We start from the raw sequence: 72,089 nt of genomic DNA, 5'->3' as shown, positions 1-72,089 counted from the left end.
TCGGGGTGCGAAAGCGAGAGTTTTGTGTGTGAGAGAGAGACGGTAGTCGGGAAGTGGAGTGGAAGCAGGAGTTGTGTGTGTGTCTGTGTGAGAGAGAGGAGACGATAGTCAGGGTTGTCTGATCGGTAAACAAATGAATAATGTCAGTCTGGGATGGAGACAAAAAGGAGACTGCAACAAATGTTGTGTCTACAGGAGAGAGAGAGAGAGAGACGGAGTAATTTTAGTGGTATGAGTCATATGTAGAGACATATAGGGTGTGTGAGAGAATCCCATAGAGAGAAAGACAAAGTGAAAGACGAGTGGAGACTGTGTGTGTGGCAGTGAAAAAGAAAGCTTAGGTACTGAGTGATACCAGAGAACAGTAGAGACGTGAGAGATAATGAAAACCGTGTAATGTATAATGATAGGGAGAGTGTGACACTTCTCAAGGGAGACGTCGAGAGACCATGTTTGTGAGGATAGGAGAAACATGAAGTGAGCGTGCGGGTGAGCTAGAGAAAAGAGAGTGATAGCTACCTGAAGGAGCATGCATGCGAGAGAGATGGGCGTGAAAGGAGTGAACAAAAAAGGGATTCAAATATTTGAATTCGAGATGATGATACATGTAATCCATACTCAAACCAAAATTGATCTATCAAACATGCATACTCATATGAATTCACGCACATCTATGTTCTTTAATATGTAGATATTACTGATCCATACATTTTAGTTGAACATAATTTGGTTAAATTTTTTCGAATTCAACCTTCAGATTTCGAGATCGTTGTATTTGTAAATGATATTATACATATAAAGGAGCAGAATTATTTGTTGTGCTTTTGAAAGTATATATAAAAAATGATGTATATAGAATGTAATTCCAATTGAAAATGGATCCTGCCCGAAAAAAATAGAATACAAACAGGATTCGAATTGAGTTGGCACGGTAAACGTGCACTCTGCAAAAATTTGAACGAAGCGGGGAAAGTCGCAGTAACCGCCCGAAACCAAAATCTGCGAGATGGAAATCACTACTGCCTATCCCTGCCACGCAAAGCCTATCTACTGGATTTCTATAGGTTTCGATAGGGGTAGGTTTGTAATTTCACCCAAACGTGACGTAACCGCCTCTCAACCGGATTCACGGTGGGCGCCAAAACACAGTGTGTCCTCGGCCGAAATCGACTCCCTCCCCGATTCATATTCATACACGGTGGGCGCCAAAAACAAACTCTCGTCGGCAAATATTCGGTGTATGCGAGATTACCGTCCTATCCCCAACCGACTAATGTTGTTGTGAAGTAGTAGAAATTTGACACGGGGGCTAAGTTTGTAAATTTCCTCGCATTTGAGACAAGCGCGCCCTGAATACATGGTTCCCCCCTTCCTCTCTACCTCCCTTTTCCCCATTCGTACTCCGTGGGCGCCAAAACACCCTCTCCACCCCACCCTCCTCCGTCCGCCGCCATCCGCCACCCCATCCACTGTCGTCCTCCTCCACCATGCTGGAGCTGATACCCCGACGCTGCCGTCCATTACAAGAGATCGACCTCTCTCATCCACGGCTTCGGACCGGGATCCTTGCATCCCGTCCTCTTGCTTCATCCCCGCCGTCGTCCACCTTGCCGACGCCGCTCCTACGACCGTCTTGTCCACCGCGCCCTGCCGCCACCGTCTACCCTCCTAGATCTTCTTCCACGCCACCGACAGCCATCGCTACTGCAACACCATCAAATTCTCAGCAGATGCTTACACGACGCCGCGCCAGAGGCGGCACTCTTTCGTATCTGCTCAACTTATTTATCGCAGCAAGAAAATAGATCGCCACTGCTTTACTCTGATTTCTTGTCTTGGTTGCGAAGTTGCCTTTGTCCGGTTTGCACCTTCAGACCCGCCATGGCACGCTCAACACTATACTCCCAATGCTTATGGTTTTCCCCTTTTATATTCCACACTAGTTAAATCACAGTAGACTAAATTTCAAAATTGGGTCAGTCGATTTTTCAGAGCTCGCCGGAGTTCGCCGGTGCGATCGAAGGGGCTCGGGTGGTTGTGGGGCCTAGTCGAATGAAGAAAAGGGGGGGGGGGGGGGGGGGGGGGGGGGGGGGGGGGGGGGGGGGGCGGAGGGACACAGGCGGTGGGGCCCAGTGGTCTGGCCGGCGGCCCGTGCGGTGTTCTGTATGGGAAGAATCAGAGACGAGGAAGAAGAAGGGTTAGGAGACGTAGGATCTTCATCCAACTGCCTGAAATGGTCGAGAGACAGCTGGTCGTTGCATTCTTAATGCGCTCTGGTTCATCATGTGTGGGCACTGCGCAACCAACATTTTATTATCAAAAATATGCTTGCTCTTCTTTACCATGTTCCTCTTCTGTTCTTCTTTAATATGTACTCTCTCCGTTCCTAAATACAAGTCTTTGTATAGATTCCACCATGGACTACATATGGAGCAAAATGAGTGAATCTACACTCTAAAATGTATCTGGATACATCTATATGTGATCCATAGTGGAAATCTCTAAAAAGACTTATATTTCAGAACGGAGGGAGTATGATAGTAGTACAGTATGTTCCTTGTACTGAAGATGAGTAGGGAGATTTGCAGTGTAGAGGTCTATACAGTCGGTTGTGATGGACACTTTGAGCCTCTTTGAATCGTCGGATCTTGTAAACATAGGAATAGGATTTGTAGTGGCCTGCCCACTTGAATCCTATAAGAATAGCAAGGAAATGCGGGGAGTTGTGTCGCCTTTGAGAGTTACACTGATATTAACAGTATCGCACCTTCACTTGAAGAGAGCTGGTATCTAAAGCCTTTCTAGCCGTACCGGCAATACTAGCACATATATTCCAGCAAGTTCCACTTTGCTGATTTTACTCTGATGCTTAAGGTTTTCCCGTTATATCTACCCTATGATCTGTGTAGCTGCTTTGTGTCGCACTAGCAGCAGTCCACTCTTGAAGCTAAACATTGCAATGACTTACAAAATTGGCACCAAGGCATTGAGTGCCATTCTGGATGCAATGAAACTCATATGCTCCCCACCTGTTGATTCTTGTTCAAAATATGATCCTAATGACTATTCTAACCTTGAGGAGTCAAAGGCAGATGGCCTGTCTTGTTCACCCATCAAGGTGCCTGTTCTAATTTGGCAATGTTTTATTGATTGCGGGTATCTTGCATTTGTTGTCTTGCATTTATTCTACTTTGTTGCACGGCCATCTGCTTAGTTTACTCATCATATATGGCGAGATGCCATGCCCATCCATTATCAATACATATTCCATCTGTCATCATACCATGTTTTTCCACTCAAATGTTGTTCTTATGCATCAGACATAAAAAAGGAAGAGTGTGATTGCCGAACCTGAAGGAGCACCAGCAAAGTCCTTGAAAAACGTGGTGGTGTCGGAGAAATCAGACATCACCCCACTTATATTGGCTATACAACCAGTGACACAAAATGTAGGACCGACTCCAGCAGACTGTACCCATACTTCACTGGCCAGACCACTAGCCCCACCACACAGGACCTGCACTCCAGCAAAAGGTATACCGATTTCATTTGCCATAGCACCAGCTGTACCACAGAAAAATCCCACTCCAGCAGAAAGTACAGCAAGTCCACCGCCTGAAGACCTATCCCAACTGCAGAGACGGCCAATTCCTGCAGATTGGAACCCCATTCCGTTTATTCCCAGTTTAAAAGACAATGCTTTCAATGTTGTTAGGGACTACGTGCATATATTCCCATCATGGGAAGATTATTGTGAAGACAAACACCATTTTCACATCTTCCTGTCCAACTTACGTGTAAGTGCTATTATTCATGGTTATTATTTTCCTATTTTCTGCTGATTGAACACATCAATGATTTACATTACATTGTTGTAACTAGGCGAGGGTCAATCTGGATAGTCATGATGAGCAAAGCTTGCTCGTGCTTTTCAAGGAAGCATTGCAGCAGTATCAGTGTTACCTGAGGAAATCACACTTTGATGGCAAGTCTATAAACGAATTTCTGGTGAAGTCTCCTGTGCTAAATTCAGAAGATATTGAATGGAAAAACCTTGTTATGCACTGGTCTCGTTCCCAGGATGAGGTACTGTCTATGAAATCACATGACAATTTGAACTTCTACTTTTCTGCATGTGCCTTATGGATCTCTTTTGCAGGAAATCTACTCGAAGAAGAATTCCGGTTTGACAAGAACGACAGGATATCGCAAATATGCTGCCCGCTGCTTTGCTCTTGTTAGTACATGTTGTCCTGTATCACTGTACTTGCATACATACCTCGTTCATTATGTGACAGCAGTATGCATGATAACTTGCTTATCAATTGTTCGCTCCAAATTATCTGATCTATATGAATGGTTACATTAGTGTAGAATATATCCAATGCCAATGTTTTTTAGCTCTACATTGTTCTTGTAAGTACATGCTGTCCTTTATCAGTGTACTTATAATGACAGGTAGTTGTTCATGTACCATCACTTTGCAGCTTATTTTCCTTTGCCCTCCATTTTCTACGCATCATATCTATATTTACTCTTACCATAAGGTTGGTACTGAAGAAGTTTAGCTGTGCATTGCTCTTGGCTGTACCTTCTGCCTGTATCGCTGCACTTACATTTATAGATACTTGGTTATGTAGCATCACTCTTCATCTTATCTTAAATATTCTCCATTTTTCGTATATTATCACATCTATATTTACTCTTAACAAAATGTAGAATAAAGGCAATGCTTTTGAAGAAGATTCTCTGGTAAACTTCTTGAATTGCCCCCCCCATCGGCTCTTATCTTAAATATTCTCCATTTTTCGTATATTATCACATCTATATTTACTCTTAACAAAATGTAGAATAAAGGCAATGCTTTTGAAGAAGATTCTCTGGTAAACTTCTTGAATTGCCCCCCCATCGGCATGGACAAGGCCTTTATAGAGCCTGTCTTCACCAATAATGTAAGTTTATATATTTGGTTAGGCATGACTGCAATAGCTGTTTATTTTTGGTGTTTGCATCAAATTGCTTGTTTAAAGTTTATTATGTAGTTCATAAACAAAAGTTTGTCCTTTCTCAATTTAAGTTTTCAGTTGTACAACCAAGTTCCTTCTTCATACCATGTAAATTAAACTATACAGAGCAAGTGATCTTCTTTTGCACTGCATGTATGCTTCTGTTCTTCATCCGTAATCCGGTGGTGTGGTGAACCTACACACTACAGCACAATGTCATATTCTGCAAAGTCTTAACTATGAACAACGTCATATCATTCTACTATTATTTAAACCGTCTCTTTATTTGCCAATCTGAAATGGTATAAATTGATAGCACACTAACCATTGGTACTTATGAGTTCTTGATCTGTAATCCAGTGGTGTCGCGAAGCTGCCAACTCCTTCACAATGTCATTTCCTGTCATGTCTTGACCTGAACAATACCATATAGTGTTAACGCAATTTTAAACTGTGTCACTTTATTCGTCAGTAAGAAATGTGATGAATTGTCAGCACTGATACTTTTATGTGCAAAACCTATCATCTGTCTGCTTGTTTATCTTTCAGAGTGAGGAAGATATAAGTGTTGAACAAGCGCGGTCTCATCATCTTGCTCAGCTGCTTGCGCTGCAGCTCTCCAGCATGGCTAACCTTTCTTGAACTCTATTGAAGTGCTGTTGGTTTTGTATATTATTTTGTCGGCATGTTTATTTGCACTGGTGGCGATCTTTGATGCCCAGTGTATGTAATCTGTTGTCTGCTTGTGCTTTATTATCACAGTGGCAAACTTTGATGCCCAGTGGATGTAATATGCCATAATTTCATTATTGTATAGTCTAGGTTTTTTCTTATTCACGATGCTGCAGTTATTTTACTGTATATATATCTTGTCTTCGCAGTAAACCGGCCAAAACATAAAATTACGGTACATAATCGGGCCATCATGCAATCATGATGTAGGTTGGGCCTGAAACGTGCCGAATAGCTTACGGGCCGGCAGCAGCCTGAAATGAACCCCGGCCCATGATTGTGCGAATCAAATCACGGGCTTTTAACAGGCCAAAATTGTCTCGGTCCATGTTTGGCCCAATCAGATTTCGGCTGCGAGTAGGCCGGATGCAAACCGGGCCGTAGTTAGGCCCAACTATATGACGGGCTTTTAACAGGCCGAAATTAATATAGGGCCGAAATGTTAAACGGGCCCTTAACAGGACAAAACTAATATTAGGCCGAATTACTAAGTGGGCCTTTAGCAAGTGGGCCCAAAAGCATAGTGTCTAGTTGACGGGCCGAATCTGATATGGGCCATAATTGAGCCCAAAGCCCCTTAAAGGGCCGGACCTGATCTGGGCCATAATTTGGCCCAGAACGTGGTAGGCTTTTAACGGGACGGATCTCATATGGGCCACTATTAGGCCCGGAGCGTGGCAGGCCATTAATGTACCGGATCAAATATGGGCCAGCATTTGGCCCAAAACATGGCAGCCAGTTAATGGGTCGGCCTACTAGGGTCCTCAAAATCTTGCGGGCCTACAGCTAGGCCAGCCCATTAATGTTGGCGAAATCTCGTGGGCCTTTAGCTAGGCCGACCCATTATGATCCGCAAGAATCTTGTGGGCCTTTACCTGGGCCGGCCCATTGTGGCACACAAAAATCTTGTGGGCCTTTACCTGGGCCAGCCCATTATGGCCCGCAAAATCTTGTGGGCCTTTAGCTGGGCCAGCCCATTATGGTCTGCAAAATCTCGTGGGCCTTTAGCTGGGCTGGCCCATTATGGTCCGCAAAATCTTGTGGGCCTTCAGTTGCGCCGGCCCATTTAAACTTGATGGGCCGTTCCACGTGTCAACATATCATAGGCGCGTCCCGCCCATTGGATGAGTGACACCTGTGCCAACGCGGACCTGACACGTGTCTCCTCCAGCCAATGATGATTTTACATGTGGAAAATCCCCATTGGTCGGGGCTGTTAATGGGTTATCGGATCCAAAACCCGACCCGATAGCTTAACGGCGTTCCGTTACGGTTGATTCCATGTGTCGGTCACCCTTGACGAAAGCACTTCTATGACGCGTGATTTATCATCATGGAAGTGGACACTTCCATGGTGATAATTTTGGTAATGTCATGGAACACTTCTACGACAGCACAAGTATGACTATCTTGATTCTGTCATAAATTTGTCATGGATGTACATGCATGACAAAAAACGCGACCTACTGTGACAAACACGTATCATCACAGAAGTGTATTTTTTTGTAGTGGACGTGACAAGCCTAGTCACACCCGGGCCAAAAACCGCAGACGGAATCCATCGGAGCTACGTCGCAATGTGGCCCAACATAGAGGCGCCGCACACCCTCTTTGCTTCACAGACGAAGTAATGGAGCACAAATTCCCAGAAGGGTTTAAACCCATGAATATCGAATCATATGATGGAACAACTGATCTCGTGGTATGGATTGGGGATTTCCTTCTCCATATCCACATGGACCGCGGAGATAACCTTCATGCCAACAAATACCTCACATTAAAACTCAAAGGTCCAGCTCGGCACTGGTTAAATAGTCTGCCCGAAGACTCTATTGGCAGCTGGGAGGATTTGGAAGATGCCTTCCGCGACAACTTCCAAGGTACATATGTCCGGCCACCAGACGTCGATGACTTAAGCCATATAGTTCAACAGCCCGAAGAGTCAGCCAGGAAGCTCTGGACTAGGTTCTTAGTTAAAAAGAACCAAATCGTCGATTGTACGGACGCGGAAGCCCTAGCAGCCTTCAAACACAGCGACCGGGATGAGTGGCTCGCCCACCACATCGGTCAAGAAAAACGAAAATCCATGTCAGAACTTACCGCTCTGATGACCCTCCTTTTTGTGGGAGAAGACAGCTGGCCCGCTCGTAGAAGCAACAGCGCCAGCGATCCGGTCACTTCCGAAGTACGAGACGGCAATGGCAAACCACGACGGAGCAAACACAAACGCCTCAATGATAATGAGAGAACGCGTGACACAGCGGTCAACGCCGGATTCAGCGGCCCCAAACCTAGTCAACGGAAAAAGGCATTCAAGGCAAACAGAGACAACCCATCCACCTTAGACAAGATATTGGATCGACCCTGCCAGATTCATGGCAATCCCGATAAGCCAGCCAATCACACCAACAGAAGCTGTTGGGTCTTCAAACAGGCCGGCAGGCTCAACACCAAACATAAGGGGAAAAGACCGCCCAGTGACAGCGATGACAGAGAGATTCACCAACCAAATACCGGGGGTCAGAAGCAATTTCCCCCCGAGGTAAAAACGGTGAACATGGTGTAGATGACACATGCCCCTACAGAGGAGCATGAGACATACTCCCTCCGGACTAAGGATCATACTATGTTCCCTCCAGCCGGAGTACAAGTCAGCCTTATTAAACCGCATAACTTGTCGGCTATAGAGCCGCCGGTCCCCATTCTACAGGACCGACAAAATTATGGAGCTGGCCTAGCAGTTCGGCCTCCGCCGTCCACCTCATTCACCTGGGAAATCTATACCGCGCATACATAACTATGTATTTAAAATACCATGGGCATCGGCGGAGGCATAATACGGACGGGCCTACAAGTACTTCTATAGCCCCTTTCTTTTCAATTCTTTTCTGATGACTTTTTCTTTTTTTCATTATCCTTTTATCATAGGTGACTCGTAGGCTGGTCATCGCACCGACTCCATCGGAGTTCCAGTTTGTACATTCATCCAAAAGTTACTCCCTTTAAGGAGCCCCTTCATCAAGGAAAGGCGGCACAGACATGCGACAGGAGGTCCAAAACAACCTTTTTAGACCGTACTCTCTATTTTGCGAGCCTGTAAAGTGCCTTCTACCTCAGCCATCGACCTATGGCATGTCAAATAGTCAGGGTCGTGGCGTTATTATATACAAAACAATGATCGGCATGTCACTCAAGTTCTAGCGAATATAATTTATATCCTGTATTCACTTTTCTCTAAAAAACTGTATTTTGCTCCTTGTGTTATTTCACACACCCCGCCAGGGGCTCGATATGGGAACAAACTAAATTGCCAATAAGTTCGAACAACTTTATAGCATACTTCAGTGTCGCGAGTTTGGCCTTATATGCATCAGATCCGAATCATGTCTTGGGTCAATAGTTGGGTTTCCCGGCTCCTGTGCTTGCTACCTTACGTTCTGCTCTATCAGCTAAGGTAGTAAAGGGAGAACTATTGCGATTGTGCCCTGGTTTATCCAGGCGAGCACCTCAGTAGAGAAAAACCGAAAACTGCCTGTCATGATGCGGCAAGAGCTGGTCAACCACTCGACGACTTATCGGAATCTTTCGCGGTTCCCTCTGTATTACACGAAGGACCTTTCTTTAGGTCATACATATGAATGCACCACATTGGGATAACATCGTACATACCAGGTTTTATATCGTAGACCCACCATAAAACTCCTATGGCTAAGTGAAAGTGTTAACGCCCTATAGTCCGGTTGCCTCGTTCACCACATTGACACCTCCATTCATGGACCAAGACGTTGGGTTAAGAGTAATCATATGCTTTTCCGAACACCCCCGTATTTTCTACGTGGGGGTTGAAGCCGACGACTGGAAAACTTTTAGATTATGCAAACAATGGCCGCACATGAGGAACCAAAAACTTTTAAGAAAAAATCATAATATTATCATCATACTGTATTTTACAAATTCAATACATTTCATTTAAATATCATATATTTCGAGCACTGACCCTCTATCAAGCGGGCACCCTCTAAGACGTCCTCGAAATACTGTTCGGGTGCGTGATGGTCCTTACCCTTGGGGGACTCCTCGCGGCAACATCAGTGGCCTTCATCTTGGCCCAGTATGTTTTGACACGGGCAAAGGCCATCCGTGCACCTTCAATGCATGTTGAACGCTTAACGGCGTCGATACGAGACACCGCATCCACAAGCCTCCACACCAAACCAAAGTAACTATTCGGAATGGGCTCCGTAGGCCACAGCCGGACTATGACGTCCTGCATGGCGGAACCAGATATCCGGTGGAGTTCGGCCCACTGGGCCATATGTTCATTTAGTAACAACTGACGCTTTGGTGCGCCGAACTATGACCAAAAAAGCTTCTCCGTGGCACACCCATCCCGCACTTGGTAAAATTGCGACGCGTCGGAGGAACTCTTCGGTAGGTCTAAAAAGGGGGTCCAGAGAACTCCACATTTGGTTAAGCAGGGAATACTTCGGATCGCCGAACTTCGTCTGCAATAAGAAAGGCTTACCAGCCGCTATCTCCCCAGCTTGCTGGATCTCTTCCCGAGCCGCTCTAGACTCAGAACATGCTTCTTTCGCTTCTTGTAAGGCCTTGTCAAGATCGGCCGTTTTGGCCTTGTTATCCTTCTCAAGGAATTCGCACCGGACGGTGGTCTCCTCCAGCTTGCGCGGCATGGTAGTAATTCTTTCCTCACACTGGCGCCGAATAGCCTGTTCGGTTTTTAACTCTTCAGCCGCCTTATGTGCAGCCAGATTACTCATCCGGGTTTGTTCCTTGGCAAGGACAAGCTCAGCCCGAAGGGCCTCCATCGCAGCAGCACCATGTGTAGTTACGCATGTCTCAGTATACAATTCCAGCTTCATGCTCATGTTATTATGCATAAATATACTGGCTGGCTCAAAAACATACCTTGCGCCTCATCAAGACACTTGTTGATCAACGTGATGTCGTCATCCGCCTCATCAATCTTCCGCTGCAGATCCGCGACCTCCGCGGATCGTGCAGTTGTAGGGGAAGTAATAGCCTGTGTTCCAAGTAGTTATATTATTTCCTGCATAAATATTTTTGATCCTCTGATTGCCTCCCTTGGGGAGCCTATCAGAGTCTCAGGGGCTACTATCTATACATAGGAGTATTTTGTGAATAAAACACAATTGAAAGCATTACAACACAAACCTCGAAACCTCTTAGCAGGCTCATGAAGGCTTCATTCAATCCGCTTTTCACGGACAGAACCTTTTTAACCACCGTATCCATTAAGGTACGATGGTCTTGGGAGACGGACATGTGTCGCAGCATGTTCGTCAATATACCCGGTGTTTCTGGGTCTCCGGAAGCAGCCGTAGTAGCACAACCTCCCTTCAAAGGGATCCGTTTGTTCGCCCCTAGAGTTGTCTCCGGCTGAAAGCCAGATAGTCCGGGGCCTTTATTGTTGGTCCCCAGACCCTGGGCTACCGAAGTGTCATCTTCGGTTCATGTTTTTGTCACCCCTCACACTACTTGCAGATCAGGAGAGACCCTCCGGGACGACACCTCGAGGTCATCCGCCTTATTGGGCGAGGAGACTGGTGGAGGAGTCTTGCTTTCCATCATCTCTGGGAGAAGGTCTCCTGAGGAAGATGATTGTTGAGAAGGATTGTGCGCCGAGCTGCAAAAAAACATACATTTTAGATTTTACCCTGGTCACAGGGAAGGAACGGGGTATGTGTAAAACACCCTTGATTGCTTACAATTTAGGCTTGGCCTCGCTGGAGGACTGCGCAATAATGTCATCCTTCAAACCCGAGCTGCCTGACAGGGGCATCTTGCCTCGCTTGGGAGCCTTTTCTTCCCAATCTTCGGAGACGGCCCTTTCTTACCATAGGGGGAATGAATTTTGGCTTCCCCTTACTTTTGCCTTCGGGCGATGGGATTTTCATCTCCCCGGACACGGCGTCTAAAATATCTTCGGGATGGAGGCCCTCTTTGGTCCTCCCGCTCCCCGTCTTGTCCTCCTTCGCAGACGTCTGGTATGGTGCCGGGGCCAGCATCCTTGTTAATATGGGATCTGCTGAGGCTTCGGGAAGGGGAGCCGAACACCTAATTAGTTCCGCTTTCTTTATCCAGCCCTGAAAGAAGATAGTTTGCTTGGTAACGTATCACGATATACTTAACTATGAAGTGTTCGGAAGACAAGTGCTTACCGGGGTGTCCGGACGGTTGTAGTCAAGGCCGACATCTTCAGAGGTGTCCGGCCAATGTTTTCGTTTCCCAAAAAACATCTTCCATATCCCTTTGTGCGTAGCCCCGAAGAAGTGTTGGAGGGTTCGTGGCCCTTCCGGATTAAACTCCCACATGCGGAGAGGCCTACGTTGGCATGGCAGGATTCGGCGGATCATCATTACTTGAATCACGTTGACAAGATCGATATCCCTCTCGAGGAGGGTTTGGATGCGGCTCTGAAGAGTCCGCACTTCATCAAATGATACCCAGTCTAGCCCCTTATTAACCCATGATGCAAGCTGTAATGGAGGATCGGAACGGAACGCAGGTGTAGCTGCCCACTTGGTGCTACGGGGTTCCGTAACGTAAAACCACTCTCGCTGCCATTGATTGGAAACTTCGGTGAAGGAGCCTTTTGGACAGGGAGTGTTGGTAAGCTGGCTTTCTACAGCACCACCTCACTCCACTTGTTCCCCGTCAACTACCTTTGGCTTCACACCAAAGGTCTTGAGCCATAAGCCGAAGTGTGGGGGGATTCGGAGGAAGGTCTCGCACGTGACAATAAACGTCAAGATGTGAAGGAAAGAATCCGGAGCTAGATCATGAAAATCTAGTCCGTAATAAAACAGTAGCCCCGGACAAAGGGGTGGAGAGCGGACCCTAGCCCTCAGAGGAAGTGAGAGATAAATACAACCCTCTCGCCAGATTTGGGGGTCGGAATAACCTGTCCTTGAGCACGGAGCCTGTGGTGGATCTCCGCGGTCAGGTATCTAGCCTCCCGATGCTTTGCAATATCCTCCTCTATGACGGAGGATGCCACCATCGACCCTGAGGGCTGGATCCGGACATGATGGGGAAGCTTGAGGCAACAAAGTTGAACCTTGGGTGCTCGAAACTCAAGGCTGGGAAGGTTAAGGAGTGGCTTGGCGTAAAAGGACGGCCCATGGTTCCTTTATAAAAGCCGCGGGTACTGAACACCTCCTCCTAAGCCTAAAAGCCCGCCTATTCCCAAGGAATATTTCCAATGGAATGGTTGGGTTACCCACGCTCCTATTAATGAGGATCCCGCAATAAGGGGGACACGATCTTTGCTCCGACAGAACTTGCCAATAAGGGCCACGCCTCGAAACGAGGAACAAGAAACGGTTCAAAATAACAACCGGACAGACATGATACCATCTTGTAAAAAGTTGTCAGCAGATGGGACTCGTGAAATGTTATATTCCCTACAATCGTGTGTATTTATGTTGCAGATCCGGACACCTTTGTTTTATCCAAAGACCATCTTAGAGTATTCGGAAAAGGGAACCCGCCTTGCAATGCCGAAGACAATCTGCGCGCCGGACACATCGTCATTGAAGCCTGGTTCAGGGGATACTGAGGGAGTCCTGGACTAAGGGGTCCTCTGGCGTCTGACCTATTGGATATGGGCCGGACTAATGTGTCGTGAAGATACGAAGACTGAAGACTCTACCCGTGTCCGGATGGGACTCTTCTTGGCGCGGAAGGCAAGCTTGGCGACCAAATATGAATATTCCTTTCTCTGTAACCGACCTTGTGTAACCCTAGATCCCTCCCGTGTCTATATAAACCGGAGTGCTAGGTCCGTAGATAGATCCGAATCCTAATAATCATAGCCAGGCTAGACTTTTAGGGTTTAGCCATTACGATCTCGTGGTAGATCAACTCTTGTAATACTCATATTCATCAAGATCAATCAAGATGGAAGTAGGGTATTACCTCCATAGAGAGGGCCCGAACCTGGGTAAACGTTGTGTCCCTCGTCTCCTGTTAACATTGATCCTAGACGCACAGTTCGGGACCCCCTACCCGAGATCCGCCAGTTTTGACACCGACAAGCACCTCTTCCCATTGCAAGATAAATAGATCAAGTTGGCCAAACAAAACCCAAATATCAGAGAAGAAATACGAGGCTATAAGAGATCATGCATAAAAGAGATCAAAGAAACTCAAATACTTTCATGGATATAAAAAGATAGATCTGATCATAAACTCAAAGTTCATCGATCCCAACAAACACACCGCAAAAAGAGTTACATCATATGGATCTCCAAGAGACCATTGTATTGAGAATCAAGAGAGAGAGGAAGCCATCTAGCTACTAACTACGGACCCGAAGGTCTACAAAGAACTACTCACGCATCATCGGAGAGGCACCAATGGAGGTGGTGAACCCCATCCAAGATGGTGTCTAGATTGGATCTGGTGGTTCTGGACTCTGCGGCAGGTGGATGAATATTTCATCGACTCCCCTAGGGTTTATGGAATATTGGGGTATTTATAGAGCAAAGAGGCGGTCCGGGGGGCACTCGAGGTGGGCATAACCCACCAGGGCACGCCTGGGCCTCCTAGCGCGCCCTGGTGGGTTGTGCTCTCCTAGGAGCACCCCCAGGCACAACCAGGGCCCATTACGTTCCTTCTGGTCTATAAAAAATATCCGTAAAGTTTCGTGGCATTTGGACTCGTTTGATATTGATTTTCTGTGATGTAAAAAACATGGAAAAAAAAGCAAGTGGCACTTGGCACTATGTCAATAGGTTAGTTCCAAAAAATGATATAAAATGACTATGAAATGATTATAAAACATCCAAGATTGATAATATAACAGCATGGAACAATAAAAAAATTTAGATATGTTGGAGGCGTATCAACATCCCCAAGCTTAACTCCTACTCGTCCTCGAGCAGGGAAGTGATGAAAACAAAATTTTTGATGTGGAATGTTGCCTAACATGTCATATATTTTTCTTTTCTTTATAGCATGGACATTTGGAATTTTATATTGTTCAAAGCAATAGTCTAGTTTTGACATGATAATTTAAATACTCAAGCATATCAACAAGCGACCATGTCTTTCAAAATATCAATGCTAAAATAAGTTATCCCTAGCCCATCATGCTCAGTCATTGATCCATTCACGAAACACACTCGCATATTAACTACACCCAGTACTCAAGTATGATCATATTGTCTCCTAGTTAGTGCTTTTATAAGAGAGGACGGACACTCAAATTCAAAAATAAAAATTGCATAAAGTAAAAGAAAGGCCCTTCGCTGAGGGAAGTAGGGATTTGTAGAGGTGCTAGAGCTCAAAGTGGAAAACTTAGAGATAAAAAAAAATTGGGAGGTGTATCCATGCCACCAACGAAAACGACTTAGAGTTCCCAACACTTTCCATGCTAGATATATCATAGGCAGTTCCCAAATAGAAAATAAAGTTTATTCCTTTTTCCACCATACTTTCACATTCCATGGCTAACCGTATCCATGGGTGCCTTCCATACCAACACTTTCCAAGGAGTTTATTATTTGAAGTGAATAAACACTAATCGTGAGAATAACACATCTAGCATGGAAAATATTAGCCACCCCTCACCGCTCCGCGAGCGAAACAAACACACAGAAGAGAATTTTATTTTGAAAATTAGAGATGGCACATGCAAATTTTCTTAGAACGGCAAAAGAATACCGCATATAGGTAGATATAGTGGATCATGTGGCAAAACTAGTTTAAGGGATTTTGGATGCACAAGTAGTGATCATACTTAGTGCAAAATGAAGGCTCGCAAAAGATTGAGAAGCGACCAACCAAGAAACGGATAATCAATAAGCGAGAATTAAGCATGATTAACACCGAATAATGCACCACAAGTAGGATATAATTTCATTGCACAATTATTGACTTTCGTGCTTGCATAGGGAATCACAAACCTTAACACCAATATTCTTACTAAAGCACAATTACTCATCAAGATGACTCACATATCACATCATCATATCTCAAAACTATTACTAAGATTCAAGTTTATTTTGTCCAATGATCTTCATGAAAGTTTTTATTATATCTTTCTTGGTTATCTATCACTTTGGGACTAATTTTCATGTGTAGCTTTTGACAAGCCCAACAAATATAATTGAAGATCATGAGCATAATATTTCTTTATTTCTCTCAAATTAATTTAAGTGAAGCAAGCGATAATTTCTTGAAAATTTTACTAACTCTCAAATAAATCTAAGTGAAGCAAGAGAGCATTTCTTTAAAAATACTAAGCACGCCGTGCTCAAAAAGATATAAGTGAAGCACTAGAGCAAGTCCATTGCTCATAAAAAAATTAAGTGAAGCAAAAGAGCAATTCTAACAAGTCATGACATAATTTTGGCTCTCCCAAATAGGTGTGTCAAGGCAAGGAATCAAGACTTAAAAAGAAAAATAAAACAAGCAAAGACTCATATCATACAAGACGCTCCAAGCAAAACACATAGTATGTGACGAATAAAAATATAACTTCGAGTAAAATACCGATGGTCGTTAGAAGAAAGAGGGGATGCCACTCGGGGGCATCCCCAAGCTTAGTTGGTTGCTCATTTTTGGATAATAGCTTGGGATGCCGGGGCATCCCCCAGCTTAGGCTCTTCTACTCCTTATTCCTTCATCCATCGTAAGATAACTCAAAACCTTAAAACTTCAATCACACAAAACTCAACCAAACCTTCGTGAGATCCATTAGTATAAGAAAGTAAATCACTACTATAAGTGTCGTATCAAACCAATTCATATTTTGTTCTTGCATTATGTCTAATGTATTCCAACTTTTCCATGGAAAAAACTTATCAAATAAAACCATAGAGCCATCAAAATAAGCACACAAAACAAAGAAAACAGAATCTGTCAAAACAGAACAGTCTGTAGCAATCTTCCTATTTCGAATACTTCTGTAACACCAATTTTTTTGAAAAATTAGGAAGACCTGTGCAATTTGTATATTGATCTACTTCAAGTGGAATGGGTATTTTATCGCTCTCTGGTTAAAAATGAAAAATATTTTCGCAAGCGCAAAAGATTCTGCTTTTCAGCAAGATCAAACTACTATCACCCAAGAAAATCCTAAAGGCTTTACTTGGCACAAACACTAATTAAAACATAAAAAACACAATCATAACAGTAGCATAATTGTGTTAATAGTCAAAAACAGGAAGCAAAAAGCAAAAATAAATTTTATTCATTGGGTTGCCTCCCAACAAGCGTTATAGTTTTACGCCCTTATCTAGGCATAAAGCAAGGATCTAAGTTTTGTCATCCTTGGTTCGAGATCCATAAGATGCCCTCATGATTGATTCATATGGTGGCCTAATTCTTGTTCTAGGAAATTGTTCCATACCCTTCCTCAAAGGAAATTAGAACTTAATATTGCCTTCTTTCATATCAATCACGACACCAATAGTGCGTAAAATTGGTCTACCAAGAATAATTGGACAAGACAGATTGGAATCAATATCAAGAACAATAAAATCTATGGGCACATAATTTCTATTTGCAAGAATATGAACATAATTAATTCTCCCCATAGGCTTTTTAATTGTGGAATCCGCCAAGTGCAAATTCAAAGAACATTCTTCAAGATTGGTAAGGCCAAGCACATCACATAAAGATTTCGGAATTGTAGAAACACTAGCACCCAAGTCACACAAAGCAAAGCATTCATAATTTTTAATCTTGACTTTTATAGTAGGTTCCCATTCATCATGTAATTTTCTAGGAATTGAAATTTCTAATTCCAACTTCTCCTCCAAAGCTTTCATCATATCATCAACAATATGCTTACTATAAGCTTTATTTTGTTCATAAGCATGAGTTAAATTTATCATGGATTGCAACAAATAAATACAATCAATCAAAGATAAATTATAATAATTAAAGTTTTGACCTCTTCAAACCCACTTTTATCAATTTTCTCAACAAGATTTTCACCCTCCGAAATATTGGGATGCCTTCTACCTAAAGTTGACTCTTCTCTAGTCCCTTTTTCATCAATATTAACTTTACTAAACAAGGAATCAATAGAAGAAACACCAATCATTTTAAGATCTTCATCACTTTTGCGAAATAAATCACTAGAAAATGCTTTTTCTAAAAATTCTCTTTTAGCTCTAAGCATAGCGATTCTTTTCTTACTTTCATCCATAGAAACATATAGAGCTTTAATTGATTCATCTACTTTAGGCACAAAAATTTTCATCTTGAGATTTTCCACATCATGAGCAATTCTATCAACACTTCTAGACAAATCATCAATCTTACTCAACTTTTCTTCTATGGAAGTGTTGAAAACTGTTTGCGTATTGATAAATTCTCTAATACTGTTCTCAAGATAAGAGGTAATCCTATTATTATAAGATTTATTTCCATAGGAATTACCATAATTATTGGAGGAATTACTAGGAAAAGGCCAAGGATTAAAATTACCTCTATAAGCATTGTTATTGAAATTGTTTCGAGAGATAAAATTCACATCTATGCATCATTATTTTTCTCGATCAAAGTAGACAAAGGCATATCACTAAAATCAAAACGAGCACTTCTAATAGCAACCAAATTCACAAGACCATCAACTTTTTCACTCAAAGAAGAAATTTCTTCAACCGAATTAACTTTTTTACTAGTAGGAGCTCTTTCGGTATGCCATTTTGAATAATTTGCTATAATATTATCAAGCAATTTGGTGGCTTCACCCAAAGTAACTTCCATAAAAGTCCCACTCGCGGCGGAATCTAAAAGATTATGATAAACAAAATAATACCCTGCATAAATTTTTTGTATGATCATCCAAAGATTTAACCCATGAGTTGGGCAATTCCTCAGCATCATTTTCATCCTTTCCCAAGAGAGCGCAACATGCTCATGTTCAAGTTGCTTGAAATTCATGATCTAGGTTCTAAGGGAAATAATTTTTACGGGAGGAAAATACTTAGTGATAAAAGCATCTTTGCACTTATTCCAAGAATCGATACTATTGCAAGGCAAAGAAGAGAACCAAATTTTTGCAGAATCATGCAAAGAAAACGGAAATAATTTCATCTTCACCACATCATTATCCACATATTTTTTATTTTGCATATCGCATAATTCCATGAAGGTATTAGGATGGGACGTGACATCCTCATTAGGAGTACCAGAAAATTGATCTTTCATAACAAGATTCAACAAAGCAGTATTAATATCACAAGACTCCGCACTAGTGGTGGGAGGAGCAATCAGAGTGCCGATAAAATCATTGTTGTTGGTATTTGAGAAATCACATAACTTGGTGTTCTCTTGAGTTATGATGACTACACAACAAGATTGCACTCAAAGACAGATCCGACAAGAAAACGGCGAACGGAAAAAAGGGGCGAATAAAACGGCAAATTTTTATGAAGTGGGGGAGAGGAAAATGAGAGGCAAATGGCAAATAATGTAAATTGCGAGAGATGAGATTTGTGATTAGGAACCTGGTATATGTTGAAGATTCTCCCTGGCAACGACGCCAGAAATTCCTTTTGATGTCGCTTGAAGCTATGTCGGTATTTCCCCAAAGAGGAAGGGATGATGCAGCACAGTGGCAGTAGGTATTTCCCTCATATATGAGACCAAGGTTATCGAACCAGTAGGAGAACCAAGCAACACAACGTAAACAACACCTGCACACAAATAACAAAAACTCGCAACCCTACGTGCAAAAGGGGTTGTCAATCCCTTTCAGGTAACGGCGCCAGAAATTGGCAAACGGATGTGAGAGAGTTGTAAATATTGATAGATCGAACGCCAAATAAAATAAATTGCAGCAAGGTATTTTTGTATTTTTTGTTTAAAATATCTAAAAATAAAAGCAAAAAAAGTAGATCGCAAAGGCAAATATATGAGAAAAAGACCCGGGGCCGTAGGTTTCACTAGTGGCTTCTCTCAAGAAAAATAGCAAACGGTGGGTGAACAAATTACTGTTGGGAAATTGATAGAACTCCAAATACTCATGATGATATCCAGGCAATGATCATTACATAGGCATCACATCCAAGATTAGTAGACCGACTCCTGCCTGCATCTACTACTATTACTCCACACATCGACCACTATCCAGCTTGCATCTAGTGTATTAAGTTCATGGAGAAACGGAGTAATGCAATAAGAACGATGACATGATGTAGAAAAGATCTATCTATGTAGAGATATACCCCATCATTTTATCCTTAGTAGCAACGATAGATACGTGTCGGTTCCCTTTCTGTCACTGGGATCAAGCATCATAAGATCGAACCCACTACGTAGGACCTCTTCCCATTACAAGATAAATAGATCAAGTTGGCCAAACAAAACCCAAATATCAAAGAAGAAATACGAGGCTATAAGAGATCATGCATAAAAGAGATCAAATAAAATCAAATACTTTAATGGATATAAAAAGATAGATCTGATCATAAATTCAAAGTTTATTGATCCCAACAAACACACCGCAAAAAGAGTTACATCATATGGATCTCCAAGAGACCATTGTATTGAGAATCAAGAGAGAGAGAGGAAGCCATCTAGCTACTAACTACGGACCCCAAGGTCTACAAAGAACTACTCACGCATCCTCGAAAAGGCACCAATGGAGGTGTTGAACCCCATCCGAGATGGTGTCTAGATTGGATCTGGTGGTTCTGGATTCTGCGGCGGGTGGATGATTTTTTTTATTGGAGGGTGGATGAATATTTTGTCGACTCCCCTAGGGTTTCTGGAATATTGGGGTATTTATAGAGCAAAGAGGTGGTCCGGGGGGCACCTGAGGTGGGCACAACTCACCAGGGGGCACCTGGGCCTCCTGACGCGCCCTGGTGGGTTGTGCTCTCCTAGGAGCACCCCCAGGAGCAGACATGGCCCTTTACGTTCCTTCTGGTCCTTAAAAAAACTCCATAAATTTTCGTGGCATTTGGACTCCGTTTGATATTGATTTTCTGCGATGTAAAAAACATGGAAAAAATAGCAACTGGCACTTGGCACTATGTCAATAGGTTAGTACCAAAAAATGATATAAAATGACTATAAAATGATTATAAAACATCCAAGATTGATAATATAACATCATGGGACAATAATAAATTATAGATACGTTGGAGACGTATCAACCACCCAGGTATGCCTCTCTTCTCTCTCTCGGGCTATGACTTGGAATGAAGGATTTTTACCCGGCGGTCGATTTGAGTCATTTCTTGCTCTTGTAGCTCCCTAGGACCATTAGTGGCAACAGATGGAGCAGGGTGGCTGAAGATCTAGCATGTGGGAGGAAGTTTCTAGCATGTGCAGAGAAGGTTAGACCCTCTTTCGTTGTTACAAATCATTTATTAGATGTGACTCAGACACTGTCACGGTCCCAACCCATTGATACCACACCTTCAACCAAACGCATCCTAAGACAGCGTCACAGTTTGTACCTAGTATCTAAAATAGTTGCCATCTTATTAGCAGTGCCATTAGAAAATTATTTGGCACCACTTCAGCAGTTTGTCCAGCCAACTTTGGTCCACACATCCGAGCAGCCAAGCAGTAAAATACTAAATCTTTATGGCACGGAGGAACTGGGCATCGGAGCAACTAGGTGCTCCGGAGTCCGGGTCCCTATTTTTTTTCCGCTGCATCAGCTCGCCAATGCAGGGCACCGGTGCGAGATGTAGCAACAATTGTCTTTACACCAGTTTTGTCATACATAGTGGATGACCTTAGTGCTATTAGTTCTATGTTACTAAATTTGTGCATGTACACACCTGTTAGTATCAATTTGCTGTCATCCAAACACTATCGCTATGTTGTTGAAGTTATGTTTACCTTCCTCATAAAATGTTCGATTTGTTATTTATTGTACATGAGTAAGAACTTGTAGCGTTGTTGTAGTTAATTATAGCTTCCGATGTTTCACAATTTGGTTGTTGTCTCCGTCGCAATTAATTCATTTGAACATTGATCTTTTTGAGAAGATATGTCATAATTAACATGTTTCTTCAGTTTTTCAAAATAAGCATTGGTGATTTTCTATGTTGCTATAAACCCATTTCCCCTACAATTGTTACTGATCTAGTTTTAAATATTATAGGATGAAAGGAAGTGTTCTTACTTGGAGTGGGTTGATCAAGAGTGGCCACCGTCTTTGAAGATGTGCCTAGCAAAGCTCTGGAGCATGTATGAGGAAGAGAACAAAGGTAGGCTTAGAGAAAGTGTTTTCAACACTGAAGAATATTTGAAGATGTGGGATAAAAAGAGGAAGGTGGATAATGAGCTCAGATTTTTTTTAAATCAGACTTTGCTAAGATGGTGTTGGCGAAGGAGGAAGCACTTTCCTAGTTGGCCAGTGCAAAACAAGTTCTTACTGAACTGAAAGCAGAGGTGGGTAAGACGAGCCTGGATGATCTCGATTAGGAAAATGAATATATTGTTCTAATATTGTTCTTATGAAGTTGAACTAGCTATATGTTGTAATGTGCTGTTTTCAGGTAGCTATCGTACTGTGATGTTAAAATATATTTATGTGCCTGATATGAAAATGGCAAACAGCTGTTCGATATGAAATGTGAATTTTCGTAATACTGGAATTATTAATTGTAAACTAATAAACCTACTAAATGTGTCATGGAACTTTGCAAACGGTTCTAGTAGTAAAAGCGCTTGTGATGGATAGCCCAATGCCACATAGTTTTCTTCATCAAATCGTGTGTGATCTAGTTGATAAAACAAATGGTTAACCAAGGCAGAGCGTGTGTGATAGTTACACCTATCACACATGAGCCTATAAATAAACCTGTGTGGCATGTACATTTGAACAGAAACATTTTCCCTGGATTGACTATGTGGGATGTACATACGAACGAAAATGTTTTCCCTGGATTTACTGTGTGGGAAGTACATTCGAACGGAAACGTTTTCCCTGGATTGACTGTGTGGGATGTACATACGAACGGAAACGTTTTCCCTGGATTGACTATGTGGTATGTACATAAGAAGGGAAACATATTCCTTGGATTGACTGTGTGTGATATACATACGAACATAACTGTTTTTCTGGGATTCACCATGTGGGATGTACACACGAACGGAAATGATTGGGTTTCGATGCCTCGCCCGATCGCACACGGGCTCATTTTTCCCCAGCCTGTGTCCCAGGAGGGCCTATCCCCGATGGTTTCTGGGTCATGTGGGAAGGACCTCCCTATCGCCCACACTCACTTGGCGACGATTCCAAATGTCGTCGCGGAAAGAGGTTAAAAACCATTTGTATAGCACCGACGCGTACCAGTGCCTTTTTCTGGCGCCGTTGCGGGGGAGCATACCTCTATTCTCTGAGTCACTTGGTATTTATATCTGTTGATCACTATGAAGAATTTGAAAGATGCAAAAACCAAGATTTTTCCCTTTAGTACGAGGGGGGAGGGTAAGGAACTGCCATCTAGCTCTGGACTCGATTCACCTTCTGTTTTGAGTAAGCTTGCGACACCTACACCTGCTATTGATTCCGATATGCCGCATGTTATTGATGATGCTACTTCTTCTATACATGATGCCTATGATGATACCACTGCTTTGTTTGATAATACTGTGCCACTGGGTGAATCTCTTGACGAATAAATTGCTAGAGTTAATGATATTGAGAATGGTGAAGATGATGATATTTCTAAAACTGATGAAATTATTGAAACTAAAAACTTTGAAACATCTAATAAGACTAGCTCTCCTAGATATGAACTTCCTATTATACTGAGGGTTATGTTATGATGGAGAGGTAGCTAGGGACGTTCTTGCTTGTAAGGATAGAGATGATCCTAATAAATTACTATGCAAGTGGAAAGAAAAATCTTTGAATGCTAGAATGCAGTATGATCCTAAGTTTGCTACTTCACATATCTTTGTTACTGATAAGGATTATGAATTCTCTGTCAATCCTGAGTTAATTACTTTGGTTGAATCTGATCCTTTCCATTGTTATGAATCTAAAACTGTTGTGGCACATCTTACTAAATTAAATGATATAGCCACCCTATTTGCTCATGAGGAAAAAAATCACTATTACTATATTCTTAAGTTGTTTGCTTTCTCATTAAAGGGTGATGCTAAGATATGGTTTAATTCTCTTGCTCGTGGTTGTGTGCATAGTCCCCAGGATATGATTTATTACTTCTCTGAAAAATATTTTCCTGCTCATAAGAAACAAGCTGCTTTACAGGAAATATTTAACTTTGTGCAAATTGAAGAAGAGAGTCTCCCACAAGCTTGGGGGAGGCTTCTCCAATTACTTAATGATTTTCCTGATCATCCTCTCAAGAAAAATGAAATACTTTATATCTTTTATATTGGACTAACCGATGCTTATAGGGACCACCTAGATAGTTGTGCTGGTTGTATTTTCAGGGAATGAACTATTGAACAAGCTGAATTGCTATTGAATAATATATTCAGCAATGATAATGATTGGACTCTTCCTGAACTAACTCCTAAGCCAACTCCAAAGAAAAGAGGTATTCTATTTCTCAGTCCTGAAGATATGCGAGGCAAAGAAATGTATGAAAGAAAAAGGTATAAAAGCTGAAGATGTTAAGAATTTACCACCCATTGAAGAAATACATGGTCTTGATTACCCAACACATGTAGTAGAGGTAAATTCTCTCTATAGATTTGATGAAGGTGATATTCCTCATAATAAGTCTGCTAGTCAATGCTTGGATGAGTTTGATAACTTTATTGTTAAACAAGAAAATTTCAATGCGTATGTTAGTAGACAATTGAAACGTAATGCTTGTATGCTTGACTTCTTGGGTGACTATATGTGTAGAACTGTTAATGATCTCAAGATTATTAGTAAACATACTTCCATGGTAAAAACTCAAGTAGAGCAAGTTCTCAAAGCCCAGAATGATTTTCTCAATGAGATGAGTAATAAGAACAATGATCATGTTGTTAGAGTTACGACTAGAGGTGGTAAAATGAATCAGAAACCTTTGTATCTTGAGGGCCATCCTAAGAGAATTGAACAAGATTCTCAGTGATTTAATACTAATGCACGTAGTCCTTCAAAGAGGAAAAAGAAAACTGATAGGACTTTGCATGCTTCTAGTGAACCTGTTATAGACACGCCTAGGAATTCAAATGATATTTCTATTTCTGATGCCGAACACAATCTGCTGATGAGCATGAACCTAGTGATAATATTAATGATGATGTTCATGTTGATGCCCAACCTAGTAATGATAATGATATGGAGATTGAACCTACTGTTGATCTTGATAACCCACAACCCAAGAATAAGCGATATGATAAAAGTGATTTCATTGCTAGGAAACATGGTAAAGAAAGAGAACCATGGGTTCGGAAACCCATGCCCTTTCCTCCTAAACCATCCATGAAAAAGGATGATGAGGAATTTGAGCGCTTTGTTGAAATTCTTAGACCTATCTTTTTGCGTATGTGTTTGGCTGATATTCTGAAAATGTCTCCCTATGCTAAGTATATGAAAGAGATTGTTACAAATAAAAGAAAGATACTGGAAGCTGAAATTTCCACCATGCTTGCTAATTGAACTTTTAAGGGTGGAATACCAAAGAAACTAGGAGATCCATGAATACCAGCTATACCATGCTCCATTAAAAGAAACTATGTTAAAACTGCTTTATGTGATTTGGGAGCCGATGTTAGTGTTATGCCTTTCTCTTTGTATCGTAGACTTTATTTGAATAAGTTGACAACTACTGAAATCTCTTTGCAAATGGTTGATAAATCAACTGCTATACCCATCGGTATTTGTGAGGATGTGCCTGTTGTGGTTGCAAACGTTACTATCTTAATGAACTTTGTTATTATTGATATTCCCGAGGACAATAGTATGTTGATCATCCTTGGTAGACCCTTTTCGAATACTGCAGGGGCTGTTATTGATTGCAACAACGGCAATGTCACTTTTCATGTTAATGGTAATGAGCATACGGTACACTTTCCGAAGAAACAACCTCAAGTGAATAGTATCACTTCTATTGGAAAATTTTCAACAATTACTATTGTAGGTTTTGAATTCCCTCTTCCTACTGTCAAAAATAAATATGATATTCTTATTGTTGCGGACATGCATATCCCCGTTGAGGTAACCTAGTGTTATACGAAGGTTCTCCGATTTCATGTCACTTGAAAGAAGTTTGTTAATAAGACTTGATCAACCTTGTTAATGGATTCCTTTTGATGGGCATGAGATGGATGAATTTAGTAAACAAAACTTTTTGTACCCACTTTTTACTTTCTGTTAATTAGAATAAATAAAGCAAAAATACTATTATTTCTCTATTTTCTGAATTATCCATGCAATAAAAAAATGTCCCGAAAATAAAAGTTCTCCAAATGCCCTGAAAATTTAGTATGATTTTTTCTAGAATATTTAAGAATTTCTGGCACTAAAAACATAGCAGGGGGATGCACCAGTGGGCCACAAGCCCACAGGGTGCGCCCACCCCCTGGGCACGCCTAGGTGGCTTGTGGGTCCCATGTGGATCCCCCTCACTTATTCCAGCACCCATCCACTTCATCTTCCTCCAAAAAATATCCCACCATTGCTCAAACCCATGTTCTAGCTCATCTTGCTGTTATTTTTGATCTCCTAGCTCAAACTCCATTCACAAAACTGTTTTGGGGATTGTTCTTCGGTATGTGACTTCTCCAATGGTCCAATTAGTTTTTGTTCTAGTGCTTTATATATTGCAATTTTTTGCTACTGTGGTGACCTTGTTTTTGAGCTTGCATGTCATATTTATATGGTCCAAAGTAGTTTTGATGCATGATATAACCTCTAGGCACTTGTGGGAGTAGTTGCTATCAATCTTATTGAGTTTTGTTCACTTTTATTTTGAGTCACTAAAAATTTCAGAAAATTTAAGAGAAAAGGATAGAAATGATAAAGAGATGGTTAAGGGGTTCTTCAAGCCGAAAGCCAAATGAGAATGAAAATGAGGAGAGGAGAGGAAGAAGCCCAAGTATAATCTTCCGCATGCGGCAGAGGTTCGGCCATGTGAACAGCCAAGCGATGCATTCTCGAGGGCGACCGGAATTTATGATGATTTCTATTATTTGGCGGAGAATGCAGGCATCATCGACTTCCTCCAAGATAAGTGTGAACAATATCTTTTGCTCACAAAAACTTCCGTGCAGAATTTTCATTTCTATTCTAGGAAGTCACCACCCATAGTAGAATTTTATTTATATGATGAACGTAAGGAGATGACGCTTTATGATTTTTGCGAGGTTTGCAAACTACCTTATGAGGGCAGCGTCATTGAACCACGTCCTAAAGACGTGGAAGACGTTATTGATGAAACTACTGTAGGGGAAGAGAGAGGGGTGTCAGAAGCGAGAGTGGCTAGCTTACATTTTCCTGTTTTATGCTATTATTCATTATTTGTGGGGAGATGTGTGATTGGTCGTGGGGATAATGGAGGCCTTAGTGCCCCTGATCTTGTTATTTTGCGCCATGCTTTATATTCTGATAGAACTTTTAGTTTGGGCACTATTGTTGCTCGTCGGTTAAACACAAACCGCACGAAGGGTCCCATCTTTGGAGGTATCTATGCCTCCCTCCTTGCTAGACGCTTTGAGATACCTATTAGGCATGATGAGGAGGAGGAGATGCTTCTACCCATGATATATTTGAACTATAATAGTATGGTGGCACACGATTTTATTTAGAAGGATAAGGACAAGAGACTCCTCTATAACCTACTCCCTCCATTCCTAAATATTTCTCTTTTTAGAGATTTCAAATGGACTACCACATATATTAGAGTGTAGATTTGCTCATTTTGCTTCGTATATAGTCACTTGTTGAAATCTCTAGAAAGACAAATATTTAGGAACGGATGGAGTAGTATTTACCTAGGATACTTGTGAGACTATTATGTTGCCAACTTCTTCTTTGTTCGATATTTGTTCAGGCAGGTACACTATTATGCCCGAGGACATCTTCAGATTTTGGGGTCATCCACAACCCCCAGTACCTGAGCCAACGCCAGTTCCTGATCTGTATCAGGAGCCCATTTTTCAGTGGAAGCCACAAGAGCTCGCCAACTAGTGAAACCCTCAGAACCCTCCGGAGTATCGAGGAGAGGGTTATTTCGAGCCGTGGCCCTAGACCAACTTATGCCAAAAGCCTAAGCTTGGGGGAGTATGCATCTCTCACCGACATTACATTCATGTTCACACACTCATTCCAGTTGTCTGTGTTCATACTTTTTCATTGTATTATCCATGTTAGTTTATTTTTCTCGCTTTCTTCTTTTGTGTTTGAAAAACTTTGAGAAAATAAAAAAATTAGTTGTCGCTTCTTTTTAGTTTTCTTTTCCCTGTTTATTTAGTAGTAGTATTAAAAGAAAACCCAAAAAGATTTCTCTTTCTTCTTTTGTTTGTTGGGAGCTTTCCCATGTAAATAGTTTTCTCGTTCTTGTTTTGCCTTCTCTAGAAAAACAAAAACTTCAAAAAATATTTTAGTGTGTTTCTTTGAAATTATTTTCTTTTTCTTTGGGTCGAGAGGAGAAGACCACGATGAAAATGTTGAGTGGTTCTCATATGCATTATTGTTGATTTAACAGAGAGCCCATATTACCTTGTCTTCTCCTTTGAATGAATGTTTGCAGATTCGAGCTTAGTCCAATGCATGTGCACTCTTATTATTATCCACACCATTCGGCCATGCGAGTGAAACACAATAATGACGATATATGATGAGATGATTGAGTTGGAGAAAAGATGGTACGAACTCGACCTATTTAGTTTTTGTAAATATGATTAGCTCATCGTTCTTGATTTAGCCCATTATGAATGAGACATGCTTGCAATGACAATTAGAGATTATAGTTATTCATGCCATGCTTAATTAACTAGGAGCTGATAATGATTTACCTTGTGTACCAACATGCTTTTAAAATGGTTGTGATGTAGTATGATAGGATGGTATCCTCCTTTGAATGATTCGAGTGGTTTGACTTGGCACATGTTCACACATGCAGTTGAAACAAAAACAACATAGCCTCCACGATATTTATGTTCATGGTGATTTATATCCTACTCATGCTTGCACTCAATGTTGGTTAATCTCAATGCATGTTTATGACCGTTGTCGTTCTCTAGTTGGTCGCTCCTCAATCTTTTGCTAGCCTTCACTTGTACTAAGCGGGAATACTACTTGTGCATCCACTTCCTTAAACCCAAAATTGTTCCATATGAGTCCACCATACCTATCTATATGCGGTATCTACCTGCCATTCCAAGTAAATTTGCAAGTGCCAAACTCTAAACCTTCAAATAATAATCTGTTTTGTATGCCCGAATCGCTCATGTAGCGACTGGGGGCTGTCAGTATCTTCCATGCTAGGTGGGTTATTCTCACGATGAGTGTTTATTAACTTGTCATTCACGATAAAGTGGATGGTATACGGGATGCCCAGTTCCATGCTCAAATCAAATCAAAATATAATATCAAACAAAACGTCCCCAGGACTGTTGTTGGTATGGACGGTACCCATGGATTCGGATCAGCCGTGGAGTGTGCTTGTTGGTGGAGGGGGAGTAAAAACTTTACCATTCTGTTTGGGAACCGCCTATAATGTATCTAGCATGGAAGATACCGAGATCTCTTGGTTTTTATGTTGACAATGAAAACATATACCACTCACAATTATATTTATCTCTGTTTAAAAGCTCAAGCTCTGGCACCTCTGCAAATCCTTGCTTCCCTTTGTGAAGGTCCTATATATTTACTTTTATTGCTGAGTCATCATCCTCTTATAAGAAGCACCAGTTAGAGAGTGATAACCCACAAGTATATGGGATCATTTGTAGCCTGCTTCGATAAATAAGAGTGTCGACCCAATGAGGAGCTAAAGGCAAAACAAATATTCCCTCAAGTTCTATCGACAACTCTACGCACACTTGACGTGCTTTACATAGAACAAGTATAAAACTATTTTGCAAGAATAAAACTATGAGTACTTTGTGATAATAAAACTATGAATAAATTACAAGGTAATAAAAGTGGATAGGTTTTGTCAACAAGAAATTCATTTGTCCCTAGGTAATCGATAACAAGTGCTGGTAATCATTCTTGTAATTCTACAAGAGGGAGAAGCATGAGCTAACATAGTTTCTCTAATTGGATCATATGCACTTATGATTGGACCCCTAGAAAGCATCCACAACTACTAAAGATCATTAAGGTCATGAAACCCAACCATAGCATTAAGTATCAAGTCCTCTTTACTCCCATACGCCATACCCAACTTACTCGGGTTTAAGATTCTGTCACTCTCGCAACCCACCATAAGCGAACCATGGACATATTGCAACACCCTATAGCGGGGGGCCCTCACATTTGCGCGAGACGGAGGACACCGTAGGATAGCACCATAAATAAAATATACAATCATATCAACCAAGATCATGATTAACCCATAGGACAAAACGGATCTATTCAAACATCATAGGATAGCCAAATATCATTGGGAAATGATATATGGAGTTGAGCACCATGTTTAAGTAGAGATTACGGTGGGGAGAAGGGGTTTTACACCACTGCATAGAGGGGGAGAGAGTTGGTGATAACGGTAGCAAGATTGTTGATGTAGATCGTCGTCACGATCCTAGCCCCGACGGCGTTCTGGCGCCACCGGGAGAGAGGGAAGAGAGCCCCCCTCCTTCTTCTTCTTCTTCCTTGGCCTCCCCCCAGATGGGAGGATAGTTCCCCCTCTGGTCCATGGCCTCCATGGCGGCGAAGGGGCGGGAGCCCCTCCGAGATTCGATATCCCTCTCTGTTCCCTTCTGTTTCGCGTTCCCCGGATCTGGCCGAAAACCGTTTCTTATATTCCTGGAGATCTGTAACTCCGATTGCGCTGAAATTTTAACATGATTTTTTCTGGATATAAGCTTCCTTGCGCCCGAAGTAGAGCCCCAACTGACGTACAAGGCGAGCACAACCCACCACCACGGGCCTGGAGCCTGGGGCGCGCCCTGGTGTCTCTTGGGCACTATGGGCCTCCGTTTGCGTTGATTCCAAGTCCCAAAAATCACATATATTCCAAAATAATTCTCCATAAAATTTTATTGCATTTGGACTTCGTTTGATATGTATTTTCTTCTAAACAAAAAACATGCAACAAACAGGAACTGGCACTGGGCACTGGATCAATAGGTTAGTTCAAATAACTCATATAAAATGTTGCCAAAAGTATGTGAAAGTTGTATAATATTGGCATGAAACAATCAAAAATTATAGATATGACAGAGATGTATCAGAGAGCACCACTGTCATTTGTATGCTTTGCTATTAATTGATATTATGTATGAGTGTGACCGGATCTATTTTGCCATGAATTAAAATGTCTATTCAATCCTTGATCTTTAGGGGTGCTCTGCATTTACGTTTTGCGGTCTCAAAAAGGGCTAGCGAGATACCATTTTGTCATATCATATCATGATCGTTTTGAAAAAGTGTTGTCATCCGAGATTTATTATTATTGCTCGCTAGATGATTATGCTATTGATATGAGTAAATGTGAGACCTATTGTTGTGAATATGGTTAGTTCATAACCTTTGCTGAAAACCTGAATGCTGGATATACATATTTGCAACAACAAGATCAAACAGAGGTTGTAAATTTTTTCTTTGTCACTTTCAGTTCATCAACTGAATTCCTTGAGGACAAGCAATGAGTTAAGCTTGGGGGAGTTGATACGTCTCCATCATATCTACTTTTCTGAACTCTTTTGCCCTTGATTTGGACTCTAACTTGCATGATTTGAATGGAACTAACCCGGACTGACGTTGTTGTCAGTAGAATTGCCTTGGTGTTATTTTTGTGCAGAAATCACTACAAGAAATATGTCAACTTATGACCTTCTGTCAGTGACCCTCGAAGAATTGGTCATAAATTTATGACCATTTTAGACCAATTGGTCAAAAGCTGTTCAGGGGGCTCCAAACCCTAAACCATTGCGACCATTTTGGTCAGAAAGGTCGTAATTTCCTTACACGAAATGGTCACAAAGCAAACAGTGCTAGTCCATTGCCTTATTTCTAGTTGTTAATGACCAATATAGATGGTCATAGCCTTGTAGATTGTGGTGGGTTGTGATGACTAGGCGCCATCTCATCAGTTTTGCCTATGTGTCATGTCCATGTGGCAGTTTTTTCCCTAGGTTGTGAAGCAACCTATATTTCTATCATTCCCAAAATTCCCAAAAAAATCTCATAAATTCTTTGGGGCATATCTTCATCAAATATGTAAAAATCTTTCCTTGCCTAGTTCAAAACTAATTCAACAATATTCATTTTCCTATTCTGTTCACAACAACACTTTATGAAGGAAGTGCTATTTATATATTCTTGATTGCCCTCGGAATTTTTGTGCACTCTTTCCTATCCAAATCATTACCGCATGACAAAATTCAGCTCCATTTGCCTAGCAAATCTTCTTCGGCAAATTTCCAAAGTTTTTGTCCACCTAGAAGCATTGTGAAGGAAGTACCTTTTTTATATCTCTAAATGACATGATATTTATACAGTTCCTTCATATGTCCAAATTATCACCCTCCTCCAAATTTCAGCTCAGTCAAATAATCTATATGAGCCCAGGTTCAATTTATATTTTATGGCCAAATTGGCATGTTGCAAAGCAAGTGTTATATAGACCCCTCCTATTACCCTCAAACTTTTCGGGCACTCTTCCATACCCAAATCATTGCCACATGATAATATTCAGCTCAATTTTCCTAGTAAATATTTCTCGGGAAATTTCCAAAGTTTCTACCTCGACAGAAGCTTTGTGAAGTAAGTACTAGCTAGGATTACCCAAATGATCTGAAAATTGACCAGCGCATGACCATACCTAAGTAACTTACCTACACCAATTTTGAGCTCATTTCATTCATCCAATCTCTCTCACTAGTTTTCCCAAGTTTCTTTCCATAGAAGAGCATTGTGAAGGAAGTACTACTTTGGCATGTCCAAATGGTATCAATTTTCTACAATGCTTTCCTATGCCCAAATAACCATCCTCCACAAAATTTCAGCTCAATCCATTCATTATTTTGAGCCCAGCTTCAACATTCATATTTTTGTCCAGCGTGGTACTTTGCAAAGCAAGTACCACCTAGGATCCTCCTTTTGAGCTAAAAATTTGTGAAGACATTCTCCTTAGTAGATGATCATCCTCAGCCAAAACTCACGCCCATTGGCCATGTGCATTTCCCGTACCGCTAATCAAACACTTGGCTGCTAATTCATGTTTGAGCATCGATCGGTCTTCTCGTGAGAATCTTATGTTGTAATTTTCTTCCTAGCACCAACCTGGGGAGTGCCCAACCCACTAGACATGCCTAAGCCGCCCAGAACACATGGCAACATTACGGTCACGCGGTGACCATGCGACGGGCATGCGAGTTTACGCGCTCTAGAGTTGGGGCCCTCGGCCACCGCCCAAACCTCGACGTATCGCCACCAAACCATGTATTTATGGTTAAATAGGTACTTATGTAACTAGAAATGATTTTTGGAAAAAATAAATAGCAAACTATGAGGCAGCTGCAGTTCAAATTTGACCCGCTTCCACCTGAATCGGCGGAAATTTGTCTTTTTCACGAGAGGTGGATCAAAAATTTTTACACCCAACCATTTTGTCAATTGTGCATTAAATATGGCCTAGTATTTTATAAAAATGATTCGGTCCAATTTTGCAACAATTATTTGGTAGTTCCTTCACAAAAAAACCTCCTTTCGGGCACTCAAAAAATGGAAAATGGTTTTTTCGTCCAACGAAAATGAAAACTTCCTTAGGCAACATTGTTTGCCATTCCAATATGCACCCTTGTGCACAATATGAGATCATTTGAACAAACTATGCCATGAATGTGGCCATAAGATTGATCATTTGGCTTGAAAGCCATTGATCTCCACACATGATAGCTCGTTTCTGAGAACACTTTTTTAAAATAATTGCCGTATTACAAGTTTGTTATTTTTCCTAGGAACTTGGCCACATATGATGACACAATGCGAAGGTTTCCCAATTTTTTGATTTTTATTTTATTTTTTTATGCCCGTTTGAAAATGCGGTCAAAACGGCGGGCTTGACCGTTCCTAGCTAGTGGTTGAATCTTGGAAAACTTTTGGTATTTCTCTGATTAAATAGATACTTATGTACCTAGAAATGATTTTTGTAAAAAATAAATAGCAAACTATGAGGCAGCTGTAGTTCAAATTTGACCCGCTTCCAACTGAATCGGCAGAAATTTGTCTTTTTCACGAGAGGTGGATCAAAACTTTTTACACCCAACCATTTTGTCAATTGTGCATTAAATATGTCCTAGTATTTTAGAAAATTGATTTGGTCCAATTTTGCAACAATTATTTGGTAGTTCCTTCACAAAAAAAACCTCCTTTCGGGCACTCGGAAAATGAAAAATGGCTTTTTCGTCCAAAGAAAATGAAAACTTCCTTAGGCAACATTGTTTGCCATTCCAATATGCACCCTTGTGCACAATTTGAGATCATTTGAACAAACTATGCCATGAATGTGGCCATAAGATTGATCATTTGGCTTGAAAGCCATTGATCTCCACACATGATAGCTCGTTTCTGAGAACACTTTTTTAAAATAATTGCCATATTACAAGTTTGTTATTTTTCCTAGGAACTTGGCCACATATGATGACACAATGCGAAGGTTTCCCAATTTTTTGATTTTTTTTGAATTTTTATGCCCGTTTCAGAATGCGGTCAAAACGGCGGGCTTGACCGTTCCTAGCTAGTGGTTGAATCTTGGAAAACGTTTGGTGTTTCTCTGATTAAATAGATACTTATGTACCTAGAAATGATTTTTGTAAAAAATAAATAGCAAACTATGAGGCAGCTGCAGTTCAAATTTGACCCGCTTCCAACTGAATTGGCGGAAATTTGTCTTTTTCACGAGAGGTGGATCAAAAAATTTTACACCCAACCATTCTGTCAATTGTGCATTAAATATGTCCTAGTATTTTAGAAAATTGATTTGGTCCAATTTTGCAACAATTATTTGGTAGTTCCTTCACAAAAAAACCTCCTTTCGGGCACTCGGAAAATGAAAAATGGTTTTTTCGTCCAAAGAAAATGAAAACTTCCTTAGGCAACATTGTTTGCCATTCCAATATGCACCCTTGTGCACAATATGAGATCATTTGAACAAACTATGCCACGAATGTGGCCATAAGATTGATCATTTGGCTTGAAAGCCTTGAATCTTCATAGATGATAGCTCATTTCTGAGAACACTTTTTTAAAATAATTGCCGTATTACAAGTTTGTTATTTTTCTTGGGAACTTGGCCACATATAATGACACAATGTGAAGGTTTCCCAATTTTTTGATTTTTTTTGAATTTTTTATGCCCGTTTCAAAATGCGGTCAAAACGGCGGGCTTGACCGTTCCTAGCTAGTGATTGAATCTTGGAAAACTTTTGGTGTTTCTCTGATTAAATAGATAATTATGTACCTAGAAATGATTTTTGTAAAAAATAAATAGCAAACTATGAGGCAGCTGCAGTTCAAATTTGACCCGCTTACAGCTGAATCGGCAGAAATTTGTCTTTTTCACGAGAGGTGGATCAAAACTTTTTACACCCAACCATTTTGTCAATTGTATATTAAATATGGACTAGTATTTTAGAAAATTGATGGAGTCCAATTTTGCAACAAATATTTGGTAGGTTCTTTAAAAAAAACCTATTTTTGCCACTTGGAAAATGATAAAAAATAGCTACAAAGATCAGAAATGCATAGAAATTAGTCCTTATCCATGAAATGTGGTCTAACTCTAGTGAAAATTTGTGTGATGCCCTTTTGCAATATATTTTTGATAGCTACTTCACAAAATCAATGAATTTTTAGTACTTGGAAACTACTTAAATCAATGGTTTTTCCAAACCAATCAAAACTCTTCCCACGGATCGATGACATGGCGCCCATCCATCCATCCATCTCTCCATCCCACATCCATCCATCCATCCATCTATCTATAGAAAAAAAAGAAAAAAACTGAAAAGGAGATACCCCACCCGCAGCCCAAACCCTAGCTCTGATCCCCCATCTCCTCGCCGCCGCCGCCCCCTCCCGAACTAGTCCTCCGCCTCATCTCCCTCCTCTCCCCGATCCCATCCCTCCCTCATCTCCCACATCGCTGCCGCCACCGATCCAAACCTCGCCGGCCGGTGGCCTCTCCCTCTCCTCCCACCTTAGGTAGAGCCACCACCCATCCATCTCTCTCTCCTCCCACCTCAGGCAACCCCTCTTTCGCTCGTCTCTCCCTCTCCCATGCACCACTCCTGTCTGCCACAACCACCTACGGATCTCGCTTGATTCCGGCATCCTCCGGCGTCGCCAAGCCTACCCACAGCTTCCTCTCGCTGCACTCCCTCTTCACCACCGCGTCGATTTGCTTTACCCCGCCTCATGTGGTCGCCCGCATCACTTCCTCCCGCTAGGGTTTCGATGGTGGTGTGGACCTCTTCGTTGCGCACAGCTGAGATAAACTTCCTCGGCGGTGGTGGCGGTGCGCGTGAGATCCTCCTACAAGGCCGCCGCCGGATCAGCTCCTCTCCGCCGGTGGATCCTCGCCTCTCTGACATGGCCGCCACCGGACCCCCTCCTCTTCGACAGCAACGCCTCCGGATCCGCTCGTCCTCGACAATGATGGCACCGAGGAGCACCAGGAGCTTCGGATCAGGTAACTTATTATCTCCCTCTCTCCCTCCCGCAGGGCATGGAAGCAGTACCTACTTTGGATCAGGGATTTACATATAACTCTGATGCAGCCGACTTCCATTTTGCGATATAACTAATCATGTTGTTTTCTGTTCTTGTTGTGCAGTGTGCCAAGCTCAGTTTGGTCCTTGCCGATGAGCCTGCTATTCAGTACCTCGGTTTCTTATGTTCAGTGTTTTTTAGCTCTCCCGCTCATGGTGCGTGAATTTTCTTTGCGATTTAAGGACCTCAACTGCCCAAGAAGATCCGCGCTCTCGCGTCCTTCAAGGAATACACCTTTGCTGCATACGGAAGCGATATCGCGGTTTTTAAACAGACCGATCTGGTAAGGGAATTGTTGTGTTTAGGATAGCTGAATTAGTCTTATCAGTCATGTTAGCTATTAGTAGTCAAGGCCTTGCGTGTTGATGATTCATTGCTGTAACAGTTGGGCATTGATCCATTTTGAAAGTAGTCTTAAGTGTTGATTCATTGCTGGAACAGTTGGGCATTATTCCATTTTGAAAGTAGTCTGTCTTAAGTGTTGATTCATTGTTTGGTGCCTACTGAATGAAATTATTATCGGCTACTTATTCCAAACTTCCAGAATTGAGTTCCTGACTAGAAAATACCTTTGTATCAGATGTACTTGTAGATCTCTTGTGAAATCAGATGTTGATTGTGGATTAATAGGTGCACTTGTAATGTTCTGCGATTCTTATCATGCATAATCTCGACATCTGATGCAATCATACTCTGCATCTGTATTGCTGCTGCAGTTATTGTACTTATATTCTGTGTAGATTCCTGAAACATTTTCCTCACAGGGCGCCACCTTCGGAGAGGTGACAGAAATGACTGACATTTTTGAAGGAAGCATCATACGGCTAGTTAGGAGGCTGGATGAATTTCTGAATCAGGTAAACCACCTGTTGGTTCCGGGCACTAGTACTAAAATCACTTGGATAGAGAGTGTCTGTCTTTGATTATCCCATTTGACTTAAAGTGCATGCAAATAAATAAAAACTGCCTTCAATTGATCCATTAGATCAATGTGGATGTGAATACAAGTGTGACATGTCCTTCTAGCAAAATGTCCATAAACTGTCAACATTTACTCTCAACTGTGACATGACTGAATATGATTTACAAGTTGGGCTGTAGCTAGATATGTAAGAAATGTTATCTATTTCTGTTTATCTCCATCTATAGAAGTTGTGATTAGCATCGACTTTCTTCTTTGCCCTTTTCTGCACGCCCAACACTTTACTTTTCTATTACAAGTTCTGTAAATAGTCAAGAAAATAAGCTTGCTTTGTTTTCCTTTGTCGAACCAACTAACTTGATTTGCTTGCCAGCTAAAAGCTGCTGCTGAAGCTGTTGGGGTGGTCAACCTTGAGAGTTTGCCAGCTAAAAGCTGCTGAAGCTTCTTGTTTCCCTTGCATTTGTTAACTTGCACAGGGCATGATTGCTCTATTGTCTATTGTCTAGAAAAACTGATCGCCTACCTGGGTGGCATCTACATCGTGCTTGCCAGATTATTTGTGTGGTCAAATGAAACGGTGAGTGGTATTAAAATGCTCATGTAGACAGTGTTTAAGCATTAGAATGGTGTAGATAGAGTTGCCCGACAACTACAGTGTTTATGATGTTCGAGATCCAGCGTAAATAAGTGTTCATCAGAATCGAATGTGATTATTTTTATTGTTCTGGATCTATGACTTCGGTTGCATATCTTGTCAAACTCTTTTAGAGTTATCTTGATGAGTGTCCACGTCCCAATATTATGACTATCTCTAGTGAGTATAAATATGAATTAATATAGCTGTCAATTTTAAGACAGAGCAAAGTGTCAATGCATTTCACACCTATTGATTCATCAGGCTTGGTCAGTCGGTCTGATCCTGTAGTGTTTAAAACTGATAATTATGATGCATTGGTCCATATGGCCTTGTTTTTTGATGCATATATATATGATGTAGTTGATAGGCCTTGATCTCAACCTCTCAAGTTTATGTTTCCTTGTGTGTAGGTAACTTGTTATTTTTATTGGCAAGCCTGTAATGAATTTATTAGATTTTTGCTCCTATTGCCGTGTACAGTATGTCACAGGCATGCGGAGCCTGTCATTGTTCTTAGTGTGCTGTTGTGATTCTTCAACGGTTTCAATGGTCGTGTACAGGTGTCTTTTGTAGTATAAAAAGGGCCACTATCAGCCGTAGGATTTGGATTCATGCTGTGAAGATCATGAATATATATCTTATTTTGCTGCTCTATGCCTCATTCGTGTATAGATTCCCTAGCAGTATTTTTTTCGTCTGCCACTTGTGACTGCCGGGTTCCTGATGTGCTTCTCATGCCCCGCAGACCATTGACCTGTACGTGGTTTTCGACGTGGCCACTGCCCTACTTCAGGTAAAATTTCACACTTTGATGAGGATTCATGAGCCCTGATTTGGGATAGACTAGTGTAGCATACTGAGTTCAGGAAATCAATTATGCGGCATGGCACCTATTAGGTGATTCGTGAACACACAACCAGGATGATTCCTATCCTACCTATGATGTGCTTATTGCTTCCAAGCTAGTGATGGCGGTCGCAGGTGCAGTACCTGCTGGTTGTTACTATCGCTGGCAGTTAGTGTTCAACATCTATCGCTTTAGCACCAAGCGACTAAACAATGTTTTGGTAAAGCTTTCAGAAATCAGTTTGTAGTGTTGAATTAGTACACATCTTTTACCTTCAATTTGGTAGTATGAAAAACACATTAGTAAATCTGAGTAACTTTGACATATTTTCTCTATTAACTTGCACTGGATTGGTACCCGTGATTGCCTTGTACTTAATTCTGCTAACACTGATCTTGTTACTGTTAATTTGTTATTGCCATGGTGTTTATGCTGTTTAGAATAAGATCCATGCATCAATTCTAAGTTCTCGTCTCTCTGAAGAGACACTTCTAGCTTCTATGACTCAGACTTGTTAACTATTGTTTCTTACTTTGTTAGCTACGACATATATTTCCCTAGTTATTCTAATTCTTCTCTGATTCATGTAATAGGATGACAGTGGAAGCCATGTTGTTGTTTTGTTTGTTCCCAGCCCTGACTATGGTCGTCGAGCGAGTCCGGCATGTTGTTCATCTAGTAGAGCTTGTTAGGAGTCTGAATCTAAGAACTTGTAGAGTTTGTTAGTATTACAATTGTAGAGCTTGTTACACTTGTAGAGCTTGTAAAGCAGTATGGTCTTCTGTATTGGAATGGATAGAGCTTGTATTATGTGATCTGGTTGCTCTTATTTAAGTATCATGTGTGTTTTTGTCTCCGAAAATCTAAATAATGCTTGAAATATGAAGAATATGAGTCTGAATTGATGGGAACCTGTTACTAGAACCTGACAACTGGGATCCATCTGACTAGTGGACCCTTCTTTTGGAAAAAAAAGAAAAACTAAATTCGTTTAGACAAAAAGGCCACAACCCAACAATAAAAAGGCTGCAATATTGGGCTTGGCCCATGAACCCAACCAAAAATTGACACACAGAAAAAAAACACAAATAGGCCGAATTGTTGGGCTAGGCCCATGTAGAAAATCGAATTGGACCGGGCTGAATCTTGTGCCACATCAGCTTGCCACGCTGGATGCCTACGTGGCCTGGGGAGGTTGCTAGTGACCAAAACGCCATAGTGGACTTATTTTGGTCATAAACGTTTGCGACCATTCTAGAAGAAAGGTCGCTATAGTCAGTTTACGACGCCCAGCTTTTGACCTTATGTTTTTGGTCACAAAAAGGTCATAAATGGAAATTTGTGACCTTTCAGTGACCAATAGTGGTGGTCATAAGTTGACATATTTCTTGTAGTGAATAAAAGTTGTCGGATTGACCTGAAAAATTTATGGAGAATATTTTTGAAATATATAAGAAATACTGGCGCAAGAATCAACCAGAGGGGGTCCACCCAGAGGCCAAAAGCCTGGGGGGCGCCCCCCTCGGGGGCGCCTAGAGGGCTTGTGGGCCCCCCTAGACCTCCTTCGACCACAACTCCAACTCTATATAACCCTATTCGGGGAGAAAAAAATCAGAGAGAAGGATTCATTGCATTTTATGATAGGGAGCCGTCGCCGCCTCCTGTTCTTCATCGGGAGGGCTGATCTGGAGTCCGTTCGGGGCTCCGGAGAGGGGGATTTGTCGCCGTCATCATCACCAACCTTCCTCCATCACCAATTTCATGATGCTCACCGCTCTGCATGAGTAATTCCATCGTAGGCTTGCTGGACGGTGATGGGTTGGATGATATTTATCATGTTATTGAGTTAGTTTTGTTAGGTTTGATCCCTAGTATCCACTATGTTCTGAGATTGTTGTTCCTATGACTTTGCTATGCTTAATGATTGTCACTTGGGCCCGAGTGCCATGATTTTAGATCTGAATCTATTATGTTTTATTGAATATATTTGTGTTCTTGATCCTATCTTGCAAGTTTTAGACACCTATTACAAGTTGTAATCCGCATACCCTGAGGTGACAAAAATTGGGATTCTTTCCGGTGATTACCGTACGTAGTATGAGGAGTTCATGTATTCACTAAGTGCTAATGCTTTGTTCCGGTTCTCTATTCAAAGGAGGCCTTAATATCCCTTAATTTCCATTAGGACCCCGCTGCCACGGGAGGGTAGGACAAAAGATGTCATGCAAGTTGTTTTCCATAAGCACGTATGATTATATACGGAATACATGCCTACATTATATTGATGAATTGGAGCTAGTTCTGTGTCACCCTAGGTTATGACTGCTATATGATGAATATCATCCGACACAATTATCATTGTCGATCCATTGCCCACGAGTTCGTCCCATATTGATCTTTGCTAAGTTATTTTTCCGTTGCTACTATTACAATCACTAGAAAACTGCTACTTAACTTTCGCCACTGTTACTGTTACTTCCATACCGCTTTGCTACTAAATACTTTGTTGCAGATATTAAGTCTTTCAGGTGCGGTTGAATTGACAACTCAGCTCTAATACTTGAGAATATTCTTTGGCTCCCCTTGTGTCGAATCTAGAAATTTGGGTTGAATACTCTACCTCAAAAACTGCTGTGATCCCTTATACTTGTGGGCTATCACTTATTAACCTAAAGCCCAGTGCCAGTTTCTGTTTTCTTCCTTGGTTTTGAGTTTTACAGAAAAGGAATATCGAACAGAGTTCAAACGGAATAAAACTTTTGCGATGATTTTTCTTGGACCAGAAGACATCCACGAAGCTCAGAGAGGGGGCCATAAGAGTCCCGAGGACTCCACAAGTCCTGATGCCACACCCTAGGGGTGGGACGCCTCCCTGGCTTGTGGGCCCCACGGGACTCCTCCAACCCTAATTTGTGTTCTATAAATTCCAAAATATTCCCAAACAACCAAAAGCGTTCACCAAAATAATTTTTCGTCGCCGCAAGCCTCTGTTCCCGTGAGATCCCATCTTGGGGTCTTTTCCGGCACCCTGCCGGAGTGGGATTCGATCATGAAGGGCATCTACATCAACTCTATTGCCCTTCCGATGAAGCATGAGTTGTTTACCACAGACCTACGGGTCCATAGCTAGTAGCTAGATGGCTTCTTATCTCTCTATGATCTTCAATGCGATGTTCTCCTCGACGTTCTTGGAGTTCTATCTGATGTAATATTCTTTTGCGGTGTGTTTGTCGAGATCCGATGAATTGTCGATTTATGATTAGATTATCTATGAATATTATTTGAGTCTTTTCTAAATTCTTATATGCATGATCAAATATCTTTGTATTTCTCTTTGAATTATCGGTTTGGTTTGGCCAACTAGATTGGTTCTTCTTGCAATGGGAGAGGTGCTTAGTTTTGGGTTCAATCTTGTGGTGTCCTCACTCAGGGACATAGTAGGGGTAGCGAGGCACGTATCGTATTTTTGCCATCAAGGGTAAAAAGATGGGGTTTTCATTATATTGCTTGAGTTTATCCCTCTAGATCATGTCATCTTAATTAAGGCGTTACTCCGTTCTTATGAACTTAATACTCTAGATGCATGCTGGATAGCGGTCGATGTGTGGAGTAATAGTAGTAGATGCATGAGGGAGTCGGTCTACTTGACACAAACGTGATGCCTGTCTTCATGATCATTTCCTTGGATATCATCATAACTCTGAGCTTTTCTATCAATTACTCGACAGTAATTTGATCACCCACCATATTATTTTCTTTCAAGAGAGAAACCTCTAGTGAAACCTGTGGCCCCCGGGTCTATTTTCATCATATATTTTCAGATCTATAAACCAAAAAAACCCAAAAATACCTTGCTGCAATTTATTTAGATTTATTTTATTTTGCCTTTTTGTTTATATTTTATATCTATCTCTATCAGATCTCATCCTTGCAAGTGACAGTGAAGGGATTGACAACCCCCTTATCGCGTTGAGTGCAAGTGTTTGATCGTATGTGCAGGTGCATAGATTGGAGACTTGCGTGTACCTCCTACTAGATTGATACTTTGGTTCTCAAACTAAGGGAAATACTTATCTCTACTTTGTTGGATCACCCTTTCCTCTTCAAGGGAAAAACCAACGCAAGCTCAACAAGTAGCAGTCACCTCCTACAAGGATCAAGGATATGCTAAAAGACTTGTCAATCCCAGGAAGGATTTAAGAGATGGTTAAATGGGCGGCTCGTTCTGGGACTGGTATGGTGCTTGTGCGAGCAAAAGCCTTCCTTCCTGAGATGGATCCTTGCGAGATGGTTGGCGGCTTTCCCCAGATGAAACTTGATGGCAGTGTGTAACATCCCAATTTTCAATTTGGATGTTATACCTAGGTCATCATATGCATATCATATTTTATTTGCATTTTGGTTTGATCCTAGAAATCTTAAGCAACTCAAGGACCCAAGGAGAGAGTTGGAGGTTTCGTTTATTTTCAAGTTTGAATTTTCTCAAATTTGAAAAGAGGATCATTTTGGTTTTAATATTTTCACTCCGAAATATTTCCAGCATTAAAAATAAAAGAGAGGGGATAAAAGGACCCAAGAAATATTGGAGGAAAAATGTTAAAATCAAATAAATATTTTATTTGGATTTTATTCAAGGTTTTATTTGAATTAGAAAAAATATGTATTTTTATTAAAATTGCATTTTAGGCCAGAAAAATGTTCACTTTGTTCTAAATATTTTATTTAGACGGTGAACATTGTTTTTGGCTTTTTTATAATTTTTCATATTTATTTAGGATTTTCTTCGGCGGAATTTATTTTATTAAAAAAACGCGAACCGACCTAGGAGCCGGCTCGGGTCAGGACTCCCAGGCGCCCCGCCGCCACATCCTTTATAAGGCGAGGCCCGAGGCCGCCAGCCCCAAGCCGCCGCCAGCCCAAGTCGCGCCCTGCGAAACCCTAGCCGCCGCCGCGCCTTGAGCTCCGCGCCGCGCCGCGCCGCCGCCGCCTTGCGTCGCGCTGTTGCCGGAACCCGACCCCGCCGCCGCCGACCGGTTTTTTTTCGGGTTTTCATCGTTTTTTTCCTGGTAAACCATAGTTCTACTATGTTTTTAATAGATCGGTTTTTCTCGGTTTTTCGTCGGTTAGGCCTATTATGCGAACGTTCGTTCATTTAGTTCTTATAACAAACGAATTCGTTCGTTTGTCTCTGTTAGCGGACGTTCGTCCGATAGATTTTTCTTTTTCTGTTTTATTTTCACCAGGGAGCTATCCACGATTGTTTTTTATCGCAGATTAGCCCCTGATCTTCAAACCCTCGCAACTTTTTAACCGTTCTTCCAAATCCAGTGAAACCAATGCCAAAATCTTCGTCTCAAACCCCTCTTTCCAATTAACCAACTTGAACATGATTTTGACAATTTAAAATTTGATTGCAAGCAGATTTGAATTCGAACTTCTTTTGATCGTAGTTTGAGTTTCGTAGCTCCGATTTGAGTGTTTCTTTTTGCTAATCGAAGCTCTTCAGTTGAACTTTCAATTTGGTTCTCATCTGAGTTTTACCCTTGCGCCTATTGATGAGGACACAAACCTTGGGTAGGGTAATAGGCCTGGCCTATACGTCCTACCTAAGGTCCTTGTCCTAAGAACAAAGAAGTTCAAGAATCAAAAGAAGGGATCCAACAAAGGTGTCGAGTGAAGTCCACTCGACCTACCATTCACTCGGAGACCTCTCTTTATCCAGGTCACTCGACCATGAAACCACTCGACATATAAGAAGACCTCAAGCCGCTCTACTCAGCAATGGTCGGGTATTTACTCATATATTTAATGATCATTTGTAGCACTTCAATACAGGCGTTACCTGTAACGCCACCTCTTTATGTACGTTGAATTCTATGTAACAGAGGGGAGCTGGGGTCCTAGCGCACTCTATATAAGCCACCCCCTCCTCTGGGACAAGGGTTCACACCCCCTGTAACTCACACGCTCATAATCCAGTCGACCGCCTCTGGGCTCCGAGACGTAGGGCTATTACTTCCTCCGAGAAGGGCCTGAACTCGTAAAACTTGCGTGTACAACTCCTCCATAGCTAGGATCTTGCCTCTATATTCCTACCCCCATTCTACTGTCAGACTTAGAACCACGACAGTTGGCGCCCACCTTGGGGCCGGTGTCTTAGCGACTTGTTGGAGAAGTTGTGATTTTTTCGATCCCCGTCAATATGGTTTCAGGCGGAGGTTTGGCCAAGGGCCACGAGATCCGTCTGGGTGCGCTCGTATTCATCGCCGACGACTCCGCTTGGCTCCAGGAAGCGCCACTCGACATCGAGGCGCTCCCCGTCCGCGGGGCAACGCACTTTCGCGCGTGCGTCCGTGGCATCCTCCTACGGCAGCCGTCGACTCAGTATCAGTCGGCTCCCGTGCTGACCTCCCTCCCTGTAGCCCGCCAGGGCAAACATTCCGGTCGGTCGAGGCTTCAGCGGTGGGTGAGGCATGCGGTGGCTCGCCAATCGGCCACCCCCCAGGTCGAGGCAATCGAGCCCGATGAAACTCTCTACGGCCTGTTCGACTGGCTCTGTAGAGACTGCATCCGAGTGCGACAGCAGCGACCCCACGGCGGAAGTTTTGATGGTCAATGGACCACGTAGTCCTCCTGGCTTCACCCGCGAAGACGTAGGCGATGGTGGCGGTGATCCGTCACGTGTCCACGAAGAGTACCGACCCGAACCCCTCTCTTCGTAGAGGAAGGAGGAACTTCGCCGCCGGAACATGGATGCACTTCACACTCCCATCATTGGAGAAACCCCTGAGGCCCAGGCCTTAGAGGAGGCGCGCCAGGCCAACTTGGCTGAGCGCACTCGACTGGAGAACCTCCAGCGCGCACTCGACGAGCGTGCTTGGCAGCATGCTCCCGAATCCAATCGATGTCAACTTTTTCCACCTCCGACTCAGGTATACCAAACTCCAATCCAGAATCTCGTAGCTGCGGCCTGAATAGAGGAGTCAATTCAACCTTCCCAGTCAGAAGCTGGTCGAGGTTTGGTGCAGATCTGGGCTTTGCTCCGAGCCGCAGGAGAGCAGAATACAGTAGTATCTCAGTCGCGGAATAGGATTCACAGCAGATCTGTAGTTGCAGACACAGCCCAGTCGGCTCACAGCCCGAGATCGCCCCCGAGGCGTGAGGGACATGGAGACCAACGAGATCAGTACAGAAACCGTGAGCAGTATGATCACCGACTCGATCACGATGATCGTCGTCGAGGGCCCACACCTCCCTCAAGGAGTGGATCATACGTGCCTCGGCAGCAGGATGATAGACGCCCTCACAGTGGTGGGCGAAGGATTCCCGTCGACCCCAGGGAACCAGGCTTTGATGCGAGATCTATTCTCGTTCGGGGTCTGGTCGACAGAAACAGAGCTCACAAAGAAGGCCCCGACAGAGATTTTCCAACCAGCAGTAGAATGCATGTCTCAGGCCCAGAGTGCTTCAGCGGAGCCATCAGGTATGACGCCTGGATAATCAGGCTACAGCAATCCCACGTTAACGATGCCACGTCACCCCGGTTTCTGTTGCTAATCTCGCGTTAGTTCAGAACCGATCCAAATTCAAATTTGAATTTTTGCCAAGCATTCAAACATTAAAAAGAAAATGTTCGGCGTGTGTAAATAAATGCCTAGGTAATTATGGTGAAGGAACCGTGCTTTTCTAAAAGGCCTAAATATTTAAAAGGAACTAAAACAGTAAAGAAATAAGATAAAAAGCAAAAAAACAAAAGCAAAAAACAAAGACTAACGAAAAAAGGGGGAAGACCCCCCCCCCCCCCCCACCGGCCCAGCTACCGGCCGACCAGCCCAGTTGGCCCAGCCGCCGCTCCCACTCTCTCCATAACCCCCCCCCCCCTCGAAACCCTAGCACCCCACTCCCCCCACTTTCCCCCATGCGCTCCACTCCCTCCCCCGATTCCCCTAGATCAGGATCAATCCCCCACTCTCCCCTCACGCCCACTCCTCTCTCGCCGCAAACGGGCGCCCCTAGCGCCGATCGACACCGACCCCGGCACCGCTCGGACCCCCCTCGCCGGACTACCTCCGCGCCAAGAGCCGCCCCTCCCGGCCTCCTCGCAGCTCCTCCCTCATCGACCCAATGTCGTCGCCGCCTCGTCCCGGGACCTCGCCGGACCTCACCGTCGCCCGAAGCCGCCCTCTACGCCACCCGACCTCGTCGACCCGCCGCACATCGTCTCCGTTCCTCCCCCTCGACGGCTCCACCAAGCCACGCCGATCCCCTGCCCGCCAACGCTGGTGAGGGCCTTGCCCTCCCCTCTCTCCCCTGTCCCGCATGCGCAACGGTGCCGTTCTTCGCCACGCCCACGCGCGCTCACCGCGTCCTTCACCACGCCCGGCAAACCCCCTCCCCCAGCGGCTCTCTGCACCTCGCGCGCGCCCGCAACCGCAGCGTGCGGCCGTCCCTGCATGACCGCACCTGCTCGCGCCCTCCGTCCCGCTCCGCCGCCGTCTGGCCCCGCTGCTCGCCGGTTCGCTGCTCTTCTACTCCACCGCAGCCGTCCGCTCCCCTGCATCCGCCTCGCTCGCGCGCCTCCTCCCACATCCATGCCGACGCTCACCAGAGCTTCGCCCCGCGCGCCCACTGGAGCTCCACCCTAGCGCCGCTCGCTGCACGTCGCCCCCCACTAGCTGTTGCTGGTCTGCTGCTGGAGCCGCCGCCGTTACCCGCTGCACCGCTGCCCATCGCCAGCGCCCCGCTGCACCTTCTGCCGTGCCGCTTGCCCCTGCCGCTCCCGGCGGCCTCGCCTGCGCCACCGCCGCCTACCTCGCCACCCCGTCCGCCCTGCCGAAACCGCCGGTGGCCGCTGCGCTAGCCGCGCCCGAGGCCAGTGCCCAGGCTCGCCCTGTCGGGCGCTCGCGGCCGCGCCCGCGTGCCCACACGCCCACGCGCCCGTTAAGGCCGTTTGGCCTATGACAACGGGCCCCTGCCCAAGAACGTTTAAAAAAGGAAATAAAGAAATAAAAACTATATTAATTAATTGAAGACTTTATTAACTTAATTAACTTAACTAATCATGGTTAGTTCAACCTAATCACTAATTAAACTAATTAACATGTTTAGTTAATCTCAGACTATGATGAATGGGACCCACGCTTCGTTGACCGGTCAACGGTCAACTTTGAGCGCTGACGTCACGCTGATGTCATAATGATGCAGTAATTCCTTTTCGAATTAATTAGATAATAATAATCCCAGAAAATGATTAAATCCTTTAAAATTAAATATAAAATAAACCATAGCCCGGATGGAAAAACTTTGTACATGAAAGTTGCTCAGAACGACGACACGAACCCGGAAACGCAGCCCGTTCGTCCGCCACGCATCCCTAACCTATCGAACTCGCAACTTTCCCCCTCCGACTCCTTTGCCTGAAAATGCGGAACACCGGGGATACTTTCCCGGATGTTTCCCCCCTTCACCGGTATCACCTCATACCGCGTTAGGGCACGCCTAGCATCATGCCTTGTCTTGTCATGCTTCGTTATGCATCTGTTTGCATTGTATTCACTATTTCTTCCCCCTCATCTTCCGCTAGACACCGAGACCGACGCCGCTGCTACCCAGTATGACTACGGAGTTGACGACCCCTCTCTCTTGCCAGAGCAACCAGGCAAGCCCCCCCTTGATCACCAGATATCGCCTATTCTGCTCTATACTGCTTGCATTAGATTAGTGTAGCATGTTATTGCTTTCAGTTAATCCTATACTGCTGCATAGCTTGTCCTTGCAACTACTGTTGTTACCTTTACCTGCTATCCTACTGCTTAGTATAGGATGCTAGTGTTCCATCAGTGGCCCTACACTCTTGTCCGTCTGCCATGCTATACTACTGGGCCGTGATCACTTCGGGAGGTGATCACGGGGGTATACTATATACTTTATACATGATACATGTGATGACTAAAGTCGGGTTGGCTTGAGGAGTACCCACGTTTGATTCATGAATTGGGGGCTGGAAAGACATACTTTCCCGACGGCCCTCTGTGTGGATCTTTGTGGCAAAGCGACAGGGCAGGTTGAGACCACCTAGGAGAGAGGTGGGCCTGGCCCTGGTCGGCGTTCACGGATACTTCAAAATAACACGCTTAACGAGATCTGGGTATTTGATCTAAGTCTGGCTACTGGCCTATACGCACTAACCATCTACGCGGGGACAGTTATGGGCACTCGACGTCGTGGTATCAGCCGAAGCCTTCGTGACGTCAGCGACTGAGCGGCGCGCGCCGGGTTGGACTGGAACGCCTACTCTTGTATAAGGGAGGCTAGGTCTGCTCACCGGTCACGTACGCAACGTGCAGGTGTGCAATGGGCGATGGGCCCAGACCCCTGCGCCATAGGATTTAGACCGGCGTGCTGACCTATCTGTTGTGCCTAGGTAGGGCTGCGGCATGTTGATCTTCCGAGGCCGGGCATGACCCAGAAAAGTGTGTCTGGACAAAGGGGATCAAGCGTGTTGGGAAATGTGGTGCACCCCTGCAGGGAAGTTAATCTATTCGAATAGCCGTGATCTTCGGTAACAGGACGACTTGGAGTTGTACCTTGACCTTATGACAACTAGAACTGGATACTTAATAAAACACACCCTTCCAAGTGCCAGATACAACCGGTGGTCGCTTTCTCATAGGGCGACGAAGAGAGGATCATCTATTAGGATTAAGCTACACAATGTTACTTGGTGAACTTACCACCTACTCTCTTCTCCTGCTGCAAGATGGAGGTTACCAGAAGCGTAGTCTTCGAAAGGACTAGCTATCCCCCTCTTATTCCGGCATTCTACAGTTCAGTCCACATATGATACCCTTATTCCATTTGATACCAATGCAGACATTTGTAGTGTAGCTCCTTGCTTGCGAGTACTTTGGATGAGTACTCACGGTTTCTTTGCTCCCTCTTTTCCCCCTTTCTATACCCGATTGTTGGAGTAAGTGACCACGGGTAGCCTAGCCGGCTCCCCCTGGCCTTTCTGCAAAAATTATGAGCCGATCCGGCTCTCAAGAATCCAAGACATGGGGCCGCCTTCCCCTGGCCGGCTGTCTCCCAGGCCGGCTATTGGAAGGCGGCCCGACTTCAGCCCTCATGAAGAAAGCCGCGGGAGGGCCGGCTCCGAGGAGCCGGCTGCGAGAAGGCCGACTCCAAGGAGTCGGCTCCCATAAAGCGGTCAAGACCGTACCCTTGAAGTCTGCATCCACACAACGGCGATGTGACGGGGCGTGGCTACAGTGAAGCCTGCCACCCCCGAATCCCGGAGCGCGACTGGCACAGTGCGCCGTACGGGTGGCCATGACCCGTCCGGCGTAGCACTGTTGCCACGTTGACCCTGATGTCATCCACGACGGGCTACCAGTACGGCCCACGGGCGGTGGGCCCCTTCGGGCAGAGAGACACCCGAAGGCGGCCTGGCCTCCCCTAGTCGGCCCAAGACGGAGCCGGCTCTCTCCAGCCGGCTTGCCACCCCCTCGAAGGAGACGCCCCATTAAGGAGAAAAGACGCGGTGAGGCTACAGTGGTCACCCGCCGGACGGAAGCACTGTAGCCATGCTTACCTCGGCGAAGCCCTCGTCACCAAGATTGAGCAACAGTAACCAGCCACCGACAAGGCCTTGGACAGTGGGGCCTGCCTGTCGACAAAGGAGGCGGTAGCCGGTAGGACCCAGCAGCCGGCGGGCCCCAGCAGCCGGCGCAGAAGCCGGAGAGCGAAGACATAGACGGCTGGGCCCCACGCCCAGCCGGATTACCATTGTACCCCCGGGGGGTAGGCCTATATAAACCCCCCGGGACACCCATGCAAAGGGGATGGATCCCTGCTAGTTTTAGACACCACGTAGGGAGGAGAAGAGAGCAAGCAGAGCCCTTCTTCCTCCTCTCGCCAAACAGCTCAAGGAGCATCGTGTAGCTACTTGTTCATCTAGTGACCATGCGGAGACCCCGCAGAGCAGCAGTAGGGGTGTTATCTCCATGGAGAGCCCCGAAGTTGGGTAAGATTCGCCGGCGTGTATGTCTTCGCCTCATCCTATTTCCAGGCACCGGTGACGTCTTACTGGCTCCCACAATGATAAGCCACCCGTTGGCATATGTCGCACCTACCACCCGACATTTGGCGCCCACCGTGGGGCCAGGTGCACCGTCGTCCGGAGACCTGTTCTGGACGGGAACCCTCTTCCTCCCCCGCGAGCGTAGCCAGCCCGGCACGCCCGATGGCACTTGCCAGGACGCGCTGCAAGGCATCACCAACGCCTGCGCAACGAGCAGCCTCGCTGATCTCCTCGACAAGACCCTCATCTCCGACGAGCTCGCCTCCGACGCGGGCACCGACCACCTCGTCAACCTCCTCGGACGGCTCTATGTCTCCGGCGAGCCTGCTGTGGACTTGGAGTCGGTTGGCTCCACCGATCCGATGCCTGTCGACTCTGACACGGCCTCATTCGACACCTTCCCCACCAACGTCACGATCTACAACGACCCGCTTCCCCGAGCCGATGGCTGCGACGCTGTCACCACCGAGGTGATGGTCATCGGCCACGACGGCGCTGCTGACGAGAGCGCCCACGACGCCCTGCACGCGGCGGTCCACGACTTGTCCATCCCCCTCCCGGCCGACGCCGACGCTGAAGCACTGGAGGCTCGCCACCTCGCCCTCCTCGCGGAGGGCCGGAAGTTGGTTTCCATGAGACGCCTCGCTAAGGCCCACCGACGCGAGGCCGACCATGCCGCCTTTGGCACGCCGCCCCCAGGCGGGCCCAGCCGGGTCGGCGTTGTCAGACAGCGCGGCGCTGTCATTGCCGACACGTTAGGAGTCGACCGCCCAGTCTACGCCACTCCACTCGAGAACCTGCGCGCCGCCCAGGCGGCCGTAGATGAGCTAGACGGACTGGGGGGCGAAGAACTCCCCCACATGACCCAACGCATCCAGCAGCTGATCGATGCAGCCGCGCAGCGGCACGAAGCCGACGCCCGCGTGGAAAGCCCTCCCCCGCGCCGAGATCACGGCGCGACGTCCCGGACGCCGACTGCGGGTAGAGACCGCGCGCAGCGCGAGAAAGAGCCGGCTGCCAGCCGAAGCCAAACCCGGATCTCCACCGAGTGAGACGCAGAAGGCCACCCTCGGGCCGTGGAGTGGCGGGGCAACCCGCCTCCGCTTCGGCCCCGTGGAGAGAGATATCCCACCCCTCCGCCTATGGCGCATCCGACTCTCAGCGGCCGACTAGGTCACCGCGAAGGAGTCGGTGAAAACGACGCCCGCCATCGGATCGACCGCCTGGCGCGATCCCTGGCGCTGGAAGAAGAAGACGATATCGGTCCGCCTTGCTTCGGCCCCCGCATCCGCGACGAGCCCTTCCCCAAAGGGTTCTCGCTCCCAAGAGACACGCCCAAGTACAACGGCTCCGTGAAGCCGGAAGATTGGTTGATTGACTACTCCACGGCGGTTAGCATAGCCAACGGCAACCGGCGCGTTGCCGTGAAGTACGTACCCCTCATGCTGCAAGGCACGTCGTGGACCTGGCTCAACAGCCTCAAACCACACAGCATCAACAGCTGGCTAGATTTCACAGAAGCTTTCGTCCGCAACTTCACCAGCACCTACAAGCGGGCTCCCAAGCCCAGACAGCTCTCCTTGTGCGTACAAGGCCCCGCCGAGTCAACTCGCGACTACCTCACGCGTTGGGCCAAGCTCCGCAACTCTTGCGAAGGGGTGCACGAGGTGCAAGCCATAGAATACTTCACAGCCGGGTGCCGAGAAGGCACCCTCCTCAAGCACAAGCTTCTCTGTGACGAGCCGACTACCCTCGACGAGCTTCTGGACATAGCGGACAAGTACGCCACTGCCGACTCCTCAATGAAGACCGTCCGGGTAGACGCGTCCGGAAAAGTACTCAACCCGGCGCCCAAGATGCCGGCTGGGGATTCCGGCCGACGCCCACACTCGAACGACCACGAGCGCAAGGGCCCCGCGCCGCCTCCCGCCAGTCGGCAGGTGGCCACAGTCGAAGACGTGCCGCCCGAAGGGCGGCCCGAGCCCAAGAAACCCAAAGGCGGCAGGCCGGCTTGGCAGCCGGCCTTCTCCTACGAGCAAACTCTCGACGCCCCATGCATGTTCCACAGCGGCGCGAAGCCGTCCAACCACACAACCCGGAAGTGCCATTGGCTCACCCGAATCTCCAAAGGCGAAGGGCTCGCGCCGCCTCCGCCTGCCGGCCCGCCGCCTCCGGTTCCGCCGCCGCCGGCCGCTCGGCCCACAGTCGGAGCCGTGCATCATGAGTTCCCCGACGAGCATGCTGCCTATATCGTCTTTACAAGCCAGCCCGAAGACCGGCGCAGCAAACGCCGAGAGAACCAGGAAGTCAGCATGGTTGCTGCCAACCCCGCCGAGCACATGCACTGGTCAGAAAAACCTATCAGCTGGAGCCGGGCCGGCCACCCAGAGGTGATGCCATCTCCCGGCTCTTATGCGTTGGTTCTGGATGCCACCCTTGCAACGGACAGACGCGCCGCCCGCTTCTCCCGTGTGTTGATAGACGGCGGGAGCAGCATCAACATCTTGTACCGCGACACCCTGGAGAAGCTGAACATCAAGACAAAGCAACTCATGCCTACTCAGACAGTGTTCCATGGCATCGTACCCGGCCTGTCCTGCGCCCCCATTGGCAAGATCAAGATTGATGTACTTTTTGGCGACAAGGAGCATTTCCGCCTGGAAGCGATCTGGTTTGAAGTGGTGGACCTGGAGAGCCCTTACCATGCATTGCTTGGCTGACCTGCCTTGGCCAAATTCATGGCAGTTCCCCACTATGCATACCTCAAGATGAAGATACCAAGCACCAAAGGCGTCATCACCGTAGCCGGCGATTACAAGAAGTCCTCTGAGTGCGCAGCAGCCAGAAGCCGGCTGGCCGAGTCCCTTGTGATTGCCGAAGAAAAGAAGATGTTGGACTGAGTCGTGGCCATAGCCGGCAAGCAGTCGGCCTTGTCCCCCGATCCCAAGGAGCATGATGCTCAAGGATCTTTCCAGCCGGCCAAGGAGACAAAGAAGATACCTCTTGACCCCGAGCACCTAGAGAGGTTTGCCGTCATCGGGGCAAACCTAAACAGCAAATAGGAAGGCGAGCTCGCCGATTTCCTCCGTGAGAATCGGGACATCTTTGCATGGCCCCCCAAGGACATGCCGGGCGTTCCGAAGGAATTCGCCGAGCACAAACTACACGTCCGAGAAGACGCAAAGCCAGTCAAACAACCCCTCCGCCGACTGTCGGAGGAGAAACGCAGGATTGTGGGAGAGGAGATAGCCCGGCTTCTGGCAGCCGGCTTCATTATGGAAGTTTTCTTTCCAGAGTGGCTCGCCAACCCGGTCCTCGTGCTAAAGAAGAACAACAAGTGGCGCATGTGTATAGACTACACAAGCCTCAACAAGGCCTGCCCCAAAGATCCCTTTGCCCTGCCAAGGATTGACCAAGTGATAGACTCCACGGCCGGATGCGAGCTGTTGAGTTCCTTGGATGCTTACTCAGGGTATCACCAGATAAAGTTAGATCCAGCAGACCGCCTGAAGACCGCCTTCATCACGCCATTCGGAGCCTTCTGCTACCTGACTATGACATTCGGCTTGAGAAATGCCGGTGCCACTTTTCAGCGTTGCATGCAGAAGTGCCTCCTCAAGCAACTCGGCAGAAATGCCCACGTCTACGTAGACGACATTGTGGTGAAGACGGAGAAGCGCGACACCTTGCTGGAAGACCTCAAGGAAACATTTGAGAACCTACGCCGGTTCCAAATCAAGCTTAACCCCGAGAAATGCGTGTTCGGAGTACCAACCGGCCAGCTCCTAGGCTTCCTGGTCTCCGAACGCGGCATTGAATGCAACCCAGTAAAGATCAAGGCCATTGAGAGAATGGCGATTCCCACCAAGCTTCGAGACATCCAGAAGTTCACCGGGTGCTTGGCCTCCCTAAACCGCTTCATCAGCCGGCTCGGAGAGAAAGCTCTCCCCCTCTACCGCCTCATGAAGAAGACCACTCACTTCGAGTGGAATGACCAAGCTGACCAAGCTTTCCACGAGCTGAAGAAGATGCTGGCCACACCGCCAGTCCTGGCGGCGCCGACTGAGAAAGAGCCCATGCTCCTCTACATTGCCGCAACCAGCCGGGTGGTCAGCACCGTCATCATAGTCCAACGCCCAGAAGAAGGCCGAGCCCAGCCGGTCCAGAGGCCGGTGTACTATTTGAGCGAAGTGCTGTCTACCTCGAAGCAGAACTACCCGCACTACCAGAAGATGTGCTACGGCGTGTACTTCGCCGCCAAGAAGCTGAAGCCCTACTTCCAAGAGCATCCCATCACAGTTGTATGCACCGCCCCGCTGGCCGAGATCATAGGCAGCCGGGATGCGTCCGGCCGGGTGGCGAAATGGGCCATCGAGCTGGCCCCTTACGCGATCTTCTACCAGCCTCGCACCGCCATCAAATCCCAAGCATTGGCCGACTTCCTCGTCGACTGGGCCAAGACCCAGTACCTGCCGCCGGCTCCCGACTCCACTCATTGGCGCATGCACTTCGATGGGTCCAAGATGCGCACCGGCTTGGGAGCCGGCATCGTCCTCACCTCTCCCAAAGGCGACAAGCTCAGATACACGCTGCAAATCCACTTTGCCGCCTCCAACAATGTAGCCGAGTACGAGGCGCTCATACACGGGCTCCGGCTTGCCAAAGAGCTCGGCATTCACCGGATCCTATGTTATGGCGACTCGGACTTGGTGGTCCAGCAATCATCCGGCGACTAGGACGCCAAGGACGCAAATATGGCAAGCTACCGCTTCCTCGTTCAGCAGATCAGTGTGTATTTTGAAGGATGTGAGTTCCTCCACGTACCCCGAGCCGACAACGAGCCAGCTGATGCTTTGGCTCGAATAGGCTCCACCCGGCAAGCAATACCAACCGGCGTCTCTCTACAACGCCTCCTCAAGCCGTCTATCAAGCCGTCTCCAGAGTCCGATTCCATCTTCGTGCCGCCTGACCCCGACGCGGCCGGGTCCGGCTCGAAGAACCAAGCAGGTGGCCTGGGGACTTCGATAGTCGGCCAGGGGGTATCAGCAGGCGGCTCGGGGACTTTCGTAGTTACGCCCGACCCAGGGACTGCCTCACCCGGCTCGGGGACTGCGGTAGTTGGCCCGGAGACTACACCAACACAACAGGCGGCGGCCGACTCCAGCATTTCACCGCCCAGCCCGCCCGCCCTGGTCACAGTAGCCGTTTTGGCAATAGAAGAAGTCGCAGCTCCGTCATGGGCTCAATCCATCCTCAACTTCCTAATAAACCAAGATCTGCCGGCTGACGAAGTAGAGGCAAGACAAGTCCAACGCCGAGCCGGAGCATACACAATCGTCAACAGAGAGCTCGTCAAGCGCAGTGTCACTGGAGTCCTCCAGCGATGCGTCGAGCAAGAGAAGGGCATTGCAATCCTCAGAGACATCCACCAAGGAGAATGCGGCCACCATGCGGCCTCAAGATCACTCGTCGCCAAAGCCTTTCGCCATGGTTTCTTTTGGCCGACTGCTTTGGATGACACCAAGGAGTTAGTTAAACATTGCAAAGGGTGCCAACTCTTCAGCTCCAAGCAACACATGCCGGCTTCAGCACTCAAGACCATTCCCCTCACTTGGCCCTTCGCCATTTGGGGACTGTACATGGTGGGCCCATTCAAGACGACGCACGGCGGCATGACACATCTGCTTGTTGCCGTGGACAAATTCACCAAATGGATTGAAGCAAAGCCGATCAAGAAGCTGAATGGGCCGACTGCCGTCACATTTATCGCAGATATAACAACTCGGTATGGCGTGCCACACAGCATCATCACCAACAATGGCACAAATTTCACCAAGGGAGCCTTGGCATGTTTCTGCGCGATGCAAGGCATCCGGTTGGATCTAGCATCCGTCGCCCACCCGCAGTCAAATGGCCAGGTCGAGCGAGCCAACGGCCTCATCCTTTCCGGCATCAAGCCCCGACTGATCGTACCACTGGAGCGTTCAGCCAGCTGTTGGCTCGATGAGCTGCCAGCTGTCCTCTGGAGTCTGCGTACTACACCAAACAAGTTAACCGGCTTCACCCCTTTCTTCCTTGTGTATGGTGCCGAGGCGGTCATCCCAACTGACATCGAGTTCGACTCGCCTCGAGTAACCATGTACACGGAAGCGGAGGCCAAGGAAGCACGAGAAGACGGTGTCGACCTGCTGGAAGAAAGCCGGATGTTAGCCCTCAGCCGGTCCGCCATCTATCAGCAGGGCCTGCGCCGCTACCACAGCCGGAAGGTCAAGCCAAGTTCCTTCCAAGAGGGCGATCTTGTTCTCCGGCTGATCCAGCGAACAGCCGGCCAGCACAAGCTCTCGGCCCCTTGGGAGGGCGCCTTCGTCATCAGCAGAGCTTTAGGCAACGACTCCTACTACCTGATCGACGCGCAGAAGCCGAAGGCATGAAAGAGAGACGACTCCGGCAAGGAGTCGAAACGACCATGGAAAGCCAACCTCCTCCGAAGGTTTTACAGCTGAAATGCAGTATGTATCACACTAACTTTTGTACTAAGTACGAGACAATAGGGCCCCCGAGGAGAGCTCGGGGACTGCCATCTTTTGTCTATAAATGAAAAGTATCATTCTTATGGCCTTGTCATTTGCATTCACTTTTTTCCGTCCAGCACCGGGTTCGACTAGTCGGCCCAGGGACTGACTGCCTGGAGTTATATTAGAAGTCCTACCCGCAGTCAGACAAGTAGTGTGCCGGCTCCCAAGCCTTCTCTTTCCAAAAGTCGCAGTTCGAAGAACCGGCTGTCCGGCTGGCAAGAGTTAAGGGCAGGAACGGATGCCCACACGAAAAACGGCTAGGGACTAACAGACTAATATAACAAAAGCCGGTTTTTCTCCCACCGCCGACCGGCTACCAGAGTAGCCGGCCGGCCGGCTTCCATTCACCTCGCTCCAATCTAAGAAAGCTCGAGTACTTGCCTTCCTAGAAGGGGAAGGCGGCAAAGGAAACAGCCTAAGGATAAAAAGCATACGTGAATGGAAACCAAACATGCACACGATAATATTTACATAAAAGACCTTCAAAAGGCTAGCATTCAACATAGTTTGGATACACCCCCAGTGGGTGGAACTGTGGAAGCTTAATAAAATTGTTCAGAAGGCAATAAGCAGGAAAAAACAACGATGGCAGATTAAGCCGGCGGAGCGACTGACGAGCCGGGTAGGTCGGTGGAGACGGCAGTGCCGGCTGGAGGAGTGGCCGGCTGGCGAACCTCGGCATGATCAACGCCTCCCGCAGAAGGCGCGCTTGCGCGCGCCTCGTTGCTGGAGGCACGGTCAGGCTGAGGCTGGCTGGCTGTTCCACCGGCCGGCTCGACGTCTTCGCTTTCCTCTCCTTCGTCGTCTTTGCCTTCGTCGCTGGAGGCAATCTCTTCTGTCGAGTCTTCACCCGCCGCCGGGTCCAGCCCGAACCACTCCTCCGGCTGGGCAACGCCATCATCATTAGTCTCGGGAGCGAAGACGCTGATGTCAGTACACTCGGCGATTGTCGATGCACGCTGAACGATAGCCGGCCGCACCTCCGCTAGCTCTTCGTCGGCCTCCAGCCGCCAGGTGCGCAGCTGGTCCAGGTTCAGCCCCGGATACCAAGCTCGGACGAACTCCAGTGCCCGCCCAGCTCCAAGCCGGGCCGCCGACGCTTTCCAGGCCTCGAAGCAGCCAACCGCAACCTCCAGCCAGTCAGCAGTCCGACTCGGGGTGCGGGGAATCGTCTCGCTTGGCCAGAGGGCGGCCAACACCTGCGCTCCGGTGCGCTGGAGGCGGCGGAGCATACGATGAGCCGGCTACAGCCGCGCTTGGACCGCCAAGAGTTGCTCTTCGAGCGACCGACTCGCGTCCGGCGCGACTTCAGCCCCCGCCTGCCGGCGCGCTTCGCGATGGGCCTCGATGGTTTGGGCGGCGAAGACGGAGTAGCCAGGAAAGTAGTCTGCACAGAGAATAAAAAGCAGCTCAAGTCAGAACACAAGTCAGGCGGCAAGGGGTAGGCAAGGAGCAAGGAAGGCGGCTTACCGTCGATCAAATCCTCAATACGGTCGAAGCCTTCATTCAGCGCTTGCCTGGTCTCATCCCAGCCCGCCGCTTCAGTCTCGAACTCGGCCTTCAGGGCGGCTTTGTTATCCTGCGCCTTCTTCAGAGCCGCCTTGTGGCTCTCCTCCTGGTCAGCCAGCTTCTTGGCCAGGCGGTCACGCTCCAGGACCAAGGCGTCGTACTCGGTTTCCTTGGCACGAAGGGCGGCCTGCGCCTCGCTGAGCTGCCCCCTTAAGTCGGCATTGGCTTCTGCGAGCATGAAAGACAAAGGAAAAACTAGTAAGGTGAAGTCGTCAGGAAAGATCCGACCCAACTGCTCAGTAGTCGGCCCGAATCTCGGGGACTACACCCAGTGGGTGCGCTGACGCGCCCCCACAGGAGATGAACGAAACCAAGTATGTACTCTGGCTGCTGATCAGGTCTTCGGTTCTCCGACCCAGCTCCTGAGCCTGGGAGTTGAAGGCAGCAGCGCGGAGGTTATGATACTCCTGGAAGATTAGACAGGAGGCGAGAATAAGGTAGTCGTCAAGGAAGATCCGACCCAACTGCTCAGCAGTCGGCCCGAATCTCGGGGACTACACCCAGTGGGTGCGCTGACGCGCCCCCACGGAAGAAATCAAGAGAACAAAACAACCAAAGATAGAAGACTCACCCGGATGACGGCCCGTGTCACAAGGAACTCCTGGGTGTATTGCTGCAGCGAGGCGGCTTGGGCCTGAAGCCGGTTCCGAACCTCTTGGGCTGCCACATTCAGCTCGCCCGTCCCGCCGCTGGGAGTCCACTCGGACGTGTCGGTGCTGGCCGCCTCCAAGGCCTCCACCGTCTGGCTGGCACCCGTAGCTCGGTGCGGCTCCGGCGCAGCGGTGCCTCCCCCTGCGCGCCGGCGCATTGCCGGCTGCACCTCGAGGCCGGCTCCTGCTTCCGGCTCACCCCTGGCCGGCTGCTCTGGCGCCGCAGCCGACTGGCCGCCTTGGCCCGCTCCGGTTGGCGCTGCCGGCGGCGCCCCCTCCACGAAGATCACTGTGACACTCCAAAATTTTCTTTTGGTTTTTAGCAAAAACTTTGTTGGTTTTTGAAGAGAGGCCATTTAATTTTTTTTCTTCAGAAAACCTCTCTCTTAAAAACTTTCACCTTTGGCAATGATTTTCATTTACATCCTTTTCAAATTGGGTGTTTGAATTATGGAAACTTTTCTTCTGAGTTCTTCTCCTCTCAAATGTATTTTTTTGAATTTGATTATTTTCATTTAAAAGGAAAACCCTAGGAGTTTTTGGGGCTTCTCTCATTTTGGGACAACCCATGATTTTATTTTGCCTCATGTGGAAAGACCTCCCAAAACCCCTCCCTCCACTTTGGAACAATCTAAATTCTCTGTCCCATCAAGTCCAAACCATTTTTGAATTTTATTTCATTTATTTTATCTCCCAAAACAATTTTGTCTTTCATTATGAGCCTAAGTAATTTTCAAAGCAAGTACCTCATTGCCTTTGAGTTTTTATCTCAAACCAACTCCTCTGGATTGTCCTTAGCATCCACAACCCAGAACCATCTTGATCCACTCTCCCTCTTTTCAAATTTTTCAAATTTCAGTCTCTACAAGTTTGGACCAGATTTGCCAAATTTGGTGAAATTCATATCTCCTCTTCTCCAAAAATTCTACCAAAATTCAGGCAGCCTCCTGGTGCAATGAGAGGCCACCCCACCAAGTTTCAGCTCAAGGAGAAACCCCTACATACCAAAATCATTCTGTCGAACACCTGGCCGGCACTGTTTCCCTGCATTTTCAGAAAAGTTCAGAGTTTCAGAGTTCAGTGTCGTTTTTCCTTCATCAGAGTTCAGTCACGCGTCGACAGTGCGCCTGGCGCGTTGCGCATAGCCCCTCCTCCCTGTCCGGAGCACCGCACGCACGCTTGGCTGGTTCCTGGCGTCGGTGGCACACTGGCCCGCCCTCGCCGGCGTCTTCTGCGGCGTCGGGACCTCCCGTGGCGGCCGACAGAAGGCACCCTACGGCACAACGCCGTTCTGCACCGCCCAAGCCACCTGGGAGCTCCGCGTGGCCGTCTCCCTTGCCAGGGCACGCATGCAGCACCGTCGCCGTGGCCTGGCACGCGCAGGGCGCGCTCCCTGCCGCCGACGTGCCGCACGGCCGTTCTGTTGGGACAGGCCGTAACCTCCTTCCCCCTTGCTGAGTTACACACCGGGATGGGCTCGTTACTTCATCTAGTTGATGCCCAAGCCCCTAATCCAACTGCCCAACCACAGCGCCGCCGTAATCACTCGCTGGACTTATCCCGTTCACGGCAACCGCCTTGGGCCGGCTATATATAGCGCCCCCAAGCTCACTCTCGCTCCCGCACACCTCCACCACCACACTGGACCCCACCCAGCAACTGGAAGAGCCTCGAGGGGCCCTTCTTCCTCGACTCCGGCCGCCTCGTTCTGCCTCGGCCTCCATCTTGATTCACTCCTCGAGCAACCTCCTCGGGGGGCCCATCCCCGGTGCCCAAACTTCGTCAGTAACCTCCTCGAGCAACCAGAGAGCTAACCCCCACTTCGATTCGATCCTTGCAGCCCTCCTCGGCGAGCTCCATCAACGCTCGAACCACCGTCCGCCGGAGCAAGGGCCGTCGTCGACGTGGTGCTCGCCGGCGACCACCACCACCCACCGACGCGGAAGGACACGGTGAACACGTTGGTAACCTCCGATCCCCCTGCCTCGCCGTGGATCGCAGCCGGCGACCACCGCGGCTCTGAGGCACCGTCGAGCTCTGCCGCCTCTTTTGAAATTTCAAACCTGACGGGCGGGACCCGCCTGTCAGCCTCTCTGATCTTTTAAACGAACCGTTTTCTGAAAACGTCTTCTGCCAAAATGTGTCTCCCCTATGGGTCGGCGTATTCACAATCGAAGCGTTTTCTGTTTTTATAAGTTAGCCCCTGGGAACTTGTTGTTTCATTACAGATGAGTCCCTAGACTAAAACCCTGATAACTTTTAAACAAAAAAGTATTTTTGATTGATTCTTTTTCTGTCCTCCTTAGAATTTTGTCTAGTTTTTTATCAGATTTATTTGAAAAATATTTGGAATAATTTTGTGCACCTCACGGTATTTACGTTAGCGCGTATGTTTCTTTATACCGTAGATACCGAAGGAGGTGACGGGACCGCGAACTTCACCGAGCTAGGCTCCGACTACTCTGAACCAGGCAAGCATGTTTGAACTTTTGATATGATGATTGTTTTGGCATGTTTGCATTAAGTAGTTTCATGGCATGTTGATGAGCATACCGACGAATGTCATGTTACATGCAACGATGAGGCAAGTGAGTTTCGAAAATCCATAAGTGGATGGTTGTGAGTATGCATGGCCATGTGTTGGCATGAGGATGGGTAAGATGGCAGTGTTGTAGCATGCCAGTCTTATGCCAGACTATATGACTTCAGTGTCAACCCGTATCGGTCCAGTTCCTTCCATTTTTCCTTCCCTGTACTACCACATGTTTTCCGCAAGGAATATGGCTTAGTAAGTTGCAAACCGCTTTCTTGGTACACACCAAAAGGAGAGGCCGTGATGATGGTTCCATGGCCCTGGATTAAAGACAGTCATCCGGTCAAGGGGCATGGGTGTTTCCGGTTGGGACCGAGAGGGGGGCACCCCTTAGAGCGCGCGTATATAAATTTGATCCCATGCTATTCGAGATTGTGATCTCCCCGTCTCAAAAGTTTTTCTTGGACGATGCCTAGGGTGATTCCTGGCATCGAGAGGTAGGATGGGTGTGTACTGGTTAGCTGTGTTTTCTTTCGAAATACCGTAAACGGAACTAGTCCTTCGTGACTACGGAAATCTGTTGGCTGTGGGAAAAAATTTCGTACAAACTCTGCAGAGTCATATATTCCTTTGAATCATCTATTCCATGTCCATGTTCGGTATTATCTTATCTTGACAAATGTCAGTTTTTGATGACAGAGACTCCGGTGAATCACATGAGTGCTAAGTCCGGTTAAATGTTTATTCCTGTGGATGGACTAACCCGTTTATTATCATGAATTGAATATTTATTATGAGTATTATTTACTTGTGAATAAAAGCCCTTTCTGCGATGTCGCTCAGACGTCCGACTGTGGCATTGTTATTATTTACTTTCAATAAAAGCCCTTTCTACGATGTCGCTCAGACGTCCGACTGTGGCATTGTTATTATTTACTTTCGATGAAAGCCCTTTCTGCGATGTCGCTCAGACGTCCGACTGTGGCATTGTTATTATTTACTTTCAATAAAAGCCCTTTCTGCGATGTCGCTCAGACGTCCGACTGCGGCAGTACTGTTATTTACTTTCAATATAAGCCCTTTCTGTGATGTCGCCCCGACGTCCAACTGTGGCACGCATGTCTTTTATTTTCAGTTTAAGCCCTTTACGTGGTGTCGCTTAGACGCCCGACTGCGGCATGATCTTTATTTATTTGTTCACCCTTTGAGGCGTCGCTTCAGACACCCAATCGGTTTCCTATTATTTCTTTTTGTTGGGTTTTCAGGCGGACTACCGCCGATTCCCTTTTTACTTACCTTGCTTGCTAAATTTTGAATGTGCATTGGTAAATTAATCATGACGCATCCATGCATGCATTTGCTATATCTTACGTCCGAACTGTCTTGCGAGTACTTTCAAAGTACTCACCTGGCTTGTTGATTTGGCCAGATGCTGACGAAGGCGATCTCATGGATGAACAATTTGATAGCGAGTCCGACGCCTAGAGGAATCCCAGTCAGTCTCGTGCGACCCTGGATTTGGTCATTGTATTATATCCACTTCCGCTACCAAATAAATTCATCGAGCCTCACCTCGACGCTCGATGAGATGCCAGTTTTAGAGTCATGTATCTCACTCCCCGCTGTGATTTTCCACCACCACCCTATCTTCGAGTCAGTAGTATGCCTCCACACCACTGTGTCATATCCGCCATTATGTATAATTATTGGCGTGCTTGTAATAATTTGGTTGAGCAACCGTAGCTCGACCCTGTAATATATTTTATGCTACTGGCTTATTGTATCAAGAATTTGTCTACCAGTAAGGAGGATTTTTCTCATACTGGACTCAAAAGATTGGTTTCTCAATAAACATTTTTATTGGAAAACCGGTCGTGACAATCACGGAGTCCTCCCTCCGCTCCAACACCGGCGGTTCTTGGTCGACCTCCTCCAGCGGAGGCACAGGAATGTTGGGGGCCACGGCGCAGAGGGGAATGGCTAGCAGCGGAGGCTGGTTGTGCGAAGCCTCCGCCTCCGTCTCCGCAGCTGCCGCCTCCGCCCGGGCCTTGGCTGCTGCATCGGCCTGCTCCTTCGTCGCCTGGGCGGCCCTTCGCTCCGCCGCCTCCCGCTCCTCCCGCACCTCTCGTGCGTTCCGCTCCGTGCCCTCCCTGAGGTCGGCGCGGGGATCCACATGGCGGGAGCCTGAAGACCCTCCAGTCGGCCCGACTACGGAGCCGCCCGGACCCCGCTCAAGGGAAAGCGGCGCCCTGTCCGGCGAGCAAAGAAAGGTTTAGAAGATTTTTCAATCGAAAAGAACAACAAAAAATATGTATCCAAGCATTCGACGACTTACGCTGAGATCGCCTGCGGCTGCTTCACCGCCTTGCGGAAGCGGGCCGCCTTCGCGGCCGCCTCATCTCGCTTGGTCGCCGCTGTGGAAGCCTTGGACTTCTTCGGCCGGCTGCCGAAGAGGATCGACACGGCCCGGCGCTTCTGGGCGCCGCCGCCAGCAGCCGGCGCGGCGGACGAGCTCGCGCCTTGATGATTAGGCGCCGGCTGGCGGCGCGGGGCGACTTCGACCTCGGCATCATCCGGCCAATCCTCGAAGCCGGCCGTGAGCCCCGCGCCTCCGGCCTCGTCGCTTTCCCCCACGATGGCGTCTTCCATGGCGGCCGCTCCCAAGTCCGGGTCGTCGGCGTCGTCCACCGTGCGGTCGGGGACGAGCTGGCGCTCAACCCCTGCGGCCCCGATCGTCGGCGGAAGGAGAGGGTTCTGCTAGGGGAAAACCGACTGATCAGAGGCCGGCTATCATGAGGCCGGCTACCAAAGGAAGAAAAGAAGAAAGAACTTACGACGGGCGGAGGGTTGGCGCGAGCGTACGGCCCCTTGCCGTACCGCCAATCCTCGGCGAGCGTACAGTTGGAGATATAGTTCACCATGTAGGAGACCTCCGCATGAGGCATCTCCCTGGTGCTCAGCCGGCTTGGGTCGAAGCAGCCGCTCATCTGACAAACCATGTGAGGCCGGCTTTGGAGGGGAAGAACCCGGCACTCCACGAAGGCGGCCACCAAGTCGGCTCCGGTCAGGCCCTCCGACTGGATCATCACCCGAAGCCAGGAGACGGCTGCGTTCCCAGCCTGTCACACCCTAGCTAGTCCAAGCATTAGAATGTGCATCATGTTTAAATTCTTCTTAAATTTGAATTGTGGAAGACAGAACCCCCAACACCCCCCCCTGGAAACAACTAGGGTTTACTAAAAATATTTTCAATGAACCTGAAATGCCCTTCAAAAAAGTTCACCCTCTTTGTCTTAGGTTAGAACCTCTGGCAAAATTGGTGCACAATTTTCTAGGTCAACAGAAGGTCATTGAATTAAATCATAAGTATTTGAATTTGGGCATTTAAATGCTATAAAATAATCTAAATTCTCAAATAATTCTGGGAATAAATGTTTCCTGTTGGAAATAATCTAAACAGAGGCCACATTTATTTTCAGGATTTTTGGAAATGTTTTAGTATTTTAAATAAAGCTAAATAGTTGCAGTTTAATAGAAAACAGAAACTAAATCAAAAAAAGAGAGAAAGAAGCCCACCTGGGCCTTACCTGTGCTGGCTCAGCCACCTGGCTCAGCCCAGCCTGCTGGCGCTGCCAATCGTCGTCCTCCACGCACCGGCCACCTCCTGCTTCTGTCGACGCCGGGAGACGCCCAGAGGACGCCACGCGACCCCCACGTCTCCCTCTCATCCTCTCGCACTCTCCCCCTTGTCTCTCTCACTCTCCCCCGCGACGGCCGAGCACTTCCCTCGCCGCCGATCGCCGTAGTTGCCACTACAGCCACTCCCTCGCCCCTCCGACGAGCCCATTAGCTCCACCACGACTCCCTCGTCCTCCCCACCGAGCCACACTTCGCCGGAAGCCCTGCTTCGCCACCTTCGCCCTCGTCTTCAAACTCGGGCACCCGAGCCATCTCCGGTCGATTCGCCGCCGCCAGGACCTCCCCGAGCTCGCTGACCCCCTCTCCGACTCCGCTGTGAGCTCCTCTTCCTTTCCCCCTAGCCCCCGTGCTCTTTTGGCCCCTGTAGCCGCCGTTTCCACCGCACCCGAGAGCTCCTCGCCGCCGGCCATGTCGCCGTCGTGGCTACGGCCATGCAAGCACGCGTCCGAGTGCCTCACCGTGCTCAGCGCAGCACCAGGAACCCGTAGCCACCACCAGTTCTTCCTCCCGTGCACCGTAGCCTCGAAACCGTCCTCACCCGACTCCGGCGACCGCCAAGCTCGTCGCCGGCGACGTTTCCGGCCACCCCGAGCCCAACTACCACCACCAAACGCTGCGGCTCGTTCCCAGCTATTCGTAGATAGTCTCCGCCGTTGATTTGGTCGCCTGAGGGCGTTTTCCGAAGCCCTCCGCTGTCTCGGCCTCGCCGGCGACTCAACGCCGGCGGGATTAGCCCTGTTGACCGGCGGATTTGACCACTGACGTGGACTGGGTGGGCCCAGTTGACTCCCCTGAGTCAATGACAAGTGGGCCCCCCTCTGCTAATTATCCAGATTAGTTTCTAACTAAAAATTAGTTAGTTTAATTAGTATAGTCACTGACTAGTGGGCCCTGCCCAGTAATTAGGCTAACTAAACGTAGTTAGTGCACTGAGAGGCTGACAGCAGGGGCCCACCAGTCAGGTTTGACCTGGGCTGGCACCTTTGACCTGCTGAGGTCAGCATGACACAATGCTGACACAGTAATGCATTTTCTGGATTTATTTTTATACAGGAAATTCCAGAAAATGTTTAAAACTTCTAAAAATCATAGAAATTCAACCGTAACTCACAAATGAAATAATTTATATATGAAAAATTATCAGAAAAATTCAATCTATCCATCTGTAATGGTTTCATGCATGACAAAACAAGTTCACCTTGCTGTTTAAGCAGAATAAGGAAATGCACTATTAAGGCCATGTTTAATGAGCTAATATTTGAATCTTTGATTCAAATGAGTTCATTCCTTTCTAATATAACTTGCATTAGGCCAAGACACAATCATATTGCCATGTCATAGCATGCATCATATTGTTGCATATCATCATGTGTTGATTGTGTTCCGATGTGTTCTCCGTGGTAGGTTCTGCCTCCGAGGATATTCACGAGTATCCAACTGAAGGGCAGTATCCCGCTACCACTCCATCAGGCAAGCAACCATTGATCATTCCGATACAAACCCATGTTCTCGCTTCTGCTCTTGTGTACTGCATTAAGACAACGCGATTCAAACTGCTGTGTGCTACGGTAGTTGAACCCTTATCCTCGGCATGACCTATCATTGCCACAGTAACTAGATGAAACCCACTAGCATGTGTAGGAGTTTATTGAGCCATGTATGTGATTCCTACCTTGCTATGCCTGCTATGCTTACAGTTGTGTCAGGTCTGGTTCATCTGGGTGATGGGCTAGAGTGAAATGCTTATGTCGGTAATGTGAGGGATGCGTGGAACATGTTTTGGTAAAGGTATCGATGAGAGGCCATGTAGGAGTACATGGTGGGTTGTTTCATTGAGGCCGTCCCTAAGAACTGAGATCTGTATGTGTGATTTAAGATTCAGCTACTACCATGCATTGGGATCCTTAATTTGACCCTCTCGGCTTCTTAACCACCCTAGTACTCTGTCCAGGAGTTGCAAATAGTTTCTGGTGCTTGTAGGTTATGTGTTGGCGGCCGTGCGTAGCGCTGACCCTCGGGGTGGGCTATGTTACGGTAGATACACCGTGGCATGGTGTACCGAGTCACCCGTTTGGTGTCTCGGGAACCCTGTTCACATCGTTCGGGGCCGTATGTGGAAACCTCGGCCGGACTCCCTGCGGATGGAACCTGGATAGGCGATAAACCTGGACTAGAGGCTTAAGTGTTTAGGTAGGCCGTGGCCGACACCCTCGTTGGGCTTCCGCTTGAAGGTTGCCGAGTACATGTCGTGTAAACGACGGTAAGTGGTGAAAGCGTGTATGACGAAGTACACCCCTGCAGGGTATAAAACTATTCGAATAGCCGCGTCCACGGTAAAGGACTACTTGGTTGCCTATACAGTTCATAGACAAGTTAATGGATACTACTAAAAGACTCAAGATAAGTGTGAGTATCGAGGATGGCCCTCTCATAGGATGACGAGGGAGGATCCACGGTGGTGTATTGTGTTGGTGAGTAGTGGACTTGTGTGCGAAAACTATTTTACTGGTGAAGTTCCGTAGGATAGCTTAGCCAAGAGTCAAAGCTGGCTTGCTGCATTAACCCCACCACCTTCTTGAGAATAAGCATGTTTAGTAGGTTCTGATGTAAGACTTGCTGAGTACCTTTGTACTCATGTTTGCTTAATTACTGTTTTTAGACGACAACACCGCCCCCTCCGATGGGTTTTATGTAGACCTTGACGTCGACGAGTGACTAGCCACCCAGGTGGTGATCCTGGCCATGGAGGGCCCTATGTAGATAGACAGGCTTCGAGAAGCCTTCTTTCTTTCTAGAGTCTGTACTCAGACTAGCTGCTTCCGCATGTGCTTGTGTGTTTGTATGACTTGAGTGTCGGGTCATGTGACCCCTATCTGTATGAACATGCTATGTACGGCTCCCTGGAGCCTTTAAATAAAGTACTTGAATTGTAGAGTTTTGTTGTGATGCCATGTTGTATGTACTCATATCGGGCATATTGTGTGTATGATTGAAATGCTTGGTATGAGTGGGATCCGACAATCTAGTTGTTTATCCTTGGCAGTCTTTCTTATGGGGAAATGTAGTCTAGTGCTCCTCGAGCCATAGTAGTCCGCTACAGCCTGGTTCACCGGAGTCCTGCTAGCCCAGCACTACTGTTCAGGACACTTGACTGGTCGGCATGTGTTTCACTTCGTTCCTATGTCTGTCCCTTCGGGGAAATGTCATGCGGTGATTTCCGGAGTCCTGCCTAGCCTGCTACAGCCCGGGTTCCCCAGAGTCCTGTTAGCCCAGTGCTACAGCCCGGAATCACTCGCTGATGACCGACATGCTTGATGTGATTCATGTATGCCTGTCTCCATAGGTCTGTGCCGCTTTGGGTTCACGACTAGCCATGTCGGCCCGGGTTCTCTGTCATATGGATGCTAGCGACACTATCATATACGTGAGCCAAAAGGCGCAAACGGTCCCGGGCCATGGTAAGGCGACACCCGTGGGGTACCGTGCGTGAGGCCGCAAAGTGATATGAGGTGTTACCGGCTAGATCGATGTGACTTGGAATCGGGGTCCTGACAGCGTTGGCATCAGAGCCGGACTGCCTGTAGGTTCGTTGAGCCAAACTGGTCGATGTCGAGTCTAGAAATGCTTAGTTATATGTAGGGGAATTGATTGTGGGAGGGAACGTAAGGCTCTTTTACTCCTTTACCCTATGTCTCTGATCTTAGTCATTCTCTTCTCATCCAACGTGGGTTAAGGATTAGGCTCTCTTCTTCTATCAGGTTCACGTGTTACTAATCCGTATTAGCTTATAGGATTGTTGTTACAAGTCCAAGTTCAGTTTCTACTATTCTTAGTATGTTGCTAATTGAATCAGAACCTTGATATGATGTTGTTGAGTGGTATTCCGAACTATTGTGGATGTCTCAAATCTTTTTCTGAGCATTTACAGTTGTTATGCTGTCCAATTTTCCCTAGGAATTCTGATGTCTTTACATTGTGGTTGTGCTTTCAGATGGCCAACCATGCTCAAAACCAAGTGGTTCGCCTGACCAGGTGCCTCGACGTGCCCGGTCATACTGCTATGTTAGTCCGGGTCATGATCGAGACGGGCTACCGTTGGTACCCCGAATACACCGTCGAAGAGCAGTTCCGTGATTTTAATCAAAGCCAATATCTCTGCACCGTCAGGATATTTCCTTCTTATCCTGGGTCTACCGAGCCCCTTCACTGTTCCTATGGACTCGGGGTTACTATTGAGATGGCTGTGCAGGATGCTGCCTATTCCATGATGACCATTTTGCGAGTCCGGATTGGCCTGCTACGGAACACCGACTTCCGTTACATGCCAGCTTCACTTCCGGGAGCGCAAGGGTATCTTTAGGCTATCTATGCTGACTCCACTCAGGAGGACTCATTAACTCGTACCACTGCCGAGTTGCTCGAAGATAAGGACCGAGAGAATCGGGCCTTGAGGCTGGAGCTTTTCAATACCCGTGCTGATCATTGGGCCACATTGACTCGGTTTGCACCTGCGGTGCAAGCTGGATGTATGGATACAAGGGATCTGTATCCTGTGAGATCAGCTCTGCCAGACATGGTGGATTGGCGCGATGTGGGAGGCATCACCCCACCCCGTGGTCCCCGCAGGCCACCGTTCGTTGGTCCAAGACCTCATCCTAGCCCCTTTGGTCCACAGGCTCCTCAGGACTGTCTGTTCCCGGATGGTCATGTTGAACTTCCAGGCTACGGAGGTGACTTCTATGAGAACTACTACGGAGCTGTCTGAGTTAGTAGTAGTACCACTAGTACTGTAGTAGTTGTATCTCCACTGTCCTACGTGATTTGTGGAATACGACTTAGTGTGTAGTCAATTCCGGAGGTGTAGACAAATAATGTATAGGAGCTTGGAATGCCTCCGATGAGATGTAATGTCTTTCATCATAGTTGTACTGTAGCCTGGGCTTGTACTGAACTATGTATGATGTGTATGACCGTTGGTATATATATGGCAGTTTTATATTACCATGACATATGGATGAACATCTCGGCATTCTGTGTTATCCATTACATTCTGCACTTCCTTGCTAAGTTTGAGCCATCCTTGTCTAAACTGTTGTCTTGTTTTCTCCTAGGATGGTCAACACCCGCAGCAACCCTGCTGCCCCGGAGCAGGGGGAAGCCAGTGCAGCTAGGGGTGAAAATCTGCCTCACCCGCCTTCTCTGGCCGAAGTGATGCTAGAGGCGGAAAGAAACAAGCGTGAGACTAACCGCCTGCCGGAGCAGATTGAGCAGAACACCGCATGCCACCCGCAAAATGACTTGGTGTCAATCAATGACTTTATCAAGCTGTACCCACGAAAGTTCAACCATTCCGTCGAGCCCCTCGACGCGGATGACTGGCTTCGCAGCATCACCCACAAGCTATGTTCTGCCAACGTAGCCGAAGCCGACAAGGTTACTTATGCTGCCTATCACCTCAAAGGCCCTGCTAGCCTTTGGTGGGAAAACTTCGAAGCTATGCGCCCGGTCGGCCAAATCACTACTTGGGCTGAATTCAGTGAAGCTTTCCGTGAGCATCACATTCCGGAAGGTCTCATGGATCGCAAGAGGGAGGAGTTCTGCAACTTCACCCAAGGAAGACTGACCATGGATGCTTACAGTCGTGAATTTGGAAATCTGGCACGCTATGCTCCCGAAGAGGTATCTACTGACGCTAAGAAGCAAGCAAGGTTCCGCAAGGGACTTAGCCCTGAGCTTCGCCGCGATCTCCGTCTGCACGAGTGCACATCTTTTCAGAAGTTGGTCAATAAAGCCATCAGTGCTGAGACGGGCCAGACTGATTATGACGCTTCACGCAAGCACTCCCATGATTTTGGCTCTTCATCCGGCTCTGGAACTCAGAAGCGCTAGATGTGGATTCCGAGCACGGCACTGCCACCCAGGTTCATCCCGAGGCCATCCTTTGAGGCGCCTCGTCCCAA

General features: G+C 46.7%; 1 long non-coding RNA gene across 1 annotated transcript; it reads left to right on the top strand.

Annotated features, from left to right (window-relative positions):
* Positions 1-37,367: 37,367 nt before the first annotated feature.
* On the top strand, positions 37,368-39,781 carry LOC125524028. The gene is made up of 3 exons (XR_007290514.1): positions 37,368-37,475; positions 37,914-38,117; positions 39,618-39,781. It is a non-coding gene; the product is annotated as an uncharacterized LOC125524028 (long non-coding RNA).
* Positions 39,782-72,089: the final 32,308 nt, after the last annotated feature.

The sequence above is a fragment of the Triticum urartu genome, chromosome 7 (genome assembly GCF_003073215.2).
Source record: "Triticum urartu cultivar G1812 chromosome 7, Tu2.1, whole genome shotgun sequence".
NCBI lineage: Eukaryota > Viridiplantae > Streptophyta > Magnoliopsida > Poales > Poaceae > Triticum > Triticum urartu.
The sequence above is the reverse complement of the archived record's forward strand: the minus strand, read 5'-3'. Positions and strand labels throughout refer to the sequence as shown.